General features: G+C 41.7%; 1 protein-coding gene across 1 annotated transcript; it reads left to right on the top strand.

Annotated features, from left to right (window-relative positions):
• Positions 1–22430: 22430 nt before the first annotated feature.
• tekt3 (tektin 3) lies at positions 22431–54428 on the top strand. The gene is made up of 8 exons (XM_068004278.1): positions 22431–22527; positions 26607–27196; positions 28798–28881; positions 28988–29058; positions 33521–33664; positions 43202–43424; positions 45133–45287; positions 53474–54428. Exons 2-8 carry the CDS (start codon positions 26618–26620, stop codon positions 53688–53690), a joined length of 1473 nt encoding a protein of 490 aa, XP_067860379.1. The 5' UTR covers positions 22431–22527; positions 26607–26617; the 3' UTR covers positions 53691–54428.
• The last annotated feature ends 17661 nt before the right edge of the window (positions 54429–72089 follow it).

Raw genomic sequence — 72089 nt, forward strand, 5'->3', positions numbered from 1 at the left:
TTTCAGGAACATAAGGCAGGAAAAGATCCCAATGGTAGGGTGGAGCAAGGACATGGAGAGACTTGAAAACATGGATGAGAATTTTGAAATCAATGCATTGGGGCATGAGAGCCAGCAGAGCTTGAAGAGGGATAATGGGACATGATACAGCAGATTATGGTGTTTTGAATAAGCTTAAGCTTGTGCAGCATTGATGCAGGAAGGGCATCTATATTATCAGACACAACATAGGTAATAAATTTTAAAATTCTGAGTACAGAAGTATGTATATATATATATATATATATATATATATATACATACATACACACATATACATAGAGAGAGAGAGAGAAGCAAAGGAGGAGAAAAAGTATCTGTTAACTCAATTTTAGTTGGACAAGATTTACTTTTTGGGAAGGGGAACATAACTTTCTTGATCTACCTACGGACCCACAACTTAAATTTAAAATTTTTACAAACTCATTAAAAAATGTTGGCATGAAAAATATACAGGTTTCTGTAGTTCACTCGTTCAGGCTCCTGGCAAGAGAAAAATGACAGAGGTGAGTGGCAGTAAGAGGAGGAGGAGGAGGAGAAAACCTCTGGTGCTATCTGCTGATATTATTTTGCTATTTTTAACTGTTGTGATCTACTATTTCAAATTCTTTGCTTCTCAGAAATGTTCTTCTCCTCCCTTTTCCTTTCAAACTCACATGATTCTGCAAGGACATTTTTTAGATTTCTTAAATACTTTCAGACCACGCTTTTACATTCCGAAGACTGCCTGCTTCCAATGTGCAGTCTCCAGATGATATTTAGTGACAGCCATTGAGACAATGCCCTAACAGTATGCCATTAATTAAAAGTGGTCATTCTCCCCCTGGCTGTACCTCCTACCAGTCTCCCAATGCATGCATTAATGAAAAAATGCATTTTTAGTACCTCATAATATCACTTAGGTTTGTTTTGGTATTCATCAAATCGAGAATAACAGCTCCCTGTGTGTTGTGGACATAAGCACTGTATGTTATTATTCAGAGTTATGTAGGCAGACTTTCCGATATTTGTGTCCATTTTTATCCTTCCCTTCAATTTTTGGTGAGGTTATTCTTTACACAGGCTCCCAGGCATTTTTTTTGGTGGGGTAGGGAGGTGATGGGGGGAAGGAAGTGATGGAAAATAGGTTTACAAAGAATTTTGATCCATTTCGGATGCTTGTTTGGAGTAAATGAAGTTGACTATGTTGCATTCATTTGGTAACATCTTCATAAGCAGTTGGGAGACTAACTGCTGATATTGTAAATCTGGACTGCAAACCTGAGCTAAAATGAACCACATATAGTGTTGAACCACCTAAAGATGAATTTGAAAGAGATCCCGGGATTTCAGTAGACTCATATGAACATCCAAAATTGATGAGCAGGAAAAGACCAGCTGGCCCATCAAGCCCCACACCTCATGATGGCTGGAGCATCATGCCCAGATACTTACAACCCCCTCCCCGCCCCCCCGCAGTCATGTAATCTCCTGGGACAGGCAAGAAAGAGAGGGGAGAAAACTAACATTTAACATATCCACTCACTGTGGAGCAGCTATCAACAAAGCTGATCTATATAACCAAAACAGTAGAGTACATGTCAGTGGAAATCATGCTCAGAGCACGTTGTAAAGTGGTCTATAGACCACACCTTGAGTACTGCCTCCAGTTCTGGTCACTACGACACAAGAGTGACATTCAAGTACTGTAGACAGTTTAGAGAAGTACCATGAGACGAGTATTAGAGGATTGAGTTATGAGGACAGGCGGGAGAAGCTTCGGCTTTTCGGCCTTGAAATGAGGAAACTGAAAGACATATAAGGTAGTAGATGATTTGAAACAGGTCAGAGCATACCTTCAAACTAAATGGCAATAGTAGGACATAAAAAAAATGCTGAAACTAGTAAAATGCAAATTTCGGACTCATGTCAGGAAGGTCTTGACACAAAGACTGATCAACACATGGAATGGACCTCTGGGTAGAGTAGTGGAGGCGAAAACCCTGGAATCATTTAAGAACGAGTTGCAATGGGGGTCTGTAGCTTCGTTCAGGATGGATGAGCTAGTCTGGGAAAAGAACTGTACTGATAGTAATGTTGCAAATGCATTCATGAGATATCCTCTGCTTGATATTTCGAACAAAATCATGAAGGCATTCAAAAAGAACACATTTACAATGTTGCGAGAATTCACAATTTCAGACTGTGTAAATCAATCAGATGCTTGTGGATCCAGATTTAGAAATTACCTCAGCTTATGGAACTATCCCCACAAGAAGTCTTTCTTATTGTGAAAGTAGAATCTTGGTGGGCATGCGACTAGGTCCCTTGACCTTCAGATTCTTCTCTTCGGCACCACAAATGAGGTCAGCACAAACTTTCTCAAGTGATTTCACATTCCAGCTGGTCATGGTAATTCTAATACAATGAGTTGCAACCTCCTGTTCCACGGGTGCTTTTCCAGTATCTTTAAATGCCATGGAAACTTCCTGACCGAATTATGCACCAACATTTTTGGTTGGGATTTTGAAAGTGAATGAACAGCGGTGAGTGCGGAACATGTGACCAGCCATAGCCTCCATCTTGGCCCGCAGTCACAGCTAAAAAAGATTATGCTACACATAGAAACAGAGCAATTCTTTCCCCATTATTATTCTTAGTATGACGGGATATCATATTCAATTATTTTGCTTTTTGTGTTGTCAGAGACTTCGCTCATCTGAAAAACTTAGCTAATATTTGTAATATTTTTCTCTCAGGAAGTAATATTTATATTTGCTCTTTGTAGCTCAAGGAACCTAGGCCAATTTTTTCTGTTGCTGGAAACTTTACTTATTCCAATTTTCCAAAAAATGTTTTCCTGGAATGTTTTTGTTTTTTTTAAATCTAAGCATGAATACAATTTCGGACGTTGCCAGTGAATAAAAATCTTTGCAAGAAGTTATTGTTGTAATAAACTGTAATAGTGAGCAATTCTTTTGAGGACACACATTTTCTCCACGTTTCACTGCACAGGAAGTGTTGCTGTACAATCACTTTATAAAGTTTAATTCAAACAGTATTTAAATATTTAGTTTATAATCTGCCATTTAAAATATACTGTATGTACAGTTACCTGTCTAACTAGAAATTAAGTTTTTATATTTTGTTCTGCTCCAAAGAACCTACCAGGCAATGGTGTGGCGCCATTGGAAGGTCATCTCTTCATGCTTTAGTCTTTCACTGGATCTCCATGGAAGTTACCAACTACTGTTTACATGAATAGCAGTTCCAAGTTGTTTAAATACAATGACAAATATTAATTCATCAGAAATTGACACTCCTATCATCCGCACCTTTGAGAACAATAGAATTCAAACGCTCTTAAAAAGAATCACTGGCTTACATGTCACAAAGAGCGGATGTAACTGCTGATTTACAAATACTTTTTGTTTGAGCAACTTATCCCACCAAAACCTCCAGCAAACACTACAAGTCACTTAGCAGTGTGGTACCCCACCCTGTTACATAATATCTTGCACAGTCTCTATGTTTAGCTAGGCATTGGTTGTTAATAAAGTATAAACTATTTCTGCCCCAACCTGACCAAAGTACAATACACATGCAAGAAATTTTTCTACTTGGGCGCCAAACAGCTGCAATATCGACGGCGCACCTGCCCATCGTGGCAGTCAGATTCGGGCCTAATTAACAATTTTCTGGCAAGCTGTGGGCGCCGAACAGGAGTTCCGCTGCAGCTCACGGGTTTCCTGTGGTAGAAAATCCGCAGCTGTAGCCAGCCAGCAAGTAAGGCCTGCAGGGGGGGGGGGGAGGGGGGGGGGGGAGGAGCAGCTGTTGAGTGAGGGAAAAAGGAGAACCTGCTGGCAGTGGGCCAAAAGATTTTTGTGGGGCCTGGAGGAGCACTGCTGCTTTTCCTCGCTCCACAAAAAACAACAAAAAACATACCTTTTTGGCAAGATTTCCAGCGATCCTTTTGAGGACTGCCAGTTCGGCCTCTCAACACCTGGAGAAAGTGGTACTAACATGCGCTGTGCATGCTCTGCCCAGTTCGCCACAAAAATTACAATTGGGCTCCTGCAATAGGCATAGGAACCCATTTTGCATTTTTGAACAGCCTCCCGTGTGTTTTGTATGGGATTGCTGGGCACCCATTTAAAGGCCTATCTGAAAATTGATTCAGGCAGGTAAATGGGTGCACAAGGTCCCCATCAGATTTTTCTCTGCCAGTCGCCTGTTTTTCAGGCAGAAAATGGGCAACTAGCAGTTGAAAATACCATAGAACCATAGAAAAGATACAGCACAGAAGGGGGCCATTCGGCCCATCGTGTCCGCGCCGGCTCGAGGAACAACCTGGTGCCCATTCTAATCCCATCTTCCAGCACCCGGTCCGTAGCCCTGCAGCTTACAGCACTTTAGCTGCAGGTCCAGGTAATTTTTAAAAGAGTTGAGGGTCCTTGCGTCTCCCACCAATTCGGGCAGAGAATTCCATACACCCATCACCCTCTGGGTAAAAAAAAGTTTTTCCTCATGTCCCCTCTAATCCTTCTGCCAATCAGCTTAAATCTATGTCCTCTAGTTCTTGAACTCTCCGCTAGGGGAAACAGATACTTCCTGTCTACTCTATCTAGGCCCCTCATAATTTTGTACACCTCAAATCAAGTCTCCCCTCAGCCTCGTCTGCTCCAAGGAAAACAACACCAACCTATCCAATCTCTCCATGAAGCTGCAATTTTCAAACCCTGGCAACATTCTTGTAAATCTTCTCTGCGCTCTCTCCAGAGCAATTACGTCCTTCCTGTAATGTGGTGACCAGAACTGCGCACAATACTCCAGCTGTGGCCTTACCAGCGTTTTATACAGTTCCATCATTACATCCCTGCTTTTGTATTCTATACCTCGGCTAATAACTGAGAGCATTCCATATGCCTTCTTCACAACCTTATCTACCTGTACTACCACCTTCAGGGACCTGTGTACATGCACTCCAAGGTCTCTCACTTCCTCTACCCCTCTCAATATATTCCCGTTTACTGCGTATTCCCTTTTACTGTTTGCCCTCTCTAAGTGCATTACCTCACCCTTCTCCAGGTCGAACTCCATTTGCCACTTTTCCGCTCACTCCACCAACACATTGATATCTTCTTGAAGTCTACAGCTATCCTCTTCACTATCAACTACACTGCCAATTTTTGTGTCATCTGCAAATTTGCCAATCATGCCCCCTACTTTCAAGTCCAAATCATTAATATATAGCACAAACAGTAAGGGACCCAACACTGAGCCCTGTGTCACACCACTGGAAACAGATTTCCATTCGCAAAGACATCCATCGACTTTTACCCTTTGTTTCCTGTTACTGAGCCAATTTTGGATCCAATTCGCCACATTTCCCTGTATCCCATGGGCTTTTAACTTTCTGACCAGTCTGCCATGTGGGACTTTGTCAAATGCCTTATAAAATCCATGCAGACAACATCCACTGCACTATCCTCATCAATCCTCCTTGTCACTGCCTCAAAGAATTCAATCAGATTTGTAAGGCATGACCTTCCCTGAACAAATCCATGCTGACTATCCCTGATTAAACCATGCCTTTCCAAGTGACAGTTTATCCTATCTCTCAGTATTGATTCTAATAGTTTGTCCACCACCAGGTAAGACTGACCGGCCTATAATTGTTCGGCCTTTCCCTCGTACTCTTTTTAAACAATGGTACTACGTTTGTAGTCTTCCAGTCCTCCGATACCTCCCGTGTATCTAGTGAGGATTGGAAAATGATCCTCAGAGCATCCGCGATTTCCTCCCTGGCTTCCTTCAATAGCCTATGAAACAATCCATCTGGCCCTGGTGACTTATCAACTTTCAAGGATTCCAGTCCCTCTAGTACTTCCTCTCTCGTTATGTTTACCTTATCCAATATTTCACACCTCTCCTCTTTAACTACTATGTCCGGATCATCCCTTTCCTTTGTGAATACGGAGACAACATATTCATTTAAAACCCTACCCACATCCCACCCCACTATTTCTGTACTGTCTGTGATTCTTAATATATTGGTATTAACTTTCCCTTTTAATCCTTAATACAATGCCATACACTCCTACATCAATTTCAAGAGTAAATCTCATCAACAGCTCCATGACTTTTCAAACCCTTGACTTCAGCTGTTAGTTTATGTAATGACTTTTCCCACTGATTACCCCTTGTCATTGGGTCGGAATTTGCTGAACAAATAATGGCATGTGAATGACGCACACCATTATTAATGTGCAAATTGGCCACAACTAGTGGCGAGGAAGAGATATCCCATGAATTGCGAATCGCCACAACTTGTTGGACAATTTGCGCCGCTCCGCTGTGAGATTCATGAAAATGACATCTCGCCCTTAGCCTCCCTGTGATTGTCATGATGCTGCAGCATTTGCACATTAATTGCCCATTAAACTCACCACTGAAAGTTAAGTCTAGTAATTAATAGCACAAGTACCCATTTAACAACGTGATAATTGTTAAAGCCTGCCAATCAACCTCTCAAGCCCAGAAAGTGAACAATTAAAAGTGTGGCATTTCAATCCTTCAGGTAGTGAATAGTTGTTGGAGACTTTAAAAATGTCAAATTTTTAATTTTATTTTCTTATTTTTCCTTTCTGTCTCTTTTTCTCTCTCTCTCTCTTAATCCAATCTTTCTTTCCCTCTCTTTATTTGTCTTTCTGTACCTGATTTGACATTGAAATCACCCACTCTAATTCACCCTCCTGCTCAGTCCTTCCTCTGTTTATTTCTCAATCCTTAAATCTCATTAGTTAAGGAGATACACTGTTGGTCCCGCCGTTCACCAAGGTTCCAGATGACCCGTTGCCCTCGCCACGCCATTTCAGCGCGCACTTCCAGCAACTTACAGGGCAAAAAAATTTTGAGCTTAAGGGTGCAGGAAACAGTCTAACTAACTGTGCAAATTCTAAAAAAGTCTAACTAACTCCAGCAAATTCTGGCCCATAGGCCCGGAAATTGCTCATAAAGTAACGGCGATGCTAACAAGGCTCGCCGTTACTTCAGGGCAAATGGAAGACCAAGTTCTGGTGATCACACATGCGGTCAAACATGGAAATCTGGAAATTGCTCTATTATTTGCCTTGTTCGTTTGAAAACTGCATGGAAAAGGCAGCACGCTGGCTGAATGAATGGACCAACACAAGCTTGCTGCACTGCCCAGCTGGAAACAAACCAATCGCTCCATAAAAAAGGTACACTGGGTTTTATTTAGGTCGAAAGTAACTTTTAACGGCGTGGTAAATCTTAATGACTGCCAAACAACCTCTCTGGCATTGAAAATTAACTTTTAAAAATGTGGAGTCTCATTATTTCTGATTTTAATTGTTGTTGGACAGTTATAAAAAATTTTAAAAACTTTATTTTTTAAAAACTTTTTCTGTCTGTCTCTTTTATCTCAGTCTTTTAATTCAATATTTTTTACCATCTCCTTATTTCGCTTTCTCTAACTGATTTTATATTGAATTTACCGTTGCAGCTTGCATTTCCTGGTTCTGACACTGTGCGGCTTGTCAGGGATGCTTCCAGCTGATTATTTGAGAGGAGGGAAAGATCCTTTCCCCACTCTCACAACTCACAGAAGCCCAGGAAAGGCTGCTGCAACCCTTGCAGGTCTCAAAAGTTTGTGAATAGTTTGTGGGTGAGTTTATAATTAATCAGCGGCGGGCAACTTCGTTTGCCACTCAGCGCAATTTCCGGGCCATATTGCCCAAATAACATTTTCACACTAGTATTGTATCATACAGGCAGATATTTCAAACTTAACATTTCAAAATAGAAGTAATTGAAAGGCATGACATTGTCGGTCATTCTGCACTTCCTTTGCTTGGTTATTGTAACTATTTTCTCACTGGTGTTGCTTGATTCTGCCTTTGGCAATTAATTATTCTCTAGACATGAAGGCTGACATTATTTTACTGAATGCTAGTTATTTAAAGTTCAAGTACCGTTTTTAATTTTAACAGGGAAACACCTGCAAAGTGAGTTATATGGAAAGTATTACAGGGCAAACTGGAGACTGACACCTAAGGATTGGGAGAGACAGATAGCACTAGAGTAAGAAATACTACAGTATTGGTGGGATCAGATCAAGAGAGAATATGAGAAGGTCTAAAATAGGTTTAGAGTACATCTGTGTAAACGCATGAAGTATGGAGAACAAGGTGAGCTCCAGGCGCAAATATCCACATGGGAATATGTTGTACTAAAAAGTAGGACCTCAAAGGTAGTAATCTCAGGATTGATACCAGTGCCACGGGCTAGTCAGGGTAGGAATGACAGGATAGCTAGGATGAATATGTGGCTTGAGAGATGGTGCAAGAGGGAGGGATTCAAATTCCTGGGCCATTGGAACCAGTTCTGGGGGAGGTGGGACCAGTACAAATTGGACGGTCTGCATCTGGGCAGGACTGGAACCAATGTCCTAGGGGGAGTGTTTGCTAGTGCTGTTGGGGAGGGTTTAAACTAATGTGGCAGGGGGATGGGAACCGATGCAGGAAGTCAGTGGGAAGTAAAGTGGTGACAGAAACAAAAGGCAATAAGGGAGAGTGTACAAAACATGACCGGACAGATGGTCTGAGAAAGCAGGGCAAAGACCAAGGGAAGTCTAGATTAAACTGCATTTATTTCAATGCAAGAAGTCTGATGGGCAAGGCAGATGAACTCAGGGCATGGATGGGTACATGGGACTGGGATGTTATAGCTATTACTGAAACATAGCTAAGGGAGGGGCAGGACAGGCAGCTCAATGTTCCAGGGTACAGATGCTATAGGAAAGATAGAGCAGGAGGTAAGAGAGGAGGGGGGAGTTGCGTTCTTGATTAGGGAGAACATCACGGCAGTAGTGAGAGTGGATATATCCGAGGGTTCGCCCACTGAGTCTATATGGGTAGAACTGAAAAATAAGAAGGGAGAGATCACTTTGATAGGATTGTACGACAGACCCCCAAACAGTCAACGGGAAATTGAGGAGCAAATATGTAAGGAGATTACAGACAGCTGCAAGAAAAATAGGGTGGTAATAGTAGGGGACTTTAACTTTCCCAACATTGACTGGGACAGCCATAGCATTAGGGGCTTGGATGGAGAGAAATTTGTTGAGTGTATTCAGGAGGAATTTCTCATTCAGTATGTGGATGGCCCGACTAGAGAGGGGGCAAAACTTGACCTCCTCTTGGGAAATAAGGAAGGGCAGGTGACAGAAGTGTTAGTGAGGGATCACTTTGGGACCAGTGATCATAATTCCATTAGTTTTAAGATAGCTATGGAGAATGATAGGTCTGGCCCAAAAGTTAAAATTCTAAATTGGGGAAAGGCCAATTTTGATGGTATTAGACAGGAACTTTCAGAAGTTGATTGGGAGAGTCTGTTGGCAGGCAAAGGGACGTCTGGTAAGTGGGAGGCTTTCAAAAGTGTGTTAACCAGGGTTCAGGGTAAGCACATTCCATATAAAGTGAAAGGCAAGGCTGGTAGAAGTAGGGAACCTTGGATGACTCGGGAGATTGAGGCCCTAGTCAAAAAGAAGAAGGAGGCATATGACATGCATAGGCAGCTGGGATCAAGTGGATCCCTTGAAGAGTATAGAGATTGCCGGAATAGAGTTAAGAGAGAAATCAGGAGGGCAAAAAGGGGACATGAGATTGCTTTGGCAGATCAGGCAAAGGAGAATCCAAAGAGCTTCTACAAATGCATAAAAGGCAAAAGAGTAACTAGGGAGAGAGTAGGGCCTCTTAAGGATCAACAAGGTCATCTATGTGCGGAACCACAAGAGATGGGCGAGATCCTAAATGAATATTTCGCATCGGTATTTACGGTTGAGAAAGGCATGGATGTTAGGGAACTTGGGGAAATAAATAGTGATGTCTTGAGGAGTGTACATATTACGGAGAGGGAGGTGCTGGAAGTCTTAACGCGCATCAAGGTAGATAAATCTCCGGGACCTGATGAAATGTATCCCAGGACGTTATGGGAGGTTAGGAAGGAAATTGCGGGTCCCCTAGCAGAGATATTTGAATCATCCACCGCTACAGGTGAGGTGCCTGAAGATTGGAGGGTAGCAAATGTTGTGCCTTTGTTTAAGAAGAGCGGCAGGGAAAAGCCTGGGAACTACAGACCAGTGAGCCTGACATCTTTAGTGGGTAAGTTGTTAGAGGGTATTCTGAGAGACAGGATCTACAGGCATTTGGAGAGGCAGGGGCTGATTAGGAACAGTCAGCATGGTTTTGTGAGAGGAAAATCATGTCTCACGAATTTGATTGAGTTTTTTGAAGGGGTAACCAAGAAGATAGATGAGGGCTGTGCAGTAGACGTGGTCTACATGGACTTTAGCAAAGCCTTTGACAAGGTACCGCATGGTAGGTTGTTACATAAGGTTAAATCTCACGGGATCCAAGGTGAGGTAGCCAATTGGATACAAAATTGGATTGACGACAGAAGACAGAGGGTGGGTGTCGAGGGTTGTTTTTCAAACTGGAGGCCTGTGACCAGCGGTGTGCCTCAGGGATCGGTGCTGGGTCCGCTGTTATTTGTTATTTATATTAATGATTTGGATGAGAATTTAGGAGGCATGGTTAGTAAGTTTGCAGATGACACCAAGATTGGTGGCATTGTGGACAGTGAAGAAGGTTATCTAGGATTGCAACGGGATCTTGATAAATTGGGCCAGTGGGCCGATGAATGGCAGATGGAGTTTAATTTAGATAAATGTGAGGTGATGCATTTTGGTAGATCGAATCGGGCCAGGACCTACTCCGTTAATGGTAGGGCGTTGCGGAGAGTTATAGAACAAAGAGATCTATGAGTACAGGTTCATAGCTCCTTGAAAGTGGAGTCACAGGTGGATAGGGTGGTGAAGAAGGCATTCAGCGTGCTTGGTTTCATTGGTCAGAACATTGAATACAGGAGTTGGGATGTCTTCTTGAAGTTGTACAAGACATTAGTAAGGCCACACTTGGACTACTGTGTACAGTTCTGGTCACCCTATTATAGAAAGGATATTATTAAACTAGAAAGAGTGCAGAAAAGATTTACTAGGATGCTACCGGGACTTGATGGTTTGACTTATAGGGAGAGGTTGGATAGACTGAGACTTTTTTCCCTGGAGAGTAGGAGGTTTAGGGGTGATCTTATAGAAGTCTATAAAATAATGAGGGGCATAGATAAGGTAGATAGTCAAAATCTTTTCCCAAAGGTAGGGGAGTCTATAACGAGGGAGCATAGATTTAAGGTGAGAGGGGAGAGATACAAAAGGGTCCAGAGGGGCAATTTTTTCACTCAAAGGGTGGTGAGTGTCTGGAACGAGCTGCCAGAGGCAGTTGTAGAGGCGGGTACAATTTTGTCTTTTAAAAAGCATTTGGACAGTTACATGGGTAAGATGGGTACAGAGGGATATGGGCCAAGTGCAGGCAATTGGGACTAGCTTAGTGGTATAAACTGGGCGACATGGACATGTTGGGCCGAAGGGCCTGTTTCCATGTTGTAAACTTCTATGATTCTATGTCGTGACAATAACGGAGACCTGGCTCAAAAAAGGACAGCATTGGTTACTAAATATTCCTGGATTCTAGGTGTTCAGGAAAGATATGGAAGGAAAAGGAGGAGGTGGTGGCAGTATTGATTAAGGAGAATATTGAAGTGATGGAGAGAGAGGATGTCTTTGAGGGGTCAAAGACAGAATCTATTTGGTTAGAATTAAGAAACAATAGAGGTGCCAATACACCTACTCTGTGTAGTCTATAGGCCACCAACTAGCGGGAAGGATATAGAGGAGCAAATTTGCAGGGAAATTACAGAGCAGTGCGAGAACTATAGTGATAACAGGGGACTTCAACTATCCTAACATAGACTGGGATAGTAATAGTGTAAAGGTTAAAGAGGGGGAGGAATTTCTGAAGTGACAAAAGAGATAGAGAATAAGACGAAGCAGAAAAAGGGGCCATATGACAGATGTCAGGTTGATACACAAGTGAGGACCAGGCTGAATATAGAAAGTACAGAGGAGAAGTGAAAAAGGAACTAAGAGGGGCAAAGAGAGAGTGTGAGAATAGACTGGCAGCTAACATAAAAGGGAATCCAAAAGTCTTCTTTAGGCATATAAACAGTAAATGGGTAGAAAGAGGAGGGATGGGGCCGATTCGGGACCAAAAAGGAGATCTATGCATGGAGGCAGCGGGCATGGCTGAGGTACTAAATGAGTACTTTGCATCTGTCTTTACCAAGGAAGAAGATGCTGTCAAAGTCACAGTAAAAGAAGAGGTAGTTGATATACTTGATGGACTAAAAATTGATAGAGAAGGTACGAGAAAGGCTAGCTGTACTAAAAGTAGATAAGTCACCCGGTTCGGATGGGATGCATTCTCGGTTGCTGAGGAAGTAAGAGTGGAAATTGCAGAAGGGCTGGCTACAATTTTCCAATCCTCCTTAGATATTGGGGTTGTGTCAGAGGACTGGAGAATTGCAAACATTACACCTTTGTTCAAAAATGGTGTAAGGATAAACCTGGCAACTACAGTCCTGTCAGTTTAACCTCGGTGGTGGGGAAGCTTTTAGAAACAATAATCCGGGACAAAATTAACAATCACTTGGACGAGTGTGGATTAATAAAGGAAAGCCAGCACAGATTTGTTAAGGGCAAATCGTGTTTAACTAACTTGATTGAGTTTTTTGATGAGGTAACAGAGAGGGTTGATGAGGGCAATGCGGTTGATGTTGTCTATATGGACTTTCAAAAAGGCACTTGATAAAGTACCACATGATAGGCTTGTCAGCAAAATTGAAGCCCATAGAATAAAAGCATGGATACGAAATTGGCTAAGTGACAGGAAACAGAGAGTAGTGGTGAACGGTTGTTTTTTGGACTGGAGGAAGTTATACAGTGGTGTTCCCCAGGGGTCGGTACTAGGACCATTGCTTTTCTTAATATATATTAATGACTTGGACTTGGGTGTACAGGGTGCAATTTGAAAATTTGCAGATGACACAAAACTTGGAAGTGTAGTAAACAGTGAGGAGGATAGTAATATACTTCAAGAGGACATAGACAGGCTGGTGGAATAGGCAGACACATGGCAGATGAAATTTAACGCAGAGATGTGCAAAGTGATACATTTTGGCAGGAAGAATGAGGAGAAGCTATACAAACTAAAAAGTACAATTCTAAATGGGGTGTATGAACAGAGAAACCTGGGGGTATATGTGCAGAAACCTTTGAAGGTGGCAGGACAGGTTGAGCAAGCAGTTAAAAAAGCATGCAGGATCCTGGGCTTTATAACTGTAACAATGTTTGAATGAAATATTTCCAGTTTGTACCATATTGAACCTGGTTCCATTTATCTCTAATAAGGACACATTTTTGACACCTTGCCACCACCAAGCTTGCACATTTTTTGAAATGCTACAAATTGGCATAAAGTCACTCCTCTGATAAAAAGAGCATGTGAAAATATATTTAAAACCTAAATAGATCATTGGAAGAGGATAAACAATATATGATCTTGTTTGCTGAACATTTAACTTAGCATCAAGTAAGTAAAATACAACATAATTGTATAGATTTTCTTCCTAGTACCCTTTAGATTTCAGAAAGCATGAACGTAAATCAGTGCCTGAAAAGATAAAAATGACACTTAATTCACTACTATTAATAAAAGCTCACTCAGAGGCAGGATGATTCCATTACTTTCAAAAGCTCACTGATTAAAGAATCAATGTTATGTAGCAATCTTATTCCCTAGCAACCTCAACTTTAATTCAGTTCGTCGATTGATTAAAATTAACTGATTTATATATTTTTTTTAAGTATATCTCATTTGTTCTTATTTTCCTACTCTCCTCGGTCTGTGTCCACCTTATTGTGGAGAGGATGATGAGACAGTTCAGTGTGTGGTCATCTCCATGGATACCATCAATACCAATCCTTTGTCAACCTGCCAGAACGATCACTTGAGTAGATAGCAAGGGATACCTCCCTGGTTTGTTTCCTTCTCCCAGACAACCTAGCTGAACTTAGCAAACCAACCCTGCAGGAGAAGACCAAGTGAGAGTGTGAGTTAAGGATGCGATTCAAACTTGGGTCTCCTGAGTCTCCAATACTCGAGTGATGTAACTACCAAACCATCATTAAATTAACTTCATGTTGTACAATAATAGAATAATGGGGCACATCATATAAATTTGCAAAAGTAAAAGTACGATTTAAATATATATATATTTTGCCCAATTGGTTTAATTAATAATAAATCTGGTGTTCTGCCACAACATTTATGGTACAAGTATAAGTTTTCTTTTCATGGCACACTTCTGACAAAGAGCAAAACAACTTCCAGTTGATAAAGAGGTGACATCTGCACTTCATGAGGTCTAACCTTCAATTATCGCAAACATCGGTTTCAATTTCCATATCGTAAACATGTTTTTGTCATGTCGCTATCTAAGTGACTGCTTGTGATTTTACTAAGAGTTGCCCACATGATAGAAATGGGTGGCCAACTGGACCCTTAATACTTATTTAGCAGGCCAATCATTTTATTTCTAGACAAAAGTTGTAAGTTCCAACTTCTGACGTGAAATATTACCAGTTACAGTTTTTTGCTTTATAATGCATGGAACAATCCCAATCTGTTAATCATTCGGCCCTGATTTGGAATCATATGGCCTTTTTTCAAAATCATAAATGTTAATTGCAGAACAATCTCAACACGTTGTGAGGGAGTGCTGTGAAAAGACTTAAAGATGTTCCACATAAACATTTTTTGTTAATAAAATTCTTAATAGAATAGTACAATACAATTTTGCTGTACCAAGGATGAGTTAATCAAAAGCTTTCTAAATATTACAAAATTGAATGTGTTTGTTTTAAAAAATAGAAAACTGTTACTGAGTTTGCCCTTCTCCTCCCCAAGTATTACATGTAAGAAAAGCTGACGTTAACATTTTCCTAGCTGCATTACTATTATAATTTTACATATAAACCTAAGAGAAAAAATAAGATTAAAATGTTTCAGTTCACCTACAACCAGTGTGATACTGAATAGCAGCTATAATGGACATGCACAAATCAACCTATCTTACAGGAACTACATCAAAACGTTTATAAGGAATGATTTTGTAATCTTCTAGTGGGAAGCCATGTTTATCGAGAGTGCAGATCAGCAAATCAGTACGTAACTCTTTCTCTGACCTGCGTTTCTGTGAGTTGGGGTTCTACGCTGGGATCATGGAATCGCTCCGATATCATCTTATAACTTAACAGTATAAGATGATACTTGAAGCCACTGTGACAACACAAAATCACTGATTATTAACATTTGCTTTGACGTAATGAAGAGGGATAAGTATGTACAATTCCACCATTTACAGTACCTGTATGAACACTGTGGGGAGTAATTCTCCATACATATATTAGTGGGGAAGAATCCTGCCTATGGCAGCACTTACTGTGAGACTGAGGGTGCCCTACCTGTGATTCTGTGCCGTGGCAGGCTGTTAGTGCTTATTCCGAAAATGATGGCCCCCTCCCTCTCCCTGCCATATGTCTGTCAATACATTTGAAAGAGGGCTGCATGGTATTCAAGTAAACAAATCTTCACCTTAGAGAGTGTGTAACAGGTCTGCTGCAGCAACCTGTCACCATATGCCCTTATCTTAATACGCATTAGAAACTTGATACAATTCTACACATTTATTAAGGTCTGGGGAAGAGCATAGGGTTGAGCTGTCAAACCCAAAACATCTTTTGCAACACAAGATTATGGTAATTTTCAGTCAGCTAAGGATTGGTTATAGGGCATAATAATTGTAGGACACGTATTCAGTAATGTGACAGGCAAAACGACAATAACAACTACTCCCATTTATAATGTGGAGATGCCGGTGATGGACTGGGGTTGACAATTGTAAACAATTTTACAACACCAAGTTATAGTCCAGCAGTTTTATTTTAAATTCACAAGCTTTCGGAGGCTTCCTCCTTCGTCAGGTGAACGATGTGAAAATGAAATCCTCGAGATGAAATCGCATTTATAATTCACAGAACAATGCTTGGTGAGTACAGACAGTTTTTTCAACTGCCCGTTGCCAAGGCAATCAGTGTGCAGACAGACAGGTGTTACCTGCCAGGTCTCACAGAATATACAAATCACCAAAAAAAAAACAACAAACAAAAAAAAAGAGATAGAGAGGTAGAAACATAGAAAAGACAGCAACTGACCCGTTATATCGTTATATTAAAAACAGATAACATTTGTTCGCTGGTGGGGTAACGTGTAGCGTGACATGAACCCAAGATCCCGGTTGAGGCCGTCCTCATGGGTGCGAAACTTGGCTATCAATTTCTGCCCGACGATTTTGCGTTGTCGTGTGTCTCGAAGGCCGCCTTGGAGTACGCTTACCCGAAGGTCGGTGGATGAATGTCCATGACTGCTGAAGTGTTCCCCGACTGGGAGGGAACCCTCCTGTTTGGCGATTGTTGCGCGGTGTCCGTTCATCCGTTGTCGCAGCGTCTGCATGGTCTCGCTAATGTACCATGCTCTGGGGCATCCCCTCCTGCAACGCATGAGGCAGACAACGTTGGCAGAGTCACAGGAGTATGAACCATGCACCTGGTGGGTGGTGTCCTCTCGTGTGATGGTGGTATCTGTGTCGATGATCTGGCATGTCCTGCAGAGGTTACCGTGGCAGGGTTGTGTGGTGTCGTGGACGCTGTTCTCTTGAAAGCTAGGTAATTTGCTGCGAACGATGGTCTGTTTGAGGTTGGGTGGCTGTTTAAAGGCGAGTAGTGGAGGTGTGGGGATGGCCATAGCGAGGTGTTTGTCCTCATTGATGACATGTTGAAGGCTGCGGAGAACATGGCGTAGTTTCTCCGCTCCGGGGAAGTACTGGACGACAAAGGGTACTCTGTTGGTTGCGTCCCGTGTTAGTCTCCTGAGGAGGTCGATGTGATTTTTTGCTGTGGCCCGTCGGAACTGTCGATCGATGAGTCGAGCTTCATATCCCGTTCTTACTAGGGCGTCTTTCAGCGTCTGTAGGTGTCCATCGCGTTCCTCCTCGTCTGAGCAGACCCTGTGTATTCGCAGGGCCTGTCCATAGGGGATGGCCTCTTTGACGTGGTTAGGGTGGAAGCTGGAAAAGTGGAGCATCGTGAGGTTGTCCGTGGGCTTGCGGTAGAGTGAGGTGCTGAGGTGCCCGTCTTTGATGGAGATTCGTGTGTCCAAGAAAGAAACTGATTCTGAGGAGTAGTCCATGGTGAGCTTGATGGTGGGATGGAACTTGTTGATGTTATCGTGTAGTCTCTTTAGTGATTCCTTGCCGTGGGTCCATAGAAAGAAAATGTCGTAGATGTATCTGGTGTATAGTGTTGGTTGGAGGTCTTGTGCAGTGAAGAAGTCCTGCTCGAACTTGTGCATGAAAATGTTGGCGTATTGGGGTGTGAATTTGGTCCCCATTTATAAAGCATCCTTAACATAAAGAAGTCCCAAGGCACTTCAAATAGTCATAAGGAAAATGGACCCTGAGCTCGGGCGGGAGAGAATCGGAATGGTGACCTTCGTTGAGGAGTTTGGTTCTGAGAAAGTTTTAAAAAGGAGAGCGATGCGATGAAGTTTAGGGAGGAAATTCCAGAGAATAGGACCCAGGTGGCTGTGTACAATTCATATGATAAACAATATAAGTTACTTATTACTCTGATCTTTAACAATCCAACAATTTCTATATCCAGTATAACTGGATTTGTCAGCAGCCAATTCTGTTATTCCAGCAAGCTCATTACTTCAACTATTTTGTTTCTTGCAAAACTGTTCAGATTAATGTTTTTGTTTTCGAATCTTTCAACAAAAGAATCGTGATTTAGGAAAGATCTGTACACATCTAAAACTATGAGATTCTTCAAAATTAAACAGATGCAAACCAAACTGACTGAAATTCACTAATTAATTAGAATTAAGTCCTGAATGTGTTTCTTGCCTCTAAAGCACCTCGTTAACATGCTGTATTACAAAAGCATTTATATGTAAACATGTCAAAATGTGAAAAGTAACCTTACAACTAAATTTCTACCTAATGAATGAGGATTGAGCAGGTATTTTGAACATAATGGCAATGCAGAAGTTGTTTTCTATGGATAGTGTGATAAATGTGCCATGAGGTGGTACAATGCTGGTTCAATCCCTCTGAAACCCATACACTGGGTTTCCTTTCTCAGTCAGGACTTGCAGTGAGAAGGATGATTAAAGGGCAAATCAGCTTAGTAGTCAATTGGCAGTCAGTTTAAGGGTCAAGGAACAGACTTCCTGCTTACCTCCTTGGTTGGATCATGATGCATGTTGTGGAATAACTCAAAATATATTTTCAACATTACACTTTGATTTTGGCACATGGCATTACATATCATTACATTAATGGAGAAGTTACAACCTATTCTTGGAACACATTCAGAAACTCATGCATCCCTATAAGAATAATATTTGTTGAAGGCTTCATTAGGAGCTTGCATAGGAACCCTAGTAAAACTATTTACTGTTTATGACAAATCACTATCCTTTCTGGCATTGTAAAGATAACTGAAATAGTTTCCAATCAAGGTTATGATAAGTTCTAAAGCACATGTCAAAAATACTTGCTGATTGCAAAATGCAATTAAAATTCCTAAAAAGAAATCTTATGTGCTCAGCTTAATAAAGGTTCAAGGTCCAAGCACAAACTGTGTCCATTTCATCTTTAAAAGTTAAAAGTTATTTAACTAGAGTTTGATAACTACAGTAACTGTCCAACACACTTCATATAAACTTAACATTTCCTCACAACAAAAGGACATTCATGGAGAGTATGAATCAGCAAATTCACACCTTCCATACTGTTGGGATTATCTAATATAAATTACAAATGATGATTGTCATAAAATTATATTTAAAATTTCTCATTATTATAGAATTTATGTAAGGGAATTCTTAAGTTTGTTGCTTCAAGATTGCAGATTTTAGACTTCAGAGTACAAAACAATATTGACTTGCCTAAAGGACTTGAAGCTGAATATGCAAAGGTGTGACTTAATATTCAGAGTGAAGCATGCAGTAACCAACTTAGAACGAGTACTTGGCAGACTACATGCTAGATGGAAATAGGATGGCAGTTACTAATTCTTGTTCTAAAAATGAAATGTAAAAGAGAGACTTATGTAGAATATATATTTAACTCTATTAGTGTGGTTAACATTATTAGTGTAGGATTTTCAATGAAATCACAACTATCAGGAAAGACTGAACAGGCTGGAAAGAGAAGACTGAGAGGTGACCTGATAGAGGTCTTATGAATCGGCTCAATAGGGTAGATGTAGAGAAGTATCCACTTGTGGGGGAGTCCAAAACTAGGAGCCGTAAATATAAGATAGTCACTAATAAATCCAATGATGAATTCAGTCGAAACTTCTTTACTCAGAGAGAGGTGAGAATGTGGAAGTCGCTACCACAAGGAGTAGTTGAGGCGATTAGCATAGATGCATTTAAGGGGAAGCTAGATAAGTACATGAGGGAAAAGGGATAGAAGGCTATTTTGATAGGGTGAGATGAAGTAAGGTGCAGAGCATAAACACCGGCATGGACCCCTTGGGCCAAATGGCCTGTTTCTGTGCTGTAAAATTCTATGTAATTCTAAACTGTTAAAATATTAGAAACATTAAACTCTGCTGTCTGTCTCTCAATACCTTTTGTTGAAGATTTAATAAATGCCAGATGACCTCTTGTGACGATACTGGCAGGTAGTCTGGGGTCTGGTGCATAATTGCAATGTTTAGCTGATAAATGGATCCATATTTCACCTGGCCTGTCCCTTTAAGTCCAATGCTAATCCATGTGGGACAGAAGTCTACACAGGTCGTTCCTGAGGTCAATTGGAGGTTAATTGTTGAGGGAAGTTCCTGTGTATTGGCAGCTGTTTGTAAATTTTTCCTTAGGGAAAGGGCAGGTTATCAAGGTGAGGAAAAATAGCAGGAAAACACCTGGTTTCTTCCCTATTTTTAAATTCTTTTGACATTTTGAAGCATGAAGTCTGAAAGTATGACAGATGCAGTTGATGGAAAACTTATATATATTGATAATGTAGATAATGTCCACTCGATGAGTCAAGCAATTTCAAACTCCTCCTCATTCCAGATTGCGATAATACTCAACTGTATCAACTACTAGGTTCTCCCAAGCACTTTCTTTTTCTTTTTACAGTCAAGCTAAAATATGCATTTCATTTCAGCTTATATTGCAAATGATGTCTCTTTAGATTTGATAAAGATACTATTACAATGGACACAAGGCCGGCTTAGGTGGACGTAAAATATCCCATGGCACTATTTTGAGGAAGAGCATGGAGTGGTCCCTGTATCCTTGCCAACATTCTTCCCTCTAACAATATCACCAAAAACAGGTTATCTGGTCATTCATTCATTTGCTGTTTGTGGGACTTTGCGATGCACAAATTGGCTGCCATTTTTGCCTACATTGTAACAGTGACTGTAATCCATTGGTTTTAAAACACTTTGGGAGGACCTGATAAGGCACTAAATAAATACAAGTTTTTTCTCATTTAGACAATGACACCTAAGATCAAATGCTCTAGATATTCGCTTATAGAATGCAAAAGGTTTTTTTTTTAGTAATTTAAATGTAGTGCTAACTGTAGTGTTGGACTGAGCAGACAGGTGAATGTACCATAAGGCACTTTATACAATTTGGATAAGGTTTACTGATTACACTGAATTGCCAGGCAAATGCAAGAAATGTTTCTGTTGCAACAACCACCAACAGAGGGATTAAGGCAGGACCCAGCCACCCTATGTGAGTTCAAACAAGACTATCATATCATACTTGCCCATAACAGCATAAATACCAACCACTGATACAGGGACAATGAGGTAAAGGATAAGATGTCAAGTAATTATATTTGGATTATCCCAAGAACTGAAAACACCCCGAGCACAAATACTGCTCATCTACTTTGTCAGTTTTATAATTCCAAGGATAACCAATCCTCCAACCTAATTTCTTCAGTATTTGCTTCTTTTTTTAAAATAAAGCTTCAAATTTAACATATAATGAAAGCAAAATTACCAGATTTCCAGCATTAAAACACACAATAAAAAGGACAAGAGACTCACAAGCAAATGCAATTGACTATTTAAGGTTAAACAGTGGATTCTGTTCAATGCAGAATTTTGAACAGATTTTGTTACTGCAACAACTTGCTTTGGCATTAACTTGCTGACTGCTGCAAGCCATTAGCATCGTGGTGGGCATTATAAAGGTAGAAATGGAGCCAGGCCAGAACATTGTGAGTTTTCTGTGGGCAAACTCACAATGTCAAACTCTGCACTACAGTGCCTTAGCAGGCAGTAATGGACTTTTTAAAGGATATCTAAAAACAAACATACTGTAATAGGTAAATAAATATTGTCCATCAAAAAAAATTCCAACAATGCATATCTATATAAAATATCTTACATCTGCACACACTTCTGTCTGCAAAACCTTACTTCCCATTGTCACTTTTTAATCACACTTTTGTGTCAACTTTCATTAATAAAATCCTATGTAAAGATTTGTACTGGAAACTGCCTATGTAAACTTGTCACACTGTGATTACACCCTCCCGCCAGTGGTGATGCTGTAGCACCTCAGTTTTGCATCTCCCAGCAATTCAAAAGAGATATAAGGGATTTATATAGTACCTGTAAAATGAATTAGATAACCTAAAATTACATTTAAAAATCAAATAAGGCACATTGCTTCTTTAGACCACAGTAATTACAATTAATACTTAATTATATTCTACAGATCGCAGAATACCAGTATAATGAATTACATGGTAACGCTTCTGTTCAGGAATAAAATTGAGAACTGGTTTGATTTTATCACCGTTTTTTTTGGTAATGAAGAACTGCTATGGAGCAAACTCTTTAAAGTTATTCCTTTATTTGTAAGACTATCTTTGCATCTCAGTGGAAACAGAAATGCATGCTGCACGGTGTTAGTTCCCCCCACCTTGTGTGCATTTGTTTACCAGGCAGCGTCACCTTTTGTCCTCATTATACTCATTCTGTCTGTAATCTATCTGCACTGTCCTTCCACTTCCCCCGGGGTGGCCGTTGCCAGCTCACCGCGTCCATGGTAACTGCTATCTACATTTGACCGTACACACAGTACAATCTAACTTGATGGCGAAAGCCCGCCCTCGCCGCGCGCTCATTTGCTTATCAGTCCAATTTGGCACGCGAGCGACCGAGATTCAATCGCCGTGTTGCAAGCGCGGGTGTCAATCAATCAACGCAGACGTCTCTCCACCCCCCCCCCCCCACCCTCCGAACTATCAGGTATGGTTGGCGTGCAGCAGTGCAGATAAAGCTGTCTACCTGCTGCTGCACTTTTGACAGTGTGAAGAGAGCGGTGATTGTAGTGCCAGAATACAAATTAGTCCTGTTGCCTGGTCGGTAAAAAAAACATTTTGTTTGCATTTAAAAGTTTTTATTTTTTTTAAAAAAACTACAATTTAAATTCACAGTCTTTCGGATAACTTTACTTGTATTAAAAAAGTACAAAAAGAATGTTCGTTCCAAAGTTAGACTTATCTGAATGCCCAATAAGTATTAGAATAACTTGGTATAAGATTTTTTTTAAATGCATTGAAATAATCGGACTTTAGCAGTTGAAAGGATCCAGTTATATAACATACCTTTCTAACCGGTTCATGCTTTAAGCGTATTAAGAGAGTTTTTAATAGGATCGATTTATAATCGTCTTGAACTATGCAAGTTTTGGATAAGTAGTGGAAAGTAGTTTGTACGTTTGCATAAAAGCAGAATAATGTCATATAATTTTTTAACAGTTGACATGCAGACGTTGTTTAGTTTTATATATGAGTTACACATTAATATGTCAAAGTGTCCAGATCATTATCAGAGTTTGCATTTGAACAATATTTGAACTATATTTCTTTGATGGTTTTTCGGTATGGTTTTCTGTGTACACACCAAGAAAAGTATGGAAACAATGAAACTGTATAGATGTTTTGACCAATCAATATGCGTACAGGTAACCTCATGAAAGAAATACAAGAAAATGTGTAGCATACAGGAAGAGTAGGTTACGTATTACAAACTATTTTGCTTTTTGTATCTTCAATAATTTTAGTGTTATGAGAGATTCAAAATGTTCTCTTTACTTCTTGCTGCCTCTTCCCCAAATGAAATACCAGACCAACACATTCAGAACTGACAGTTACATTGCAACACAATGACTTTGCGCGCAAGCTCTGAGATAATATGGCATTTTATATCATTTTCTGATCATCAGGAAAATAGGAAGATAGTGCTACAAATAATCAGAGAGAGGAGCTAAAATAAAATAAATAGCTACAAATAGGAAGATATTCCTTACAGATTTGGGGTTTGGAAGCTCGTTTGTGCTCCAAGTAAGTTTTGAACCTTTGAAATGGCTGCCAAGTTACTCTAAAAATTTGTGAAACATTTTGAATGTGGGCAGGAAACACAGCAGAACCCTATGGGAAATCAGGGTTCACTATTTTCCAGTCAATATTTCCACCTGTACATCCCTATTAAATGCAGAAACAACCCTGGATCTGAGGACAGTAGTCATTCACAAAAATGTATTTCTTGGAGATATAAAAATGTCATCTCAAGAACTGGGAATTAAAGTACTCACTGAATAGCAGTACAAAATACTATGGATAAAACTTTTATATAATCCTCTAAGGAACACCAGTTTTATGCATTTCATCATATTTTGAATTGAATTAGAAGGGGCAGTCATGAAGATTCTTGACAATCTTAATGAATTATTAGATCTGAGTGTTAGGGCCAGTATGGGAGGGTAGGGGACAGTGAGGATCTTTAGCAGCACATTACTGGCTATCATTTTAAATCATTGGAGTTAAAGTGTTAGTTCCAACCATGTGGCTACTATAGTTATAAAGTGCTTATAAAGTTTAAATAAGATATATACTCACACAGGCCTTTGTATACAATTGGCTGGTGGTACTGATGTTATTTGTAACTTGTGACATCTTAGAATTAAAAGCATAGTAAGAGCATTACTAAACTTTAGAGACGTAGTGGGAATAACAATGGAATTCATATACCTAAATAAAAAAAAGTGATAATTGGGTAACATAATAAAGTACTGAATAGTAAAAATATAAAGCTGAGAATCCAGAAAGTGGTATATTATTCCTCCAGTGAGACCTGAGGTATTATTTCAGTTACATTTGCTGCAGATAATGCCTAAATCATTAACAGGCAAAATCATCTATGTTGCCCACAGAAAACTCGTTTACTTAATGAGTTACCTATTTCTGAGAATGATGACTTTGGATTGATTTCAGTACCCTTCCTCAGCAGGGTCATGTAACTAGTGTTAATTTTCATGGATTGAAAGTCGAGTGGAGCACACCCTTGATTTCTCTATTTGTTCTCGCAACAGTTTAGGTTTCCCGCTGGGATCGCAATTACATAAGTTCAGCTCCCATATGTTGGTTATGGTGAGGAGAGAGCAAGGCATTGGGATAAGTTTTGGATTGCTCTAGCCAAGAGCTGGCACAGCCATGATGAGCTGAATGGCCTTCCATGCTGCAAACTTCTATGGTTCTACAGGTTATGCATTTGGAAGTTTGGTTCTACAACCTCTATTGATTCCAGTGACGTTGCTCAATTCTCTAACTGCCTGCTCAACATTCAGGAGCGGGTCATTCAAAATTTCCTTATTGTAGGCAAAATTGAAGCCATCCTTTTTGTCTCCTGTCAGCTCTGTAAGTTTCTTCACTCCCCTATCTCTCTGTCTTAATATACTGAGTGGAGTATTGAGTTTCAAACTATTTCAATTGTTCTCAGAACACTCTTTACTTTTTAGTTTAAGTTATACAATTCTTAATACAATTGTCAGCGTAATATTACGATACGGTTCCCTTAACTTTAACAGATTAAATACATACAATCTTTGAATGGGCTGCATAGCACTCGGAACGTTGAGGTGATCAGTCTCTTTGTTCACGAGGGTTCTTCCTGACAAAATATCTTCTTGGATGGTATGTTTCCTCACTGTCGGCTGGCGCCAAAGTGGCTAATTCTATCTTTTATCCTTCCTTAGAGGTATGGGCAGCATAAGATCGCTGACATGATTGTCCTCTTCAACCACTCTTGGTTTGTTATTTGGGTGGTCACCTCTCTTCACACCTTCACTTGTGTGTCAAACTTTTTCCAGTAATAGTTACCCATCATTTTATGAGCAATATCTCTGCTAATCTTAACACACCAGATGCCTACACACTCACGATTTTAACAGTTTGAATGGCTGGCTACAGTTCGTAAACAAGTCCAGTTCTGCAGACTCACACCAGATTTTCCAAGATATGTGTGCTAACCTACACAAGTCTTTTCAAGATATGTCAAATAACCACCTCTTTTCAAGATATGTCAAATAACCACCTCTTTTCAAGATATGTCAAGTCACACTCTCTTTTCAAGAAATGTCAAGTAATTGTCTCAAAATCCTTCAGCTCCTACATGCCTCTGTGCTTAAACCCATCAATCTCCCCAACTGCCACTTCAGGCTAAGCCTAGTGATGAATAACCTTGACATCCAGTTGATTCATTCTCCTTATCTGATATGTCGCCAAGACCACCTTCTTCCAACCTTTGCAACATTGCTCGTTTCCACCCCACCTCTCCACACAGCCCCATAAGACCCTAACCATTGCCTTAATTAACTTAAGGCTTGACTTCTCTGATAATACTCTTCTATGTGGCTTCCTTGCTTCCACTCTCCGCAAACTGCAACTCATTCAGAATGCTGCTGCCTGTATTCTTACTCAAGCAAAGCCCAACAATTACTTCATCCTCACAAGGCTGCATTGGTTCTGAGTGCACCTACGGGTCAATTGCAAGACCTTTATCCTTATCTTCAAGCTTCTTTGTGAACTTGCACCACCCGGCCTCATTGACCACCTTCAGCCTTGTATTCATTCCTGCAGCCCTGGCTCCGGTGACACCGATCTACTCCTCGTTCCTTGACCTCCTTGCTCCATCTTTGGCTGCCGCTCATCAATCCACTATGCTGCTGCCCTCCCTGCTTTCAAAAGCCTACTAAAGGCTTTTCTCTTCAACCACTCTTTCGGCCCCACCGCTTAATTACATTCTATGTATTCTTTTCCCTCCCACTCAGTGCTCATGTCATTCCCTAATCTGTACATTCCCTAATATTCTGGGACACCTTTCTGTTGTAAAGAACACTATATAAATTCAAGTTGTTGTTGCTGAATCCTTTAAAATTTGTAAAAGACAGTAGGGTAAATACAGTGCTCCCAGTTTGGAGTTGCACTTGAAGGGAGAATGAGAGCTGCAGTGTTGTAACTATTTACAAACTGTGCTTCCTCTTGAAGTGGTTCACTGCTGGGAGGATCAGTTAATTTACCATAATATCTGCACATATTGTAAAATAGTAAAAAAGAAAAATAAGGTTGTGTTTGAAAGTAATGATTTGTGTATTTTATAGGAAAAGACATCATGGCGCTTTTAGGCTCAACAATGACTGCTACTTACACCCGTCCTAGGGCAACTAGTGCTAACTTTCTGCCAGCCATATCAACAATGGCATCAAGTTACAAAGGCCACTATCCTTTTAATGCATTCAGCCACAGCTTAATGATGCCTTGGAGACCTAGCACTTACTACAAAGTGGCATGCATTGCTCCTACTGTGGCCTCTTTTTCTAAGAATGTCCCTGAGCACATTGATGCCAAAACTGCTCATTTCCCATCAAACAGAACAACGCTATTTACCAGATACACTCCTCAGGATTGGCGTGAATCTAACCAGACCAATTATATGGAGTCAGAGTCCTCCAGGCACAGTGCAGAGAGGCTAAGGGTTGACACTGCTCGTCTGATCCAGGACAAGGAAAACATTACGAAGAAAACACAGTTTGAAACCAACAAGAATTTAGGAGAACGAGTCAATGACATTATGTTTTGGAAATCTGAATTAGCTCATGAGACTGAGCAGATTATTGGAGAGACCAATTCTCTCACAGAGGTCAAGAAACGATTGGAGCGTGCTTTGACAGAAACTGAGGGTCCTCTTCGGGTAAAAGGCACTTTAGTGCTGAATTATTTGCTATTTTAATGTTCTAATAATGCAGTATGCTTTAATTATGCACAGATAATGTCAGATACTCTAATTAGAAATAACTGCATTGAATTAAGTAACATGTAGATAAATGTAACCGCTTTAAAGTGAATACATTTTATTTGTTTAATGAAAAGTCTTATTTACTTATCACTTCTCTCCTGTTCTACCTGTTCACCCTCTGAGAATCATTTAATGTATCCCACTCCCGCTGACAGAGTGGGGAAAGTAGCTTTCAAGTACATTGAGGACCCATTGTTCATTCAGTGAGATTGATATTTGTTCCCATGACCGGGTCTCTCACTGAGTGACCCAACTAAGAATTGATTAATGTTGATACACTTGGGGAGAAGAATTGCTCTGCTTATTATTGTGACAAAAGTGAAGCATTTTTGTCTATAATACATCATGGTATTGGCTTCTCTCTTTCTGTCACAGTATGTATGGGGTTAAAAATCACATTCACTCATAGAAAATAGTTTGGCTTGTTTGGTACAATAGCCCCAGAATATAGATGTTGTGCCTGGTCTCCATAGAAAGGGCCAACCCATTCAATTTAAATACAAACATTTTGTGGGTTTTATTGTAAATATGTGTAACTGGAAACTCTAAGTTCAAAAGACAAATTCTTCAATTTGCTTTGTGCTGGTCATTTTTGAAGTATTTGTCAAGCTGTCTTGTTCAAATTGGACAGTCTGCGTCAAGCCAATAGAAAGAGATAAATTGGAGAGAGACTATGTGGACAATCAACAAAAACCTCCACATAAACATTAATATTCAGGGATCGTGCATCCAGCATAGAAAATAACAGTCATGTTGGCTTTCTTGTAACATGGGATAGTTAAACCTGTATCTGCTATAATTCTATGTCATTGCTACTATTCACTTATCCATTTACTACTTAATAAATCTACTTGGTATTTCTAGCCGATGCAATGATTTAGTGAAGTGTTTATTTCCTGCCTTCCAAAATCAAAGAAGTTCATGTGAAGTGATGTGATATAACCAGTAATTTTTTCAATCCCTGGGCATGCTACATATAACCTAGATATTGGACAGATAAAGGAACACCTGGGTCATAGGGAGTGAAGGCTCACCTATAGGAATGGTCTGACTTGCTGAACATGAGAAAAATATCCTAGAGTTAAAACCCAAGAGCCCGGCTATTATGTGTTACAACATTGCCAACATATTTTTGAATGCATTTATGATGTCACACTCATAATGACCAGAACAGTTCTTTTCTCCCTCCCCCCCCCCCCCCTCCTCAGTGCTTTGCAGTTTACAGAATTGGTCATTACAAAAGAAGACCTTGTAATTGAAACAACCTTTGCATTGTGTAGAATTGTTGCATTCTTCAAAAGTTTTTTTTACCTGAACATAAAATATTCAATGGGTTTATTATAACAGCAATTAAAAACTCCGATCCAGTATCATTGACAAAGAACATTAGAGTTTGATAAATCAATAATTTTATGCCACAAGTGTTTCATAATTTAAATACTTTAGGGTTCAGTTGCAGTCTGTATTCATTTGCATGTAATTTATTAATGCAACAGGTGGCTCAAGAATGTCTGTACCACAGAGAGAAAAGGATGGGTATAGATCTTGTTCATGATGATGTAGAGCAGCAGTTGCTAAAGGTTAGTGTAACTAAAACTGAAGAATTCCAGACTTTCTGCATTAAAATTACATAGTATTGGTATGGTCATTTTGCTTAAGTAATATCTGCATTTTGTTTTTCAATAGGAGGTTGAATGTATAAAGTCCTGTCAAGAAAGAATGAGAAGACATCTGGACAGGGCAATAGTCCAACTTGTGTAAGGATAACAATTTGAATTACAAGGGGAACAACAATTTTTTTAAAAATCAAGGAGAGAGAGAATGGAAGAATACAGCTTTAGGGTTGGAAAAGAATCAAAAATTGTCAAATGGAGCCCTGAAATTTATCCTACATGCTGAATTGAGCTGTATGGTCTTTTTTTGTTCTACATTCTTGGGCTGATAGCATTGGGTGTTGCCAATGTTTTGAAACACCAAGGACTTTAAGTATTCATATAGGTTTTGTGTTGGTATGAATGCAGTAGTGTAATGGTGCAATGGTCCTTTGACCAATCAAATTGCAGAGAATCAGAACCAGTGTCCACTGTCTCCACAACCTATCACCTCTCAGAGATTCATCCAATTAGATCTCAGAGACCACTATCCTTTTTAACTAAAGTACAGCATCCAATTACATACCAATATCATGTAACCATTGATAATCAATCAGATCCCATCTCTGTAGTGTAATTTCTGATTGTTCATTTTTGTGATTCTTTGTGTTACAAAAACAACCACATTATGCCAAAAGGAAAATTCTGTGGAATATAGTTGTCATGACAGTTTCTCGCCTAACCCCAATGTACCCCTAAAAGTAAAACTTGCTACATAATAAACATGCAAAAAATCAACAATTCAGAAAAATAAATACAAAGTTACCTATAATTTACTTCCTTTACTTCCCCCCGCCCTTTCCTCAAACAGTTCCTGATGCACCCCATCAGGCCTCTGAATCATCTTGGACTCTGATTGAAATCTGTCCTCCCTTAATTCACAAACACACCTGGCCAGATGACTTCCCACATTTGATTCCCTTCACATATTAATGCTCCAAAGTAAAGAAATAAGATGCTAATGTGCAGGTCTTTCTCTGCTGTCCAAGACTATATTTTCCAGGAGCCACCATAGACCCGGGGCTCCAACCCATGGAGAAAGGAACATAATGAACAATGGTCCTGCTTGCATACAGGCACACTCCTGACTTTATTTACTTAATAATTGATTATGTGCACATTTGGCAGGTGAGGAAAAAATGATAGGTCAGCGCTTGGAATGTTTTGCTTTTACTTTAATTGCTCTTGAGTGATGGGGCTGATGGGAGACAGAAAGTTAGAGACAGTCGGAGGCTGAGAGAATAAAGAGAGACAAGATCAAACAAACAGGATGGCAGGGATTAGAGAACATAAGATAAACCATAGGGAGGGAGAGAAACTATTACAGATTATGTGGAAAGATGAATAGAAGATGATATCTGGAGAGAGAGAAAGAAAATATTATCGAAACTTCAGTGAGATAGAAATGGATAACAATAGAGAAACTATCACAGAAACTGGGAGAGAGAGACAAGGAAGGGTAGGGCACAGAAATATATTACAGAAACTGTAGAGAGACAGAGACATACATTCAGACTCCAAAGAAAGAGGGAGAAGATATTACTGAAATTGTGGAAATAGAAAAAGTAGGAAGGGAGAAAATAGAGAAACTGCTGACAAAAATCAGGAAACAATTACAAAAGCTAGAAAGAGAGAACACAGTAACCAGAAGGAAAAAATACTGTAATCATCTGCTGTTATTTGACTAGAACAGTTTTAGATAAAATAACGTTGCATAAGGTGACTGCACATGTCGTATTTTCCACTACGATTAAAAAAGGAATATTTGTTGGCTCACCCTTGAGTTGGCTTTTAGTCGCCATTGGGCTAAAATGTTTTGAAAATCTGTTAACGTGAATTTCAATAACACTGTTGCCTGATGAATGAGGAGAAAAGAGGGAGATGACGTCTGTTGGAGGATGGTAGGAGAGGGAGAGAAATTTTCTTGAGGGAGGGGAGGGAGAGATACCCTTCTAAGGAAGGAAAGGAAAGGAGAGTCTCAGAGATCTGATTAGGGGGTGTGGCAGAGTGAGACAATGAGAGTGAGTGATGGTGCTATGAGAAGAGAGAATGAGCAGTAACCTGTTATGGGGTGATGTAAAAGAATCTGTTGAAATGGGGGAATCCCTGTTGCATGGAGGGGCACACTCTGGTTCTACTAGGAATGAGAGGTAAGGTTGCTGTCAGAAGTTAGCAGGGCTGAGTTATAAAGTAGTCCAGTGCCTGGGCATATTAGATCGCCTGTAAGGGAGTCTTCCCAATTTTCTGTCCATGACTCCCATTTCAACATGTGCACCGCCATGGGACATCAACTAGTTAGAATTCGCAACCACAATAAAATCCTTAACACTGCCTTTTAGTCTGTTTTTATAGATCATTACTTTTTACTGTGGCATTAAGTAGTAACTATGTACACATAAATCAAAAAGGAAGTAACAATTTGAATGATCTTTAATTGTGAACTATCTTGCTACTTCTGACTTTTGTTGGTAAAGGCAATCTTTAACTAGAATAACAAGAAGCTCGAAAACAACCAGGACAAAGCAGCCCGCTTGATTGGAAGCCCATCCACCGCCCTAAACATTCACTGCCTTCACCACCGGCGCACTGTGGCTGCAGTGTGTACCAGCCATAGGATGCACTGCAGCAACTCGCCAAGGCTTCTTCGACAGCACCTCCCAAACCCGCGACCTGTACCACCAAGAAGGACAAGGGGAGCAGGCACATGGGAACAACACCACTTGCACGTTCCCCTCCAAGTCACACACCATCCCGACTTGGAAATATATCTCCATTCCTTCACTGTCGGTGGGTCAAACTCCTGGAACTCCCTTCCTAACAGCACTGGCGGAGAACCTTCACCACAGGGACTGCAGCGGTTCAAGAAGGCGGCTCACCACCACCTTCTCGAGGGCAATTAGGGATGGGCAATAAATGCTGGCCTCGCCAGCAATGCCCACATCCCATGAACAAATAAAAATTAGCTTTCGCGTATTTATTACATTGCCAACTTGCCTACACGCAATAATTTAATGGAATAACTAAAACTTAGTAGGGTGGTGGTAGAGTATTGAAGCACCATATAAATTCAAACCCTTGTTTTGACTGCAGTTTGAATACAAATGTGCTCATTTGGTGAATTTTGTCCTTTAATGACCTTTAATGCTGCTTTGATATAGCATTAAATGCTGTTCTGGTTCCACCGGGTCCTGATGTGTGGTTCTCTCCCAGCTGGTGGAAACACCAAAGTAAACTTGCCAGATTCATTAAGGCCAGCAGCTGGGAAGATCCTTTTTCATAATAATTATAATGATAATTCTGCCTCATAACTTTTTCATAGTTGAAAACGTTGTTGGTTTAGAAATGTAACTTGGGCATTGCAAATTAATGTCACGTGTATTTGTAAATAAATTGCATAAAGCTTTATGCTATTCCTTTATTTGGTGTTTACCAAAAAGGTATTTCATTACAAACATTAGTTTAGCGATTTTTCACAGTGGATAAACCAAGAATTCACATAACTTTAAAATGAAAGGGCTAATCAAAGATCAAAATGATTGATTAATAGTTTATGTGTTGATAACAAGTTGCTTTTCAAGGTTTATATATTTCAGTAACCACTTCAATTAGACTAGCAAGCATAATTTCTAAATTAGGATTCTGTTCCTGTCCTCCATTTGATTTAAAACAGACTTGCAGCCTGCCAACTACAATTCTACAACACAGGACTGATTAGAAGACCCAAGTTCAAATCCAACTTCCAACTAACATTTATACTTAGGATTTGTCCAGGGGCCAAGTTTTACGAGCCTTTGGTGAGTTGAAAGGATGAAGGGGGAAGACAAGAGAGAATTCTGTCCTGTGAATGATAAATGCCCATGCCTATCAAGTGTTCTTCTAGGTTGATTAATTGGAGGAGTGGCACTCAGGGAGAAAATATCCAAAATTAAAATACAGACAACAAAACCATTCTCAGTGAGCTCTGGTACGTGTTTATTTTTTCACGGCAGAGATGCTAACCACAGTTACATCCCCATCAATATTGGTCGATTGACTGTATATTGGCTCCAAATTTCTGAATCAAAAAATGGAACTAATGCTCACTCTAGAAAAAAGAATTCTGTCTAAACTAGACAATAGTCTTAATCATACTGCCTATAGTATCATTCCAGTTAGTTTAAGAAGTTATCTGAGCTGTGTTAATTTGCTCAGCACTCTTGTAAGCACTGTGCAGATACACTGGTCAAATGTCACCATTGAAATCCACACCACCTAAAACTGCAGTTAACTACTGCATAAAACTCAATAGAAAAGTAGAAAATGTTGCATTATTTATTACTCAGTGGGGTAGATTTTCAGTTTACTGACTGGGTATAAAACTGGCATTGCAGATCGCCCCTCCCTTCCCCCATTACAGAAACCACATGATTTTTACATCCATTGAAATCAATGGAAATGAAACTCAGGCAGTGAAAATCCACCCCTGTGACTAAGAAACAAAAGTACACTAGGCTAAAAAGTATTATTTCTTCCAATTAGTTTCCTAATTTTTGCAGTATTGAAACAACATGGTTATTCATTTTTGCAGATCAAATAGAGGAGTCCAGCATGAGCTGGAACGGGATATCAGTGATAAAAATACAGCTTATAGAATTGATGGGAAGTGTCACCAGCTACGGAACACATCTGATGGCATCAGTTACTACAGAGGGGTGGAACGTGTGGATGCTACGTAAGCTATTACAATATTGACTAGTTACTGAAACTTTGCTTTTTAAACTAAGGAAATTCCTGTAAGTTGAGAATCTGAAATGTGAAAATATGTATAATTTTACGTTTTATGTAAATTACCAGTGGAACATTGGTCATCTCTGATATAAAATGGGAAAACACATTTTATACTCGTACCAATTTTTTCACTCACATTAATGACTGGAAGAAAGTGTATTTAATTGTGATCTTATCTTTATATTGCTTTAGTAACTAAAGCCTAGTTAGAACAGTCTTAGAAAGAGCATCTGCGCAGAAACACATTGGTCTTGAAATCACACTGGGGATAATAGAAACCCACGCTTAACACAGTCATCTGAAATTCTTTACTCCATTATTTTAGATAATGCATTAACATGTTTATTTAAAATGGGTTTCCTACATCTCTGTAGAAGACGTTATTGTATTCCAATATTTTGTAGAGGTGGTATTCACTGTCATTGTCTCTCCATAGTAAGATGGCTGAGATTCTAATAGGGAATGCCCTTCAAGTCTAGAATGATATTTTCAAGCAGTGCAGTAAAGTTTGAATTGCTTGATTCATTAACATCAAGATTAGATTGTGTCTTTGATCAAATTGGGTAATTTCCTTGATTTAATTAACAGTTTTACAGTATTTCTTTGAGTAAAAAGACCATTATGAAGATTTATATGCTTAAAACAGATGTACAAAGTGCTAATATCTTCCTGGATATTTGCCCTATGTTTATGACATCTATTCTTTAGTGTGAATTAAATATATGCATGAACAAGAGGCCTGGTTGTGCCACTCCCTGGTTGAGTAACAAACTTGTACAAAAGGTTTGAGAGAGGATAAAACAAGCTGAATTTGGCATGCAAAAACAAGAACTTTATTCTTTAAAGTTACAAAGATAATTGAACTCAATCCAAAACATTCTTACAAGGGCAATTGACCTTTTATGGACAGTTTCATTGTATGTATTTAATGGTGTGGTTTCAGCTGATTTTCGTGCTTTACATTACTATTAATGTAAATTAAGATACTTATTTTAATTCAATGCTCTCCTGACTGGCCTCTCACCTTGCACCCTCCGTAAACTTGAGCTCATCCAATACTCCGCTGCCCGTATCCTAACTTGCACCAAGTCGTTCATCCATCACCCCTGTGCTCGTTGACCTACATTGCCTCCTGGTTTGGCAATAACTCAATTTTAAAATGATCATTCTTGTTTTCAAATCTCTCCATGGCCTCACTCCTTCCTATCTCTGTAACCTCCTCCAGCCCTACAACCTCCTCCAGCCCTACAACCCTCAGATCTCTGAGCTCCTCCCATTCTTCCCTCTTGTGCATCCCTAATTTTAATCGCTCCACCAATGGTGGCTGTGCCTTCAGCTGCCTAGGCCCTAAGCTCTGGAATTCCCTCCCTAATCCCCTCCACCTCTCTTTACCCCGCTCTCCTCCTTGAATACTCTTCTTAAAACCTACCACTTTAACCAAGCTTTTAGTCACCTGTCCTAATGTCTCCTTGCAGTAAAAGGCAAATAGGTTTGTTGCACATGTAAGAATCAATATAAATTCTGCAGAATCATCAGTATTACTGCATCATGCATGATAATTCATCAAATTAATAATATAAAATCATCATGCATGATAGTTACCAATAAGATTTAAATACTCATTTTATATCACAAATTCTGCTAAATATAAAAACTGATATTGAACCTTAAGAAGGTTAGTAGCAATTTTTAAAAATTCATTTATGGGATGTGGGCGTTGCTGGCAAGGCCAGCATTTATTGCCCATCCCTAATTGCCCTTGAGAAGGTGGTGGTGAGCCGTCTTCTTGAACCGCTGCAGACCGTGTGGTGAAGGTTCTCCCACAGTGCTGTTAGGTAGGGATTTCCAGGATTTTGACCCAGTGATGATGAAGGAATGGCGATATACTTCCAAGTCGGAATGGTGTGTGACTTGGAGGGAACATGCAGGTGGTGGTGTTCCCATGTGTCTGCTACCCTTGTCCTTCTAGGTGGTAGAGGTCGCGGGTTTGGGAGGTGCTGTCGAAGAAGCCTTGGCGAGTTGCTGCAGTACATCTTGTAGATGGTACTCGCTGCAGCTATGGTGCACCAGTGGTGGAGGGAGTGAATGTTTAAGGTGGTAAATGGGGTGCCAATCCAGCGGGCTGCTTTGTCCTGAATGGTGTCAAGCTTCTTGAGTGTTGTTGGAGCTGCATTCATCCAGGCAAGTAGTGAGTATTCCATCACACTCCTGACTTCTGCCTTTTAAATGTTGGAAAGGCTTTGGGGAGTCAGGAGGTGAGTCACTCACCACAGAATACCCACAATGACCTGCTCTTCTAGCCACAATATTTATGTGGCTGGTCCAGTTAAGTTTCTGGTCAATGGTGACCCCCAGGATGTTGATGGTGTGAGATTTGGCGATGGTAATGCCGTTGAATGTCAAGGGGAGGTGGTTAGATTCTCTCTTGTTGGAGATGGTCATTGCCTGGCACTTGTGGATTGTGAATTTTACTTGCCACTTATCAGCCCAAGCCTGGATGTTGTCCAAGTCTTGCTGCAACAAGCCTCCAACAACCATTACCATGTTCCTTTGTGCTAGGTATGACTCCAGCCACTCGAGAGTTTTGCCCCTGATTCCCATTGACTTAAATTTTACTAGGGCTCATTGGTGCCACACTCGGTCAAATGCTGCCTTGATGTCAAGGGTAGTCACCCTCACCTCACCTCTGGAATTCAGCTCTTTTGTCCATGTTTGGACCAAGGCTGTAATGAGGTCTGGAGCCAAGTGGTCCTGGCAGAACCCAATCTGAGCATTGGTGAGCAGGTTATTGGTGAGTAAGTGCTGCTTGATAGCACTGTCAATGACACCTTCCATCATTTTGCTGATGATTGGGAGTAGACTGATAGGACGGTAATTGGGTTGAATTGGATTTGTCCTACTTTTTGTGCACAAGACATACCTGGGCAATTTTCCACATTGTCGGGTAGATGCCAGTGTTGTAGTTGGTCCAACCTAGATCACAATATAGGTAGTACAATCAAGCCCACTTACATGAAAAATGTTTTATTCTTTTATCAGTTAAAGAGAATAAAATCCCCATCCATAAATCCCTTTTCTATCTTTTCAAATGATTACTGTCTGTGTTAAACGAATAACTGTTACATCAATAAAACATCTAAATGAGTTGCAAAAGGCTTGATATATTCATTTAAGTATTGTACTGCTTCGCTAAAGCTGATGTATTAAGCCCTTTTTGCCAATCAGTGTGTTAATCTCTTTTTACAGGTGTTTCTGTCCAGGTGTGAAAATTGCTGAGTAACCAATTCAGTGATGTTTCAGAGTCTTTTTCACCTTATCAGGTGCTAGGGCTCAAGCGCTTTTGTTTAGATGTGAAGACCGCCTCTTCAGGTGCTAATGCTTGAGCTTATAACTGACCCATGTTTTAATGATGTGGAGATGCCGGTGATGGACTGGGGTTGACAATTGTAAACAATTTTACAACACCAAGTTATAGTCCAGCAATTTTATTTTAAATTCACAAGCTTTCGGAGGCTTCCTCCTTCCTCAGGTGAACGATGTGAACGATGTGAACCATGTTATAACGGCACACAAACCCTTTGGCAACAAACTGTGGCAGAAACTCTGGGCTCGATTTTAGGGTCGGGTTACCTGCGGGTTTCCAGCGGGGGGGGCCCCGAAAATCCCGATCTCCGATCACGTGACCGGATTCGGACGAAATCCCGGCCACTTCCGGGTACCGCGCTGACGTGCGGGGCTGCGCGCGCAAGCCCCGCTGGTGGGAATCCCGCAGGCAATTAAAGCCAGCGGGGTTCCACTTGAGAGCACTTAACTTGCTCGTTGTGGTCAGTTAATGAGCTGAAGCAGCTGTCAAAAGAGGAAGTGTGGGATTTTACGGTCAAAGCAGTCAGTTTCCCACACTGGGGGAAACAGGACCCTTCAAACCAGGCGTGTTGCAGCCAGCAGCCTGTGCCAGGTGCCAAGGTGCGCTCCACGGGGGAGCGCCCTCACCCACGCAGGAGGCCACCGCGTCACATAGGGCAACCCCTGCCCTCCACCAACCCCCGCCAAGCCAGAGGACAGACCGACACGAAACCGCAGCCCCAGTCCGAGGACCCACCCACCTACCCTGCACAACCCCTCACACCAACACCTGCCAGATGGGTGGTACGTTGACATCGTCGGAGGACGAACAGGATGACCAGCCCCAGCAGCCTCGCAGTCCACGCCGTCCGCCTCGGAGAGGTGGGGCCCCCCAACACGGTGCTGCGGCACACCCACCTGCACAGCAGGAGGGAGGGCAACTGCAGAGAGAGATGCGTCGCAGGAGGCACTACCCTCCGCACAGGGTGTACAGAGCGAGGCTCAGCTTCATGGACCTCTCCGAGGAGCAGTGCATACGGAGGCTCAGAGTCAATCGCCAGGTAGTCGCCGACATCTGCAGCCTCCTTAACGACGAGCTGCTCCCTGATGGACCAAGCAGCATCTTCTTACCTGTCGCCGTCAAAGTCACCACTGCCCTCAACTTCTTCGCATCCGGTTCCTTCCAGGGTGCCACCGGGGACATCACCGGGGTCTGTCAGTCCTCTGCACACAAGTGCATAAGGCAGGTCACCGATGGGTTGTTCCGCAGGGCCTCCCACTACATCAACTTCGCCATGGACAAGCGCAGCCAGATGGAGAGGGCGGTTGGATTCCATGCCATGGCCGGCTTCCCACGGGTGCAGGGTGTAATCGACTGCACCCACATCGCAATACGGGCACCTCCGCATGAGCCAGGGCTGTTCATCAACAGGAAGGGGTATCACTCCATGAACGCCCAGCTCATCTGTGACCACCGCCAGAGATTCCTACACGTGTGCGCCAGATACCCCGGCAGCTGCCACGATGCCTTCGTCCTCAGGGAGTCCGCCGTCCCGCCCATCCTGCAGGCACCCAACGCCGGCAACGGCTGGCTCCTCGGCGACAAGGGGTATCCCCTCCACACGTGGCTCATGACACCTCTGAGGAACCCCATCACCGAGCCGGAGCGTCGGTACAATGACAGCCACACTGCTACCAGGTCTACAATTGAGCAGACCATAGGGCTTCTCAAGATGCGCTTCAGGTGCCTTGATCGTTCTGGGGGAGCGCTCCAATACACACCATTCAGAGTGGGACGAATCATAGTTGTCTGCTGTGCCCTGCACAAAGTGGCCCAACAGAGAGGGGTGCCGCTGGAGGAGGCCCCATCCACACCCGCCACCCACATTGAGGAAGGCGAGGGCGAGGAGGAGGAGGAGGAGGAGGCGGAGGCGGAGGAGGCGGAGGAGGAGGACGCGCCCGAGGATGTTGGACGACCCATGCGCCGAGCCGCGACTCACCGGGATGGTCGCCGGGCCAGGGACGCACTCATACGTCAACGGTTCTCCTAGAGTCAGACACTGCGAGGCGCTCGCATCTCCTCACCTGCACATGCGAGCGGCCATACCAGCCCCCTCCACTGAAGAGTGCTGCCAGTAATCCTGCACCCACAGCAGTGTGCCCAATGGGTGGCAGCAGGTGTTCGCCGTCATGATGGCCTCCACGGAACGCAACTACTGCACAAGCCGCAGAAGAATGGACGAGAGGTGGCAGGAGTGGTGAGAATAGACTATTTAATATGTGGAATGTGACATCATTTAAGAAACAAAGTACAAAATAATAAACACCCTGGTGTATTCCCTTTGTGATTATAAGGCCTTTGGAATTCTTCTCCGGGAACCCCTACGTGGTGCTACCCCTGTGGCTCCAGCAGAGGTAGTGGCAGGTTGCTCGTCTTCTTGCCTTGACCGGGTAGATGCTTTTGGCGGACGGCCCCTGGGTTTCGGTGCCCGTGAGGGCACCTCCACAGACTGCTCCTCCTGCACCGGGGCAGGGGCAGACTCGGCCACCTGGAGAGGAGGCACCATTGCGGGTGCTGGTTGAGAGGTGGGCGACGGGTGGGACGTGGGGACGCCTTGAGAGGCGTCCCCGCTTCCATGTCCCCGGTCACCATCATCCCTCTCTTGGCCTCGGCCCACATCACCCCTTCCACCCTGCTGGACGGCAGTTTGGATGGCATGTGTGAGGCCTTGCAAGGCCACCCCTAGTGTATCCCTCAGCCTGTTGGTGGCGTCGGAATGTTGCTCACCCTGAATCCGTACAGACGTTGTGAGGGCCTGCAAGGACTCGAAGTGGAGCTGTGCGTGACGCTCGAGGGAGGCCAGCCTGTCCTCCACCGCAGACAGTCCCGCACCTACCCGCGACACTGTCGCCGGTACCCTCCTGTGCCTGCGCCACCAATGCCCACATGCAGGAGGTGGACTCCTCCATCGCCTGCGCTATTGTGGACAATGCGCGCGGCACCTCTGCCAGCACCTCAGCAATTAGCTGGTGGCCCTCGACGACTCTCCTTTTCTCTGGTGGCCCCCTGGGTTCAGCATCTGGGTCCGGCTGAGCAGAGCCTGGAGATGAGTGCTCCCTCCGTCGCGGACCCTCCGCGGCTGCCCCTGCCACCAGGGTCTGCTCATGCTCACTCGTGCGCAGTGACTCACCAAGTGCTACCCCAACTAGTTGGCGAGGGGGACCCACCGAGGTGCGTGTCTCTGCGCTGGTGGATGGTTGGCTCTGATGTGACGATGCACCCTCAGAGACCGCCATGTCCTCTGAGGAATCGCCCTCCATGCTCGCTTGATCCAAAGACGCACCTGCAAGAGAACAGAGGGCACTTTGAGGCATGTGGACCAACTTGACAGTGCGCCTGATGGCAGGTGATGATACGGTCACTCGCGATCATGGGTGTTGAGTGTCAGCTTTCCCTTACCGGCCGTTTCGGCAGCGACACACTCGCCATCGGCCACCGACAGGCAATGTCGCGTGCGGGCGAGGTCGAGCGCCTCCACCTCTGCGTCGGTGAGCTCCACCACTTGCGGCGGCCCACCTCCGGTGCGTGCCCTTTCGCGGTTGTTCTTGCTCCTCTTCTCCTGTGAAGGCAAAACACAGATGTGTGAGTGGGTGCGTCTTGCATCGTGAGACGCATCGAGCATCGGTGTGGTTGGGTTGAGCGTGGCGCGGAACGGATGGGAGGAAGTGTGGGCCACGTGCCCATCCCATTGCATGGGGATTGGGGTGTGTGGTAGTGTTCGGGTGGGGTCAGGGACGGTGGGTACTTGCGTGCACGGCGAGGATGGTGAATGAGTGGCTGTGAGGACTGCTGATGGAGCGCAGTGGTGGCTGTGCAGGAGGGGGTTGTGATCTGCTTGGCGTGATGGTGGGGACGGGATGTGGGAGGGTGCGTTGGTGTACTCACCTTGCCAGACCTAGTCAGGTCATTGAAGCGCTTGCGGCACTGCTCCCAAGTCCTTGGGGTGTTGACCCTGCTGCTCACCTCCGCCGCCACCTCTGCCCATGCCTTCCTGGTTGCGGCGGCAGGGAACTTGCGCCCATCCTCAGGGAAGAGTGTTTCCCTCCTCCTCCTCACGCCCTCCAGCATCAGCTGCAGTGCCAGATCTGAAAAACGGGGCGCAGCCTTTCCCCTTGGTTGAGCCATTCTCCCAGACCTCTTGCTTGCAGCAGGAGGGGCTTTGGGAGACTGCCCCTTTAACTGGAGCTCCTACATCGCGTCGACGGTACTGCGCATGCGCAGCCGGCCGGCACGCAGCTGGGGAGCGCAGAACCCGGAAGCAGGCCTTAATGGGTCCAATTATCCCGCGATCGCGTGGGGGACGCACACAATTACCCGTCCGCGTTTTCGACGCTCCCGGAGGACCACCCGCTGGGAACCCGCAGGCCTGCTAAATTCGAGCCCTCTGTCTCTGTGAATAATGGAAATGCCGTCTCCAAAGGAGAAGAAGGTTCTGCTGAGGTGAAAGTAATTGAGATGCTGAATTGGCCGAAAGTTTCCCAGATTCCGAAAGTGAAACCGCTAAACAGTTTGGTGTATCAAAGCCTTTTTTTGAAAACTATATTGTGCTGCACTCTAAAGTGTATATTATATTGAAGCAAATGAGATAAATACACTTTCAGTTATCCATAACAACTGTGTGACCGTTTTACAGTACTGTAATTGCAATCCAATTTGTATTCCATTGATAGCTTCTTGCCAAACTTGATACAACAGTTAAACAGATAAAAGAATAGGACAGTTAAGTGAATAAAATTACTTGCCAAAGTCACTATTCATTTAACATTTGTCAATCTTACTCAAAGACACTTTGGAAAAAGTGAGAAGCGCACAGGTGGGTCCTTTCTGGAATTGTGATCCAGACACACTCAGAATATATAGGAGTAGTTCTGTATTTATGCCTGACAACAACAATTTGCATTTTTTATAGTGCCTTTAATGTAGTAAAACATCCAAAGGCGCTTCACAGGAGCATTATCAAACAAAATTTCACATCGAGCTACATAAGGAGGTATTAGAACAGATAACCAAAAGTTTGGTCAAAGAGGTAGGTTTTAGGGAGCGTCTTAAAGGAGGAGAGAGGTAGAGAGGCAGAGAGGTTTAGGGTGGGAACTCCAGAGCTTAGGGCCTAGGCAGCTGAAGGCACGGCCTCCAATGGTGGAGCGATTAAAATCAGAGAAGCCCAAGAGGCAAGAATTGGAGGAGTGCAGAGATCTCAGAGGGTTGTAGGGCTGGAGGAGGTTACAGAGATAGGGGTGAGGCCATTGAGGGATTTGAAAACAAGGATGAGAATTTTAAAATCGAAGTGTTCCCAGACCGGGAGCCAATGTAGGTCAGTGAGCACAAGGGTGATGGGTGAATGGGACTTTGTGCGAGATAGGATACGGGCAGCAGAGTTTATGGAGGGTGGAAGATGGGAGGCCAGCCAGGAGAGCATTGGAATAGTCGAGTCTGGAGGTAACAAAGGCACGGATGAGGGTTTCAGCAGCAGATGAGCTGAGGCAGGGGCGGAGACGGGCGATGTTACGGAAGTCGAAATTGGCAGTCTTGGTGATGGAGTGGATATGTAGCCGGAAGTTCATCTCAGGGTCAAATAGGATGCCAAGGTTGTGAATGGTCTGGTTCAGCCTCAGACAGTGACCAGGGAGAGGGATGGAGTCGGTGGTTATGGAATGGAGTTTGTAGCGGAGACCAAAGACAATGGCTTCGGTCTTCCCAATATTTAGTTGGAGGAAATTTTTGCTCACTGGATGTCGGACAAGCAATGTGACAAATGAGACACAGTGGAGGGGTCGAGGGAAGTGGTGATGAGGTAGAACGGGGTGTCATCAACGTACATGCAGAATTTGACATTGTGTTTTTGGATGATGTCACCAAGGGGCAGCATGTAGATGAGAAATAGGAGGGGGCCAAGGATAGAAACTTCAGGGGCTCCAGAGGTAATGGTGCAGTACTTGATGCTACTTAAAAGGAATTTTATTTTTCTTCTTTCTAGCACTGTCATTCTCCTTTCAGAAAACACAAAATGTTCAAAAAGGAAATTGCAGGTAGAAATGTGTCAAAATCTTTGTAATAATGTGCTTTCTTTTTTAAAAACAGAATTTCAGTTCCAGAGTCTTGGGCCAAGTACACAGATAACAACATTTTACGATCGCAGAGTGAACGGGTTGCATCTGCTAAACTCAGAGATGATATAGAAAATGTCTTTAATTCAACTTCCAATGAGATGTGGAGCCAGTTCAATGCTCTGAATGTGTCGTTCACAAACCGCATCTCTGAAACAGCTGATGCCAAAAATAAGTTGCAGACACATCTTGCTAAGGTAAACAAAAGCTTCAGGTTAATATGTCTGATAGGAGTCACATATCAACCAGTTTTAGGGAGTAGTATGAGGCCTGTAAAAGCATTTTTGCTTCATATCCAAAGCAGCACACGGACACTTATGTGGTTAATAGCTTTATTAAATAAATATATCATTAGTTTACCAAAAGAATACGTTGCTAGGAACTTGATAGCTCATGTGTAATGGTGACTAAAGTATGACTTGGAAAGAAGCCACTTATACCGTCTATTGTACTGTTTCAGTATAGAATAAACATTCAAGATTATTGAAATACACACTTGCTTTCTTTATGAGAGTACAATTTTAACATTTTGCATGTTGTTCATTATTGGTGGAAAGTGACTCAATGAGTTGAAATTGCTATGTGCAATATTAGTAACAGACACTTATTTTAAATAGGTTAATGTCTGTGTTAAAATAGCAAAGGAAACTTTTTACAAATGCTTTAATGTGTTCATTACTAATATTGTATTATGCAGTTTTAGGTATATAGCGACGTGAATTAAATATTTGCCAATCCTACAACATCATTTACAACATTATGATTTTAAAATTACACTTTTCACACCCTTGCACATTTAAGGGTAGATTTTTCAAAATGGGAGACCGTCAGGAGCAGCACACCCCCTGGTCGGATCTCTATAGATCTCAGTTTCACACTTGATATGCATTTATGAACTTAGCAATCAGGATAACTTTTTAAATTACAAATAAAGTGATATGAATTGACATGAGATAGTGTAACATTGAAAGCATCAGTTCCAAAGATGAATAAAATGCCCCTTGAGAGCAGTGACTAACAAGACTTGTAGGGCTGTAGAAGTATTTTTTTTTAACTAAGGAATGCAATGGAGCCATGACCGACTGCTATAAACAAAGTTATTGCAAAGAAAGATAAAATATTATCAAGCATGAGACTTCATGCAAAGATAAACGCAGTGAAATCATGAGGTACAAGACACAAAAGAAAATGACACTTAAAAGAGGAGTGTTCTCCTTTGTATCTTTCATTATCTCTTAGTCTGTTAAAATCTTACCAGCTATGCTAAATTTAATAACCTATTTAACCTAGTGATATGAGTAAGAAGGACTTTGTTTACCATTGACATTCCTGACTAATATATGAAAAGGGTTTCTAATGGATACTATATTATAGCAGTGAAGCTATTTGTATTGCACATATCTTAAAAATGCCTGCTCATTGCAAAAGTGTTGCATCCACCACCACCAGCACATGAGCACATAACTCCAGGTATTAACCTAATATGTGGGAAAGATCTCACCAAAACAAGGGCTGCAAAATTATCATATTCTGATAAACTTGCAAATTTATAAAGGAAAAAAGGATACAAAGAGAAAAGAATATAATCATCGTCTGCATTGACCTATAGATTACCCATCTAAAGTACGAGCATAAACAAATATGGAGCTGAACAAAACAGTCCCGAGGTTAGCCAGAGATTAGAAAAAAATTGCCGAATAGTCACCTCTGTTTAGTCTATGGATGAAGAAAATGTTGTTAGGCATTGTTGCAATCTATGGTTTATAAGAGTAATAAACCGGATACTGTGGTTTCTCAACATGTATTTTCATGACACAAAATCAAAGCAGCTCGGCACTGTTCCCAGCAAACACTGCAGGACAACACCCATGATTTCCCTCCTCTGTGTTTTCTCTGGTTATACAGACTCTTCAAGTGATCTTCCAAACTGAACTAACAATTGAAAGCATCAAAAGAGCAATCAAAGATAAGGAAGCACCTCTAAAGGTAGCTCAAACACGTTTGGATGAACGCACACGGAGACCAAATGTGGAACTGTGCCGTGATCCAGTCCAGATTCAGTAAGTCAATAAATAAAGGTGCATTGCATACACTTTCACTGAGCTGCAACTACAATTAATAAATGACTGCTCCTCAAAAGGAAGCCATAAACCCACAGTTCTGTTTTCTGTACAAAAACCACCTTCCCTCTCCTCACCAAAATAAGACACTGAGCTCCACTCGAACTTACAAACATATGAAAATGACGGACAGGAAAAGACCTATTAGTCCATCCAGCCTGTCCCATACAGTTGTGATGTCTTATGCATCACAATACATACAATCCCCGCCCACTCAGAGCATGTAATCTCATGGGAGAGGCAAAATACCAGGACAATTAGGGGAAAAGGAACTGGAAAATTCCCCTTCAACACCCTTAGGTGATCAAAACTAGTCCAGAAGATCACATTGGCCCTGCTTTACATCACAGGATACCTACCTCTTGTACAAAGTGATCTCCGACCCAGCCAGCAACAGGTCCAGCTCTTGCTTGAAGGAATACAGCGATTCAGCATTCACTGCACAAGCCTGCAACCTATTCCACAGGTCCACTATTATCCGGGAAAAGAAAAATTGCCTAACATCTAACCTAGTTCTGCCCTTACATAACTTATAAGCATGACCCCTGGTCCTCCCTATTTAGTTGAAATAATTGGTCTAAACACAATCAATCAATAAATAAATGAACACAATCTAATCTCTTCATTATTTTACAAACCTCAATCAAATCACCCCTAAGTCTACACTTCTCTAAGGTATAGACAGCCAGCTCGTTGAGCCTATCTGGGTAACTAAGATGTTTTAAATGGGGAATTAATCTTGTGGCCCTCCTCTGCACCCTTTCCAAAATCTCAATAAACCCCATCATATGAGGCAACTAAAGCTGGGCACAGTTTTCTAACTGAGGCCTAACCATGGTCTTGTACAAGGACAAAATGGTGTATGCTTTGTCTTATAGTAAATTGTCCTGTGAATACACCCTAGAGCCCTGTTGGCTTTGGCATAGACAGTGATGCACTAAAGCACCTAGCTCTCTTTCTTTCACCACTAGTTTTAATTTTATTCCCTGTAGGGTGTATGTATGTTTAGCATTTGACCCGCCCACATGCGCGACACTGAACTTTTCTAAGTTAAACATCATTTGCCAAACACGGGTCCAATCCTCCAGCACATCAAGATCTGCTTGTAGTCGTCGAGCATCCTTTACAGTCCTAACTCTCGCATATATCTTGATATCGTGCACAAACTTATGGACCATTCCCCCAACATCTACATCTAGATCATCAATGAAAATAGTAAATCGGAAAGCCCCTGATACCAATTCCTGCAGGACACCATTGATAACCAGTCTCCAAGCAGATCCAAATCCATTAACAACCACTTTCAGCATACAGGCATGCAGCCAATTCTCAGTCCATGCAGCAGATTACCACTAATTCCTCAAAATTCTATCTTGTAGAGAAGTCCTCTTGTGCGGTTTCTAATCAAAAGCTTTCTGAAAGTCCAGCTAGGTAATGTTTGCCAGGTTACCCTCATCCACTAACCTGGTGACTTACTCAAAAAATTCAATCAGATCGGTTAGAGACGATCTTCTTTTCTGGAAGCCATGTAGGGTGTCCCTGATACAGCTTTCTCTGTCTAAGTGGACATATATTGCATCCCTAATGATTTCCTCACTCAAATGGGAATATTCAAAATTGAAGAAAAACTTGTTGACAGGTGGATCAGGTAGTGAAAGGCCACATTGTACAACTGACTATTTCATTTTAACTGTGTCCATTATTTTATCTCCCTCATACTGTTAGACAAACACCTCCAGACCAGCTCTGCTGATGATGTCATTATTTAAACATTTTTTTTCCAGCACTTAAATAAAGAGAAAGTAATATACCTTTTGTAACTGATCTATTTTTGAAACTTGCAGTGATTCCCCTTTAAGTAAATATGAATCGGTACAGGAGAATTTCCCCTTTAATAACATGCAACAAAACAGCATGTTTTAATTAACTTAATTATTAATTTAACTAATTAAACTAAAGTTAATTAAACTAAACATGAAAGAGAAATAGCATCACCTGTTGGAGGACAGCACTTGGGGACCTTGCATCACATCTCTTTGGCCAGAGAGAGATCAAGCAGAACCTGACACTCCAACCTGTTTGATCATTTTTTGACAGTTCTTAAACAGATCCACTAGGTGGGGTGTCCTGCTGTATATCATAGGATGCCAATCATCTGAGCAGAGGAGAGACATGGGGCTCGATTTTGGCGTCGGGTTTCCGGCGGGTTTCCAGCGGGGGGGCCCCGAAAATCCTGATATCCGGTCACGTGACCGGATCACGACGAAATCCCGGCCACTTCCGGGTACCGCGCTGACGTGCGGGGCTGTGCGCGCAAGCCCCGCTGGTGGGAATCCTGCAGGCAATTAAAGCCAGCGGGGTTCCACTTGAGTGTACTTACCTTGCTTGTTGAGGTCAGTTAATGAGCTGAATCAGCTGTCAAAAGAGGAAGTGTGGGATTTTAGGTTCAAGGCAGTGAGTTTCACACACTGGGGGAAACAGTCTCCCTCCAACCAGGCGTGTTGCAGCCAGCAGCCTGTGGCAGGTGCCAAGGTGCACTCCACGGGGGAGAGCCCTCACCCACGCAGGAGGCCACCGCGTCACATAGGGCAACCCCTGCCCCCCACCACCCCCTGCCAAGCCAGAGGACAGACCGACACGAAACCGCAGCCCCAGTCCGAGGAACCACCCACCTACCCTGCACAACCCCTCAGACCAACACCTGCCAAATGGGTGGTGTGTGGACACCCTCGGAGGACGAAGAGCATGACCAGCCCCAGCAGCCTTGCAGTCCACGCCGTCCGCCGCAGAGACGTGGAGCCCCCCAACACGGTGTTGTTGCACGCCCACCTGCACAGCAGGAGGGAGGGCTACCGCAGAGAGAGACGCGTCGCAGAGGGCACTACCCTCGCCACAGGGTCCACAGACCGAGGCGCAGCTCCCCGGACCTCTCCGAGCAGCAGTGCACAGGGAGGCGCAGATTCGCTCGACATGTAGTCGTGGAGATCTGCAGCCTCTTTCATGCCGAGCTGCTCCTGGCTGGCCCCAGCACCAACTGCTTACCTGTCGCTGTCAAAGTCACCACTGCCCTCCACACCTTCTCCTCCGCATCCTTCCAGGGCGCAGCCGGCTACACCGCCGATGTCTCTCAGTCATCTGCGCGGACGAGCCCTGCAAATACACCTGCACCTACTCTGCAGTAACACGATGGGTGGCATCAGTGGTGGGTCCTCATAGTGATACCCAGGAGCGGGCATTATTGGACACAGCGGACAGGATTCGCGGAGACGTGGCAGTGGTGGTGTCAATATAATGTGTGCTGTTTGTTGCTCTGAAATTCAATATAGGTAACACCCATGACAAACCCTCAGACACCCTTGTGCACCCCCTTCATGCTCACGACACGTTTGCCTTACGCTGCCTACTGCACATATGTGATGCATGCCCTGTGGCTGCAGCACTGGTGGTGGCAGGTTGAGTGAGGCTGGCCGTGAGGGAGATGCACGAGAGGGTGAGTATGGGATGGAGCAATGAGATTGTATGAGGATTGGGTTGCGTGTTAGTGGCAGGATGAGTACTGGCAAGGTGAGTAGGTGGAGGTAAGATGAGGATGGGGTTTGAGTGGGTATGAAGGGTGATGTGACAGAGTAGTGTTGGCGGTGCCGAAGGAGATGTGGGGTGGGGGCAGTGTTGTGGCAGACGGAGTGTAGGGGAAAGACTTCATGTTCTCACTGTGGCTGACCTACTGCGGTCATTGCAGCGCCTCCTGCACTGTATGCAGGTGGGCCATATGTTGGTGGCACAGGTGACCCCCTCTGCCACCTCGAGCCAGGCCTTCTTGGTGGCAGAGGCAGGCCGCTTCCTCCTGACCGCCGGGTGGAAGATCTGTGTCCTCCCCCTCCTCCTCACCCCATCTGATGATACCTGGGGTGAGGCATCATTAAACTGGGAGCAGCCTTCCCCCTGGGCTGCTCCATGCTGCAATTTGTTCCATTGGTTGCAGCATCTGTCAGTGGAGGACTGCCCCTTTAACTAGAGAGCCTCCAGCTGACAGATCGTACTGCGTATGCGCAGCCCGCCCGATGCGCAGGCCAGCACCGCGGACCCCGGAGGATCAGGTAATTGATTCCTATTAGTGTGTTGCCTGCTACGATCGCGCGGGCAACCCACTAATTTCTCCGAGCGTGTTGACCACGCTCCCGAAACCCAACCCGCCGGAAACCCGCAGGCCTGCTAAAATCAGGCCCATGGTTTGAACTCACTGTGCACTAGCTTGGTAAATCATTGTAGCTGGTCACATTCAGGGCTACAAAAACAACTCTGTGTATTTTGGTACAGTTACTTACAGCCAATTACCTGGGAAATATTTTTATTTCATAGATAGGTCATAGAAAGGTCCAGATTAGATAACTGAGAATTCGGGTATCATAACATAATTGCAATGGATGGTAATCGCGTATTCAACCAAATGAACAAAATATTCTTCATGTTAATTAATCCGACTGTCCCTTTAACAGATGCATTGCAATAGGAATTGTGATTTAGAGGTCCCTTTAACAGATGGGGGCAAAGTATATCCTATTTATGCCTCAATGAATACTCATGGGTATAACATTTTTTGCAGCATCTCGGAATGATTCTCAATTACCCACACACTGGTGATGGTGCAGGTGTATAATGTGGTAGAGCTGAGGACAGGGAAGAACCAAGGAAATCTACATTAATAACAGTGTGCCAGCTAACATCACCAACATTCTGTGATGTTTTTGCAGCCGAAAAGGTTTGGTCCATCCACGGATGAGCAGAAGTCTGAAACTGCACTTCTGTTATTTTTAGACCTTGTCAGACTTTTCAGATTGGTTCCACATAGTGGGAACAGTGCCTTGAGATGCTAATCAGATGTGTAAGAATTTCTTTCCTATCTAAATAACTGCAGTGATGTTGACATTTGCTAAAAAGATACCGCAGTAAAGATCTATATGGTCACCTGCTGATTTATAAAATATTGTCATGCCACTGAAAATAATGTTTTCAATGCTTGCTCTTCCCTCCCTTATTCCATATGGAAGGTTCTTCTTCTTGCTCTGGTATGGTTCTATGCTTGCTCGCAGCCCTCCAGTACCTCGACAAAGTAGCTGTTCCTCATGTGTAAGTCAAGACAATAAATGTCAGCAGGCTTTTTGATCATGAGGTGTGTTACAACTGAGCCCAATCAGGTTGTCATTCAAAGTCCATACACTCATGCTTCAGGAGTCAGTGTATTCCGATCAGAAGCAAGAGCCCCAAGCTGAATTTTTCCTCTCCCTTCATGGAGCACAGACAAATATGGTGCTCACACTCGCATCCTGGCTGAGATCAGTTAAAGCAGCACAGACTGAGGATCAAACCTGGGACCTTCCCACTTTGCGTTGCTCAGTGACACAGAGCAGTACATTTTCCACGAAGCCACTGGGGGATTTCAAGAATGTTTTTTTTGTATAAGAGAGCACATGCTCATCGTTAATGTTAATATGTTTTTATAAAAAGAACTTTGCCCAATTTCTTTTACAATCAGTGTTAGGTACTTTAGAATACAAGCCATTTATTCTAGGGCACAGAGGATTCTGCACATCGTCAAAACAGTGTTCAGCCTTCATGAATAACCAGTCAGATCAGAATTTCCTATTGTGACTAAGCTATTAAGACTCCAATTGTAAATGTTTAATCACTTAAGCTACAGATTTGCTTCTTAATAACTTCAAAAACATGAGTGTCCACTCAGTTTGCCAGGTTCCACCCATTGTTTTAATCAATGACACAACCTTCCATGAGTCGCAGTGTGTCATCTGAGTCACAAGATTATCACTGTACAAGTAACTTTATGTGCCAGCAGATTATCACTGAGCACTTTCTGAAACACACCTAAAAAGGTGGAAACAGTATGAAAGTGATGGAGCAATGGTATGGCTGAAAAAAACAGAGACTGTTGCTGTGAACACAGCAATCATATTAGAGCTGCAGTTTTTCAAAATGCCTCACACATGCCTCCTTCACAAAAGATTTAAACCTGCTTGGACTTTAAAAAAAAAAGCATCTTTCTCCTTGAAATGTAAATGATATACAGTAACAACTGTGGGAGACTCGGGTGTTGGTAGGTACTAAAGCTAACTTCCTGTTTGGGAGCCTACATCCATATATTATTGCACCCAGTGATCGGAGTTGCTCAGCATGCAGTACTGTACTTGGGCCAGACATGGAGCCTCAACTTTCTGAATAAAGAGAGGAAAGAATATTTTCAGAGAGTGTGGGCAGTCTCTGTCCTGACTTCAGTCTTAACTCCTGAAAATCATTATTACAAGAAAAGCTAATAAACATTAAAAATGTTCAGATTATTATTATAAGAGAATGCCAAACAGGCTTCGAGCTTTTATTTTCTATCTTAGCTTACAACATCGGGGTTTTACAGAATATTTTTGAAAATAGATACAGATAATGACAACAGAAATATGAAGCTTCATGAGTGAGAAAGATCAACAACTCATGAGAAATAAGCTCGTACTCCTGCTGGCACAGAAAGTTACTTGTACTTTTTATTATGTACATGTTCCTGTTCCTTACAAACTATATTAACAAAAATGTATGATATTTGGTTTTATTTGATTTGATTTGGGTAGTGCAAAATCAGATTTGTCAGAACCCAAGAAATATGTTATTTTTCACACATCAACAAAGTTATCTATGAACTAATTGCACAGGCAGTAACAGCAAGATAACTCTTATTAAACTGGATTAAACTAAAGACAGTATTCTTTTTGTTAGTTTACTTGTAACTGAGGTCTGATGGAATTAAATCAAAAGTTTGGTCTCACTGAGTGGCACAAAGAACAAAATTTTGGGAATAAAATCTTTCATCTTAGTGATATTAATGATCAATGCAAAACTAACCCTAAGTGATAAAGTCCTTCACTTTGTTTCTTTGCTCACTCTCCTACCTAATTCATTTCAATATTTATTAGTTGTTGTCTTTATCTCTCGCCTTCTCTGCTCTTTTGTTTAGGTCAGCTGGTTTTCTATTTTTTTTAAGTACCGTGTGTATGTGATGTAATTGGGGACAGGATAATGCACTATAGGACCTATGCAATCTAATACAGCTTACCTAAACAGTGAGCATATAAATTAGAAGAAATAAATGCTAAAAAGTAATGTTTTTTTTAATTCATTCATGGGATGTGGGCTGGCGAGGCCAGCATTTATTGCCCATTCCTAATTGCCCTTGAGAAGGTGGTGGTGAGCCGCCTTCTTGAACCGCTGCAGTCCGTGTGGTGAAGGTTCTCCCATGGTGCTGTTAGGTAGGGAATTCCAGGATTTTGACCCAGCGACGATGAAGGAATGGCAATATATTTCCAAGTCGGGATGGTGTGTGACTTGGAGGGGAACGTGCAGGTGTTGTTCCCATGTGCCTGCTGCCCTTGTCCTTCTAGGCGGCAGAGGTCGCGGGTTTGGGAGGTGCTGTCGAAGAAGCCTTGGTGAGTTGCTGCAGTGCATCCTGTAGATGGTACACCCTGCAGCCACGGTGTGCCGGTGGTGAAGGGAGTGAATATTTAGGGTGGTGGATAGGGTGCCAATCAAGCGGGCTGCTTTGACTTGGATGGTGTCGAGCTTCTTGAGTGTTGTTGGAGCTGCATTCATCCAGGCAAGTGGATATTTTATATGAAATAAAATATTATTTGTGATCAATGGAATGAATCTTCTTGCTTGCAATTAGTACACTGACTTTGAAATTTGATTAATTTAGTAGGAAACTTATCAATTGTTCACTTATTTAAGCCACCTCGTTTGCCATGGAATCTTTCTCCTAGTAAGAATTGTGGGTAAATATTGTTCTTATGTAATTTCACCTTCATGGCAGGAGATTGATAACTTAAATGAGAGGCCTTATTTCTCCACAATAATTAGCAGGACAAAGAGGCAACATGTCCCAAATAAGTAAACACAGTATTCTCCTAATCAGAGGTACAAGAAATAAGTAAGGAATATTCATAGTCAACAAATGGAAAGAGCAGAAAGTGATCTAATGAAGGAAATAATTTCACCACTGAAGTTGTTTTCCATTTAAAGCTTGACATTTAGAAAGTATCTTGTCATAATTTTCATTGTGTTTATCGTAGCCTTGTTAATGAAGTCCGTGAACTTGATACCACCATCCAGACTTTGCAGCAGAGGCTAAAGGATGCAGAAGACACTCTACAAATGCTGGTACACACAAAGTCAACCTTGGAGTACGACCTTTCTGTTAAAGCAAACTCGCTCTTCATTGATCAAGAAAAATGTATGGGAATACGCAAAAGTTTTCCAAGCACCCCAAGACTGGTTGGATACACGTGAAGAAAAGAACTGACACGTTAGTTTACAATGAACAGATTTACTGTGTATCATCATGGATACAATTGCTTAAATTTATACTATTTCACTGGTGATGGGGAGCTATGGTAGTTCTTTACTGAGTTTAAAAGACTGTAACTCACCAGTGAGTTATGATCTTTTGACAAATTAAAGAATATCTGAAACTTAACATCGTCATTGAGATATTTTATTTACTTTATGGATGCCCCATTCCTCATAGAATCATCTTTTAAAGGAATGTTGGTACACTGCATGCCACTGACATTTTATGGATCATTTCACACAATCTAATTATCATGTTTGATTTTTACACATGGCATATCAGCCATGTAAGCAATGAAACCATCAGTTTAGAATTGATATTTCATAGTACCTTTCAATCGGAAATTGGTTTTTCCTTGAAAAGGAGAAATTTGCAGGACTATGGGGAAAGAGTAGGGGAGTGGAAATAATTGGTAGCTCTTTCACCGAGCCGGCACAGACATGATGATCCGAATGGCCTCCTTCTGTGCTGTATGATTCTTTGTTTATGTGAGATTTTTTTTTTCTGTTGTGCGGTGATAATCAAAAGGCAATCCTGTGAAAAATCATCTTTGTTTTTTTTCTTGACTGACATGAATTGTTTGGTGATGCTCAACATAAAGCAGCTTCCTTAAACTTGGCCTGTACTGTTCATTATTGGTTGACTCGGTGAAAAGGCATTAAACATTCCAAGTCTTCTGTAGTCTTTCTTCATGTTACAACATAAGTCCAAAAAAGGTAAACTGCGTTTTAATAGTTGAAAGAAATCTATTGTTGATTTTATTAGTGCTATTAATTTTCTGTGCTAACTGTATTGAGCTCAAGGTAAAGGTTAATAGTAAGAATTCTGTTCTGTAGTATCGAGCAATGATTTTTTTGATTGATATTTGATAATATCAAAAGAATTTAAATTTTGAAAAGATTAATCCGTTCACTTATAAACTACTAACAGGTAGCCATCAGGATTAAATTTATAAAATTATGTGAATTCATAAATACATGTGTACATGGACCAAATGCTTAAGTGCTGACTTTATTCAAGTCCCTGATCTCCGGGTGTTTTATTCATCTAGAGCAGTGATACTCATAATATAACATGCGAGCCAATTGTGACCTAGCACCTCTTCTTTTCAGTTCTGTATTTCTCTAGACCTCTGGCCATAGCTTGCTCAGCTGCAGGATACTATTCCAATGCTATTCTGGTCAACCTTCCATCCTCCACACTCCGTAAGCTTCAGTTGATCCAACACTCTGCTATCCGTATCCTATTCCGCATCAATCATTCATCATCCCTGTCCTTGTCTATATTGGTTCGCAGTCCCCCAAACACCTCAGAATTAAAATTCTCATCCTTGTGTTTAAATCCCTTCATCGCCTTGCCCCTCCCTAGCTCCGTAACCCTCTCCAGCCCTACAACCTCCCCCAGCACCACCCCCTCTCCTCAGAATTATGCGTTCCTACAATTCGGGCCTCTTGTGCGTGCTTTCCCTTCACCATTGGCGGCAGTGCCTTCAGCTGCCTAGGCCCCATGCCCTGGGGTTCCTTTCCTAAACTCTTCTGCCTCTCCACCTCCCTCCCCTCCTTTGAGATCCTCCTTAGAACCCACCTCTTTGATCAAGTTATTGGTAACCCCTCCTAATATCGCCTTCTTTGGCTCAGCATCCATTCTTGCCTTGGAATGTTAAAGGCACCATATAAATGCAAGTTGTTGTCGTTTTACTCCAATGAGAGAAAGCAAAAAAAATGCTATTAGGAGATAGGGGTATCCCAGCATCCATTTCAAAAGTGAATGTGACAGCTGGCACACTTTAAATCTGGTTATGGGCATAGGCCCACAGCCTAGTGCTCCTTATACCTGTTGAAGCATTCCAGAGAGTGAAGAAAAAATGATGCCATTTGAGGTTAGTTCTTAACAAAGAGTTAGTGATAATCTAGAGCATTAAAGATGATTGGCTAAAATATCTTCAAATGAAATGATATGCGATAGTTTTCACTGCAGGCTCACTGGAAAGTGCTTTTGTTTTCAGGAAATTACATTGGGTGGTCAGCAGTAGAGAAAGCATTCTGTCCTCTAATGTCAGCTGGAAGACTATTACTTGCTGAGTCATTCAACTTGAACTGACTCAACTGAAATACAAGAAAGCGATCATAGCCAACAGGTATAATTAGACAAATGTTGACTGGAGCTTTCTGTCTGCAAATGTTAAATAGTGTGACTCACATTACATGAGTGATTTTAAGTGTAAAATAATTACCACCAACACATTAGTACTGTAGGCCTCAAAAGAAGAACTAAAAATTCATAATTCCAAAGTAGGAAGAGTGGTAACTGGCCTAGAATTCAGCACAGATGTTTTAAAAAAATTGTTTTCTTGTATCAATGAAAAAGCTGCCCTTGGCTGATAAAATAGTATCAGCGAACCAGCCAGCGAACCATGAGCTGTGCACCATATATTTGGCAACTGGTATTGCTCACTGATTTGCAGGGTGTTGTTTTCTTTTTGTTGCACTGACATGTAGCTGTCTTAATAGAACTTGTGAAGCTCAGCATCACAAGGGTCAACCCAAGTCAAATCAAATAAGGTAAGAGATGCAGAGTAGATAGAATAGATGGTGACTAAAAGCTGTTTTCAGATTTAAAACTTTGCCAAATATTTCAAAATCATCCTGAAAACATTGTACCGATTTTTAGTGAAAGCCAGTGATATTTTTGGCTCATGCAGTGGAAGCTTTTAACAAACACCAAGTCAGAGAGAAATTCAGATGAAGTAAAGATTTAACTAGCATTTTACTGCCAATTTGTGTGCCTGTGTTTGTGTGGGAAGAGGATTCATCTACATATCATTAAAGATTTAACGTACCCTACAAAGAGTTAGAAAAGAAAATCACAACTGGTTGATCTGGCAGCTCCATCAGTTGAAGATTAAATGTCAACTTAAGTCATAAGTTTGAACCCTAATCCACATGACCAGACTCACGGCCTCTTATTAGAAATTTAGATATAACAGTATGTTGTACTTCTCAATGGGGAGGAAAGGAAGAAATGGCATAATTGTCCCACATCACAAGGGCTTTTATCAATGTCTAGAGCAGCACTCTGTCCTTTGGTCTAGATTCACTGCCCACCGCTTCCTAGAAAGGAGAAGCTACGTGGCAGAAGACATCAGCAGAACCTTAAAAATAAATGACTGGAGTATAAAATAAGATCTTCACAAACACATGCAAATCTATATGCTTTATTACTAAAAAACAAATTAAAGTTTGTTTAGAGAAGGATTAGCATAGATTCAGATTGACTAAGATCCAATACAAAATCTAGGCTATGTTGAATAGCCTAACACATTGATTCCTGCAAGTCCTGTGGACAGTTTTATATATTCAGCTGAGATAATGTGGAAACAAATATTTTTTTTAAAATAATTTTGTGTCACCAAAAAAACAAATGGGGTAGAATTTCATCTTCATCACCTGAGGGTAAAGCATCACCTGAGCTGAGCGCAGAGAAAAATGAGGTGGACTTCATTACGAGCATGGAATCCTCTCCAGCCGCTTTTCACCTCTGTGCCCTGTCCTAGTAATGATTTACACCCAAGTGGTCAAGACATAAATCTACCCCATGGTTTCTCTTGCCTCCCTTAATACTTTTTTTTTTTAAATTGGGGACAGTAAGAAAATAGTGTCACTGTTTCTGAAAGCTTGACAAAAATCTGCTCATAAAATACTATCAATTTAAACAAACATTGTTCTGTGCAGAGATAAGATTACCTTTTCACTGAGGAAAATCCCTGAATTGTTGGCAGAAGTGTGTTATTCCCCCATCCAATTGTCTATCCTTCTATTCTGAAAGCATTGACTTGTGCTGGAATATGATTCCGTGGATGACGGAAGCTCTAATGCACTCAAAAATCTAAACACCTGTGAAGAGTACTAAAAACCACCTCACAAACTATGGAAAAGATCATTATACATTATACATGATATGCCCAGTAAGCGAACTCCTGAAATAAACAGATTATCTAACTGTGGAATGCAATAATGGTTTCACTCATCAGCGATATCTTGATCACATGTTCATAAATTTGTCACTGATATATTAGCCAGGTCTTTTCGCTTGTGAAGTAACTGTATTTCATAGCATCCCATTGATCAGCTTATATTTACTGCAGTAAGTATAAGTTAACTTATTCATTGACTATAAACAATGTACAAGACCACTTTGATTCGTGTTTTATAAATATATCTGGCATATATTTCTGCATGTGCATATTACTCAATTACAAGGAAGGAAGTCGACTGCAATTCGCATGAATGTAATAGACAGTTGAGACACAACCATCCTAACCAGATCATACACAGTATATATTATGGACTGCATTGCAATGAACCAACTGAAAATTTGCTGGAACCTTTAAGCACAGCCTGTTCCTACGACAGTAGCTTTTTTGTGTAGAGTAACACATGTGCTCCACAGGCATACATGTTACTGCACAAATTACAGACCTCCACAAAGAAATAATAAAAAGATCCTAACCAGACAACTTAAACTAAATCCTTTCCTTGAAACCGAATGCCTGAGACTGAAGGTTTTCTTTGTGTGTGTAAGAAGATCGGGAACAGACTGTTTGACATCCCATTGTGAGGTAAACCGTGAGTTTCCTTTTATACATATTAGGCCGGATTTTGCTGTAAAAATAACGATGAGGCTAACAGTGCTCACCGTTATTCATATGCAAATCGGACAGTAGCTTCCAGCGACTGCACATGCTCAGTTAAACGCAGAAATCCGGAAGTTGCTGGCCTCCATAAGCTGCGTGAAAACAGCATCTCGCTGTCTGGCTCTCTGTTCAAATGTATTGAACGGCGTGAGGTTCCTGTGCTGAACTAAAATTGCGTATAAAGTTACATCAAGTTATTTCAAGACAAAGTACCCTTTTAACGGCATAGTATGTCTTTAATGTATGAATTCACGTAATTTTATAAATTTAAATAAACTTTTTTTTACTTTTTCTTTCTGTCTCTTAATTCTTACCCTCTCTTTATTTTGCTTTCTGTACCTGATTTGACATTGAATTGACTATTCTAACTTACACTTCCTGGATCTGTCGGCGCTGTTATTAATGATGCTTCCATCTGATTGGTTAAGGAGATAAACAGCTGCTTGCCCTGTTCACACGGGTCCCAGAAGCCCGGGAGAGGATGCCACACTGAATGGATCTCAAATTTCCAGGAACTTGCAGTGCAAAAGCTCATAGAAAGTTTGTTCACCGCTCACCGCAACATCCAGCCCAATAATAAATAGTGTAGAGGTGGGTTAACATAGAGCCGGACATTGAGATTTTTAAAAAACTGCTTAACAGTAATATCACAAGGTTTCTATCGATCACTGTTCAGACAATCAATCTTACTTCCCAGAGTTTAAGATGCACATTTCATATATGCACATTTTGTTCAAAACTGCATTCATCATGTCAGAAATTTAATATTAAAGTCTGACATACTCTGAATGTGACTATGTTAAATGATGCAGTGATTTGTTATCCTTTTTTGTTTGCAAGTGAGAAAATGGCATAAATAAACAGAATCATATGATGAAGCCATGACGAAGTCAAGTGACAAAGGCAAGGACAAGGTCAGACTCAGCTGAGATGACCGATTAGCTTGCTGATTCTCTCTGTCTAGAGTCACACATAGTAACCACTTAGGCGAGGTACTGGAGAGTGGCTGGCACCCGTGGAACTGTACCCCAGCATGAGTGCACCACAAGAGGGAAAAAACTAGGGTGTGTGGGGGGAGTGGGGGGGAATCACTGAAGAAAAACCATTTCTTTCCATTTGATCCTAATGAATGAACATATAGCACAAAAACATAGCAGAAGCAGCTCTTCCTCATGCATTTTTATGCTTCCATTTGGGAAGATTAGACACAGGATGCCCAGCCAAAAGAAAGTGCTTAATCTGCCCATAAATGATGGGCATTCTCCTGCCCTACCCAGCACAAACACATTTTCAACAAACAATCAAAGCATCTTCATCTGTGCTCTTGTTTTTAATAGCATTAGGCTGATTCTTATCTTAAAATAGCATTTGATTCTGATTTCTCAATGAAGTATTTTTTGCAATTGTTAAACCATTTGCCAGGCACAAATCTTCTTTTCACCACAGCAAAGTGAATTTTCTCTGTTGTGCCAGGGGAATATTTAGCTTACTGTCACCATTTGAAACATTCTGTGCACGATGGAGTGTCCCAATAAGTTTGCAGGGTCACATGTGGCCTTCTGACAAGTCTAACAATAAAGTGTCTACTGTGTGGTTGACAAGCAGCTGTTTAGTGGTTGGCTAGTATCTGGCTAGTAGTTATCAGCTTTATTCATGGGCCCCATCAGAATCGCTGCTTCAGAAGTTGATAATTTATAGAATTTTGTGCAAAGTATGTTTTATGAAAGCTTCAAACAAACCATTTTTCAAATGGTGGAGTGTCTTAATTGTGACGTTGAGAAAATTTTATTTGGAATAATTTCAAACTTAGCTGGTGTACATTTATATAAAATTGATACTATTTCTTAACAGCTAAGCTTGTGGGCGAATTCAGAAACTTCAAGCGTGCTGCATATTTGGAAAAATCACATCGCAGCAAAGCAGAGTTCTGAGGATGGTAAGCCTGGGCTTATTAAAGGATATAATTACAATGCTTTTTTAAAATTGATCTTGTAAACTTTTTTTAAAATTGAGAAACCAAAGTGAACGACCAAAGCACACAATGCAGCACACCAGCAAGGTTGAAAAAGGATTAAAGAGAAGACAGAGTTAATTATGGAGTAGTGATTTGGTGACACCAGCTTGGGCTTTAAAGGCCTGACGATTGTAGCAGGAAGGAAAGACCGAGGGAGGCAAGAACCTCCACGGTTTTGAGATTCTGGAAGAGATGAGTTATAGTTCGAGACTTTACTGTGAGTCTTGATTTTTCAACACAGCGGGGATGTAAGGAGGATGAAGTGCATGTAGGATGGCATACTCGGAGCAGAGAGGAATGTTCAGAGGAGCACTGACCGTACAAGTAAAACATTAAGGCTCAAAACCGTGGTTACAATAACGAAGGTGGGAGGGGAGAATAGTAATAAAAAAACAAGGGTCCAGCAACCACCACAAGTAATTGGAACATCCTTATGGGTCTTATCAGTATCTATAAGATAAATACAAACTGCAGAATAGGACCTTTACAATGTACTAAAATGTTTGCTCATTATCCTGTGTGCAAAGTTAAAGGCTTAGACTTTTGTCTTCACTGCCTGGACAATAATCTGGCAGAACGGATCTCCCGCCCTTTTATAGAAACCACACGATTTTCATTTCAATGGAGTGGAAATAGGGCAGGTTCTATAAATAGCTGACAATCTGCTCCACCACATTACCACCCAGGCGGCGAAGATATAAATCTACCACAAAATGTAATTTAGTATTAGTCTGAAATGTTCAGTGCTGTTTATTCTGAGGTGTATATTTGCTAAGATGAATAATAAATGTTATAATATTACAGTAATGCTCACTGACTGTCTGGGGTCTGGAGCACAATTTCTTGTGTTCCCTGCCAGCTGCACGCTGCGTCCTGGATGAACACGTGATCCCGCTGTTCTGACTCACAAAAGTCTCAAGCCCCTTGTGCTGCTGCAAAGCATCGCATGTTGAACTGGTGTGGTACTTGTTGGAAGTCCCGGCCACTCAGGAACTATAATGCTGAGTCAGTATACAGCAAATGATAGTAGAACAGATTCCCAGCGGTCAAGTGAGAGGCCAATGGGAATCCCAGGAGTGGAGACCAGTGGGAGTCTGGGTATGAGGCCTTTCTGGCTATTTTCCTTGTACAAAGTGAGGCGAATTTGTATTAGAAACGTCCTTATTTTGTTTGTACTTTAAAGAGGGCAGAAATGTTAATTTTTAAGGTTATATAATAGGATGGGTGAGGAAGGGTCATGATGGGTGTGTCTGAGATTATTCACTGATTGCAATGTAATTGAGCAGAATGTCTGTGATGGGATGTGATGGAGGGAAATTGAAATCTGGGAGAAAATGTTGCATAAAATGATTGGTGAAAAATAAGAGTGGAACATAGCCAATTACAAAAGAGATAAACACAGAGACTTAAGAGGAACAAAAAGACACCTAAATAATGAGGAAGAAGAACATTGATTTAAAGAAGAAAACTGACAAACATTGATGACAGGCACTAGTCATGCTGTTCACTAAAGGCACAAAGCTCTTTTTTATGTAGGTAGATGTACATAAGGGGTGATTTTATGAAACTGCAATGCGAGTGGAGGACCTCACCCTTCGCACATTGGAAAATTGGACCATGAGTGGGCAAGGCTCTGGGGACTGATAAAATTACCCTCATATTCTATATTGTTTGTATTACTAAAGTCCAAGCAATAGATTAGTTTGAAAAAATTGTAAAACCGTCTCATAAAAATGTTAGGTTTTCTTTATTGAAGAATCCTATCCCCTCGCTGATAAACACAAAAGCGGTAAGATCAAATAATTAAAGAAAATGCCAACATATGTCTGCAGAACAGCAGTTTTCCTTATATTCATTGTTCTCGTGGCTAACTCTTAGGGGTGCAAAAAAAGAGTTGAAATCACTGTGTGATATTCGTAATGTGCATACTAGCCTGTCAGTACCAAACTCTTCCACTATTTTAATTAAGCCATTAATTCATTGGGCTCAGATGAAACAATTCACACTCTACTGTTTAATGAAAAGTGTGCTGTATTATTCAAAAAGTGGAACCGCTTTAGTAGCTGGAGATCGCCAGACAAAAGGGCAGGAAGCCTAAGTATTGATATAAAAGGTCCTGTCATCAGATCCTTGAGGTACAAGTCTGAGATTAAATCCAAACTCTTATTCTCAGAGAGGCTCCAAAGATGGAACAGAGTCTAATTTGTCTCCCACATTAGACTCAAACATAAATCATTCTTTTCAGGGACAGAGTCAGGGACTACACCTCTGAATATGAGGAGCTGTTGAACATGGCATGGATGAAGCTTGTACAGCACCATCGTAACTGGCAGTATTTATGGCAAAATCTTTTCATGAACACATTTAAAATGTCATTACACTTATTGACTAGACCAATTCTTTCTCCCATTTTACTGAAAAGTTACTAAATTCAAGGTCTGGTATCAAAAATTGTGTTTAGGTCTAGCAATCCAATCAGCTGAATAAAAATTCGGCACAAGAAGATTAACTATCTCCTTCAAAACTTTGATTCTGGGAAATTACTCGTCTCAATGGTACAAGTCCTTGTGATCTCAAAGCCCTTTGTGAGCAATTACTTGCTTCCTTGGTCCCTTTAAATTAGTGAATATTGTGATTATGCACAAGAAGAGGTTAAAAGCAGACCCTGATGACTACAGACCAGTATGTGTGCTGCCGTTCACATGAAACCTCAGAAACCACTGTGAACAAGTAGCTGTTGAAATATTTCCCTCACAGCAGCCTGCAATCTACTCACCAAATTGTTCTCAAAGCAATTCAATTAACTTGTGTCATTTCTCTGCCCCGTGGCCCAGAAATGCAGTGATTCTTTTGAAGCCAAGAAGTGCAGTTTGTAAAGAATTGAACCCCAAGAATTCAGCCAATAAAGCGTCTGGCACAATGTAAACCCAAATCAGGTCGATGGGGTAGAATGGGAGCGACATAAACTGGTATGATATGGAGGTATGGGTTGTGTGTACGAGGTGATAACAGCTTCAGTCTTTATCAAACTAGCCTTACTTTAATGTCATAACTTTGTTTAAAATAAAGCAACCAGGCACTTACTGAAAAGACAGACTGTCAGAAGTGAAATTAACCAGACACTGGGATTTGCAATAGCAATGAGTGGCCCTTGTTTAAGCAGACTGGTGCCCTTTGGCGACGTCCCGATTATAAGCAACGAAAATTAGTTACGAAAATAAGAAAGAAACTAACTCCATTTATACTAATCAATTCTAAAAATATGAAAATGGGAAACCTGAACAAATTATTTAGCTTTTTTACTTTTAAGGAAGCATTAAGTTACCTGTTGTTCTGTTCTGTGTTGGGCCCTGGTACCTGGGGTGTGGATCAGACGTTGGCCGCTCCCGAGCTTCCACAATGCTCCCTGTGGCGTGTTCAAATTATTATTCCAGCCAATTGTGGCGTGAATTCACCACTGAAGGATCGGGGAGCTCAATGGTCTAACTTATGGCGTTCGTCGCCAGTATTGCCATTGCAGCGAATTCCGGCCCATTGATCACTGATGGCTTTTAAAGGCAAATAACCTAGATGAGTTATTGGCCCCAGTACTGTAAGGAAAACAAACAATCCTACACACAGCTTAATTATCTGAAGTATCCTGGGAATTATTATTATTTGTTGCTGCTGACAGTTCCTGACAGATTCCAGGCTACTTGGGTTGGCGAGTCAAAAATAAATTCTCACCAATCTTTCTCTGGCAATTTTCTGCTCCCCACTCCGCTCCTAGATAGGGTGGAAATTGATCTAAGTTGTGCCCATTTTTCATGCTTAAAACGGGTGCAAAGCACACCAATTTAGCAGTGGGACAGCCTGCATCCAATCTCCGCAGGCATTGGGCCCACTGCTAATTTAGTTGGGGCCATTTTTTAGGCCTCATGGGCGGCTGCCTAAAACAGGTGTTAGGCCACTTGAATATGTCAATGAGGAGCCTATCACCTGTTGAAGGACCTCTTTATAAAATTAGTCACCGATGTGCAGGGCAAGCCGTGCTTACCCCACGCAAGATTTTCAGTGGCCCCTGCGGCCGCAAACTAAAGGTAAGTTATTTTAATTTTTTAAAAAACCTTTACGTGGAACCAGAAAGTGCTCTCCCCAAATCCACAGTCCTTGTGATCCTCCTGCTCCAACCATCTCTCCCGGAACTTACCTCAGGGCCGCGACCGGCGAGGGAGGTGGACAGAAATTGATTTTTCTCGTGGGGTGAGCTGCCTTTGGAGGTGCAACTGGCACCGGCAGAGCATCCTGAAGATGTAGATGACGACAGAGAACCAATTCCTGGCGCTGCTCGGGCCTCTTGGTTCGAGTGGGCTCTGCCTTCACAGCAGCGAGTCTGGACCCGAAACCGAGCCCAGACAAAAATTTACCCCAGTGATTCCACGAGAACCAGGCTCCTGTTGGCACCTTGCTGAAGTAGCCACCCTTCATGTGTGAGTCTTGACAATGAGCGTCAGCAGCCTATTTGACTTCGGGCGGCATATCACAGCCCCGCTCACCCAATGCCCACATCTGTACAATTTTAGTAAAAGATAGTCATCAAGAGTAGCAACCCTGGCCAATTTGCACTTCCCTAACCAAGAACCACTCTTGTCACCCCACCTGAAATCAGCTAACTGGGTGCTGACCGGGGTGGAAACCTGGAGCCTTCCTGGTCAACGTGGCCCAGATACTCACTGCCTAAGTCCACTGAACCATTAGGGAAGCAGGGTTGGTCGATTTTCAAAATTGTAGTTCACACTGTGATGCTGGAAAAAATAGTAATAGAACTATCCAAATGTCAGGAGGAGGCGTAAATTCAGTAATACCGACTGTACATTACAAAAACAATTAAAAACTAATGAACGAACGTGCATTTATACAGTGCCTTTCAAGACTTTAGGATGTCCCAAATGGAATGCTTCCATTTTGGATACAAAGAGAGCGATTTTAGTCTCCATTGTGACACACAAACAGGCACACGCTGAGTGTAATGGAGCAGAAAATTTGGTAGAGATCTATAACACTGGATTGTCACTAGTATTGAACCTTGTTTGCATTTCCACAATCGAATAAATGGGGGCGGTAAGCTTTTGCCTGCAACAAGCAGGTGCTTCAAAAGAGTAAATTTGGAGGAGGGAGGGGGCTTTACTTCATCTTGCACACTATTTTCCAAAGTTTGTGCATATAGTGTGCTGAGTGCAATTCATGCTCAGGTAAAAGAAAAAGAAAGACTTGCATTTATATCGTGCCTTTCATGACCTCAGGACGTCCCAAAGCACTTTATAGCCAGTGAAGTACTTCTGAAGTGTAGTCACTGTTGTAATGTAGGAAACGTGGCAGCCAATTTACATACAGCAAGGTCCCACAATCAGCAATGAAATAAATGACCAGATCATCTGTTTTAGATGTTAGTTGAGGGAGGCCAGGACACTGGGGAAAACTTCCCTGCTATTCTTCGATTAGGGCCATGGGATCTTTTACGTTCACCTGAAAGGGCAGTCGGGGCCTCGGTTTAACGTCTTCTCTGAAAGACGGCACCTCTGACAATGCAGCACTGCCTCAGTACTGCACTGAAGTGTCAGCTTACATTATAAAAACAATATTAAGTAAAAATGTAAAAATTGTAAACACTTTCACAACAGCTGATTCTGTCTTCCCTTCCTCCACTTTCTCTTTTCCCCATTCTCTCTCCTTCTCCCTCATATTTTTATTATTTTAATTTTCACATTTTTTTCTATCAAAATAAACATAATTTAGCTATAAGTTTGAAATACTTTGCTCGCAAATGTTTTTATTTTCTGTTTTTCTCTGTTTCTTAAGAGTTGGGAAGCAATCCAAACTTTGATTTATTGAAGACTGGCTGCAAAGGTGGATTTTTTTTCAGGCTATAGGGGTCAATGGTTTAATGGTCATAGATATTACTGCGTTACACGCTTTGATATAATGTTGTCACATCAAACGGAGAAACTCGACCTCTCAACAAGTAATTTCCTTTGAGGTCTAAGCAGTGGGCATATGCTGCAATAATATAACTTGTCAGCACAACTGTAAATTCAGTTTCCTTGTGGTATAATAAAGGGCCATATAATCAGGGAGTACATTACATTACAATCTGACAAATTTTAGCAAGGAAAATCACTAACTAGAGATCATTGCAATTTCAATATAAGCACTTATTAATGTCTTCAATGATCTCAGTCATACTTATATTCTGTTACCAGGGAATGGATAGAGAGCAGGAGGATCTAGGACCCACAGATTAAAGTTTTACTACTGTTACATTGGCCTTGTGTGGCTTTTCAAGTATCATTTGGGCATTTAGCAAGAGAATGACACCACAACACTCCCTCAGTGACTCATGCATTTTTCCAGCATAAAGTCGGTTTGAGAAACAAAGAACTTTTTCACATCTCTCATTATGTCCCATGGCACTTCATAACCAATGACTAACTTCTTGAAGTCACTTTTATTATATGGATAAATTAAAAAGATATATAAAAAAATTAAAAATTGTTTGCATGTGGTGATGAATCTGCTCAAAGTACAAGCTGTATCCTCATTAGTAATACATACCTTTGAAATCAGAGGAACATTTTGGTGAGGTGGCCACTCCTTCACAAATCAAATGTAATAGAAACAGTATTATAATGAAGTTTAGCTAATAAATGGAAAGCTTGATCATAGTCTAGGTTTAACCAAATGCCAAAGACATGAAGAATAGCCAATGAGGTACAATGGAATGCCCAGTTTGTCCCATCAGTGAGGAAGACATCATATCATTTGCTACAGATGATAGAAAACCAGCTCCAAAGGCTAATTGTTTTTCAGACAATTCAGAGCATCAACAACAAAAAAATTCCGATTCCATATTGATATGAACTGGGCCAAAGTGTGAATATTGGCCTAAAACAATCAACAATTGTGTTGAAACCTTGAGTCCTGAGGAACCCCTGGGAGCCTATGGTGAAGAGAGCTAAATTATGTGGTAAAACAATACACTCATCTATAATAGTACAAAAATAATTTTCATTAAATAAAACCTAATTTTCTAATTTTAGGAGCAGGAACTTTATTTTACCACCTATATTTCAGCACATTTACCTATCATCACTTATACATTCGATGTAATTCCTATCCTTGCTATTCTGTTTATTTTATCCCTCGTTGTTCTATTTAAAATATATATATTCCCTTCTTTAGTTTTCCACACTTAGTTCAATGCACTATCACTGAATAAAAAGGTGGCCAGGTAATAATGTACAAGTTTACAAGAATGGTTTCATCATTTTCACCTACGCTAACGGAGATGGGGAAGAAATGTCCAGCAAACTGAAGCAGCCCAGTGCAGCTAGAAGCAGCAATGTTCAATTTAAAGTGGCTGCTTTATTCATTCATGTGGTGCAGCTGCATTTAAATTATGAAAACATGAGGACATCTGTGTGATCAATCGGAACTTAGGAAACATACCCAAGCATAATTGAATTTGGTTTTAACAGCAACTGCTGAAAGGTATCCAAGTGTAACAGAAATCAGCTAATCCCTTCACAATGCCATGCTGTAAACCATTGGCCCATTACACAAACAGAACTAGCTTGGAGCGACTCATCTGGCTTTTGTTAAGAAATCACATCTCCTGACTCTGATAAATTCAGATATTAATGAATGCATTTACACTGCAGCTACTGGTCTGAGACTGGTATGAGTTCCAGCCAGGCAGAACTACAGTTAAATGCTGGAAATGCAATAACCTTGCCCAGGAGAGAGCTGTGCACATGCCTACAGGCATGGGCAGGGCTCTCTTCCAACAGTTAAAAATGTAAATGTGGGGAGGGAAGAATCCTCGGTCTCTAAACAGTTAAATTGAGGCTTGGTGGATTTACAAAGTGCCCAGGGGCTCCAACTGAACAACATGTAAACCAAGTCTGACAACACATTGGTTTTACATTGCACGCAGTGCCAAATTAAAGCAGCATGAAACTACCCCGCCACGTTTCAGAGTTGAGTCAGGCTCTGGCCGTTTATTAACGCTGCCAGTTTTGCATCAGTGCAAAATAGTAATCGCTTCACATTGACGCTAAACTGGCAGTGTAAATGCATCCTAAATAATTATGGATGTACCAGTGAACTGAAGGCAAGTGGATTGACCTGAAGGATTAAAACTGCATGTTGAATCCTCCAATTGGCCTTCTATCCTCACTTTGCTGGTACTGTTTGATTATAGATTTTACTTCTATTTGGACGAATAGATTTTTTGGTCCCTTGCAGCTTACTGTCCATCTCAATCAAAATTTGAGTGCTCATCATTGCCACTTGATCCCCTCTTATGTGTTGAGTCTCCCATATGCAGATCCTCAAACAGACTTACTGTCCTTAACCAAGTTTCAAGGTGTATCGTTCAGTCAGTTTGGCTTTCAAGGACTACATTCAAATGTATCTTTGATATCAAGACCACCAAATTTAAATCATTTAAAATCTTCTTCTGGGTAATTCTAAAAATCTTAAACCAGCAAATCTTTGTTATACAAATCTCCCATTTTCTTGAGAAAAATGTACTTATTCTACCAACAGGGTGCATCTCCTTTCAGTTATTAGATCATTAAAACAATGGAGGTCATTTTAACCTATCTCAGTGGGCAGGAAACCCAGGGGATCGGGTAGAACACCAATTATACACACCGCCCAATATTGCTCTCCATGTTCCCGATGGGCGGGTTAGATTAAAATTACCCCCATTAACCAGTCTGCAAATAGTGCCACACGGGAGAACCTGAAATGATGGGAAAAAATAACTTAAAAGCATAGAGGAGGAAGGTCAATGAAAAGTAACAATTGCTATAAACTGTATTTTCTTGTTAAACTTGTTAAAAAGCAGACTTTTAAAAATTGTGCTTATAATTGTTAAAATTTACAGACACAAGTTATTCCCCCCAAGGAGGGATGCAGTAGTGAATTTCAATTGATGCTTTGCTTGCAGTAAATCTAACTTAATCATAAGTACTCTCATCTCTCAGACAAACTTTACCAGCTGCAGAGGGCAATTTAGTCCAGGAGAATGCCAGGAAGTACAAGGAGGTTAGTTTTTATATATGTATTATTTTGCATATTAAAATATTCTTCTCCTGGTGTCTCCAATGAGTTGGTGAGTTTGTTCATTGAGTAGCTAAGCTATATGAATCAGGAAGGTTCCAGGTTTGGGAGGTGCTTCTTCGATAGCACCTCCCAAACCCGCGACCTCTACCACCTAGAAGGACAAGGGCAGCAGGCGCATGGGAACAACACCACCTGCACGTTCCCCTCCAAGTCACACACCATCCCGACTTGGAAATATATCGCCGTTCCTTCATTGTCGCTGGGTCAAAATCCTGGAACTCCCTTCCTAACAGCACTGTGGGAGAACCGTCACCACACGGACTGCAGCGGTTCAAGAAGGCGGCTCACCACCACCTTCTCGAGGGCAATTAGGGATGGGCAATAAATGCCAGCGTTGCCAGCGACGCCCACATCCCGTGAACGAATAAAAAAAAAAAATGTGGACTGCACCCTAGCAAGTCAATGCCTTTGGAAAAGGAATGGAGGGGAGGAAATTATTCTCCTTGGACAATTGGGACGGGCAATAAATGCCAGCCTCGCCAGTGATGCCCACATCCCATGAATGAATTTAAAAAAAATTGGACGTATGTCCTTTTATAGGGAGGACCTATAGCATTGTTTGCTTACAGAGCCCTGAGGATGACAGAACGAAATAATGTTACCAGAACTAATAATGGTGACAGAGCTAAATGCAGCTAACCATTTGCAGGGCTATGAGGAAAGAACGGGGGAATGGGACTAATTGGATAGCTCTTTCAGAGTGCCAGCACAGGCATGATGGGCCAAATGGCCTCCTTCTGTAATGTAAGATTCTATGATTTTACTGTATGCCAATAGTATCATTACGGGTATGACTACACCAGGAAACAGGTTGGTAACTATCCGGCCCTTACTATGAGCCTAAGTACATTCTAGTGATGGGGTGGTAGGAAAAACTGCATAGAAATGATTGTTTTACTGCTACTGGCTAGGTTTAAGTCGCAAATAGCACTAATGAAAGACATTGGGGCAGAAATTGGTTATAAGAACATAAGAACATAAGAAATAGAAGCAGGAGTAGGCCATATGGCCTCTCGACCATGCTCCGGCATTCAATCAGATCATGGCTGATCTTCAACCTCAACTCCACTTTCCCGCCCAATCCCCATATCCCTTGATTCCCTTAGAGTCCAAAAATCTATTGATCTCAGTCTTCAATATACTTAATGATTGAGCATCCACAGACCTCTGGGGTAGAGAATTCCAAAGATTCACAACCCTCTGAGTGAAGAAATTTCTCTTATCTCAGTCCTAAATGGCTGACCACTTATGCTGAGACTATGTCCCCTAGTTCTAGACTCTGCGGCCTCTCAGCATGTACCCTGTAAAGCCCTTCAGAATTTTACACATTTCAATGAGATCATCTCTCATTCTTCTAAACTCCAGAGAATATAGGCTCATTCCATTCAATCTCTCCTCATAAAACAACCCTCTCGTCCGAGGAATCAATCTAGTGAACCTTTATGATTCTATAACCAGCGGTGCCCCAATCAGGACATGTTTTCTTTCTCCAACTCTATGGCATTCTTTATTGATAATTCCACTCTACATTCAGTAACTTCCTACAGTGTGCACATGCTCAGTGCACATAATTTCCAGTCCTCTGGCACCACAATGGTAGAATCACAAAATCGTCATCTCTTCTAAGCCCTTTGGTGGGGCAGTAAAATTTTATTGCTTTCAATTCTTCAGATATACAGGGGTCAACTGTTGTCCCATTTACAGGCGTAAACCAGGTGGTAGCGAGACAAAATGTGTCCACACAATTCCTTTATGTCTCCTGTAAGTCTAAACAATACTTTTTTTTATTTTGATGACCCCATCCTTAGACCTCAATATACCCACAGATCTCCAGTGAAACTCTCCTTGATAAAGCTAGATTTCTTTTTCCATGTCAAAGATCGTTCCTTCAACACTCTTAATTCTCCATAAAGTCCAGATCCATCCAAGGCTTGAATATTGCTCCCACTTCTGGAAAGTGTTTTCTAGCACCTCTCTCCCACTCCCATACTGAATAGAAGAAAAGCTCATCATCTGATAGGCAATTCCTCTCTCATTCCAACCGCTTTCTTTATGCAATCTTACTTATTTGATACTACTATGGTCACTGGTTTTCTGGACTTTTCTCTTTTGTTACTTCTAAGCCCAAAATACTCCATCTTATATGTTCTTTCTCCTCCCTCCTTATTTACTGTGTTTAAATCAAGTCTGCTCACATACGGTTGCCTGCACTAACTCTTTCTTTCCCAGGACCTCAAAAGTACAGAACTCCTTGGGGGGAATTTTATCCCCCAATAACAGGTGGGTTTTGGGGTGGGTGGGAGGTAAAAATAGTACCTTTTCCCAGCACGACCACGACTGGTTCCAATGCGCCCACTATGCACCCAAATAGGCGCATTTGGATGCGTGCGCGCAGCAGAAACCCCAATCAATGCCGGCAGGCGGATCGTTAAAGAGGCAATTTACCTACTTGAAATACTTTAG

The sequence above is a fragment of the Heptranchias perlo genome, chromosome 23 (assembly GCF_035084215.1).
Source record: "Heptranchias perlo isolate sHepPer1 chromosome 23, sHepPer1.hap1, whole genome shotgun sequence".
In the NCBI taxonomy this organism is placed as follows: domain Eukaryota; kingdom Metazoa; phylum Chordata; class Chondrichthyes; order Hexanchiformes; family Hexanchidae; genus Heptranchias; species Heptranchias perlo.

What these genes read in the sequence shown, in the direction of transcription:
- tekt3 (XM_068004278.1), top strand. Translation starts at nt 26,618, where the DNA reads ATGGCGCTTTTAGGCTCAACAATGACTGCTACTTACACCCGTCCTAGG. An exon ending in GTGGAACGTGTGGATGCTAC is followed by an intron (nt 33,665 to 43,201) that starts GTAAGCTATTAC and finishes TTTTAAAAACAG; the next exon opens with AATTTCAGTTCCAGAGTCTT. An exon ending in TGCAGACACATCTTGCTAAG is followed by an intron (nt 43,425 to 45,132) that starts GTAAACAAAAGC and finishes CTGGTTATACAG; the next exon opens with ACTCTTCAAGTGATCTTCCA.